We start from the raw sequence: 72,089 nt of genomic DNA, 5'->3' as shown, positions 1-72,089 counted from the left end.
ACCTCATTTCTTACCCCAATTACCGACTCCGTTACTTGTGGGAACGTTTTGTTTAATAGTTGTAGCCCGATGTTCTTGTTCTCACTTTGGTGAGAAGCGAACATTACTAACCTGTAAGCATAGCATGTTTCTTTATGTTGCATGTTAGCCGCTTTTTCTAAATCATGAAGTCCTATATTCGGATACATTAAGTCAAAATAATTTCTTAACCCGTTGCGTAAAATAGCATTTGGGTTCCCCGCAATATATGCATCAAAGTAAACACATCGTAACTTATGGATTTCCCAATGTGATATCCCCCATCTTTCGAACGAAAGCCTTTTATAAACCAAGGCATTCTTGGAACGTTCTTCGAATGTCTTACAAACTGATTTCGCCTTAAATAGTTGTGCCGAGGAATTCTAACCGACTCTAGACAAGATTTCATCAATCATGTCTCCGGGTAGGTCTCTTAAAATATTGGGTTGTCTATCCATTTTGTGTTTTTATACTGTAAAATAGACAAGGGTTAGATTCATAAAAAAAAATACTTATTAATACAAGCAATTTTTACATATATCATAAAGCATAAGCACACTATATTACATATATTACACCACACGAATACAACTATCTTATTCCGACTCGCTCGTTTCTTCTTCTTCAGTTTTGGTTCGTTTTGACAAGTTTCTAGGGATATATGATGTTCCCCTAATACGAGCCGTCGTTTTCCACATTGGTTTAGAAAAACCTGGTGGTTTAGAGGTTCCCGGGTTATTGTCACAACTTAAGAAATACGGGTGTTGACGATACATATAAAGTTTATCGGGGTTGGAATTAGATTTCTTTATTTTTATGCCCTTTCCCTTATTATTTTCTTTTGCCTTTTTAAATTCAGTTGGGGTAATTTCTATAACATCATCGGAATTCTCGTCGGAATTCGATTCATCGGAGAATTGGTAATCCTCCTAATATTTTGCTTCCTTGGCGGAAACACCATTGACCATAATTAACCTTGGTCGGTTGGTTGAGGATTTTCTTTTACTTAACCGTTTTATTATTTCCCCCACCGGTTCTATTTCCTCCTCCGGTTCCTCCTCTTCCGGTTCTGATTCTTCTTCCGGTTCCGACTCTTCTTCCGGTTCCTCTTCGGGAACTTGTGAATCAGTCCACGAATCATTCCAATTTACATTTGACTCTTCATTATTATTAGGTGAGTCAATGGGACTTGTTCTAGAGGTAGACATCTATCACATAATATCAAACGCGTTAAGAGATTAATATATCACATAATATTCACATGTTAAAAATATATAGTTTCCAACAAAATTTGTTAAGCAATCAGTTTTCAAGTAAACACGGTCGAAGTCCAGACTCACTAATGCATCCTAACAAACTTGATAAGACACACTAATGCAAAATTCTGGTTCTCTAAGACCAACGCTCGGATACCAACTGAAATGTCCCGTTCTTATTGATTAAAAACGTTCCATATTAATTGATTTCGTTGCGAGGTTTTGACCTCTATATGAGACGTTTTTCAAAGACTGCATTCATTTTTAAAACAAACCATAACCTTTATTTCATAAATAAAGGTTTAAAAAAGCTTTATGTAGATTATCAAATAATGATAATCTAAAATATCCTGTTTACACACGACCATTACATAATGGTTTACAATACAAATATGTTACATCGTAATCAGTTTCTTGAATGCAGTTTTTACACAATATCATACAAACATGGACTCCAAATCTTGTCCTTATTTTATTATGCCACAGCGGAAGCTCTTAGTATTCACCTGAGAATAAACATGATTTAAACGTCAACAAAAATGTTGGTGAGTTATAGGTTTAACCTATATATATCAAATCGTAACAATAGACCACAAGATTTCATATTTCAATACACATCCCATACATAGAGATAAAAATCATTCATATGGTGAACACCTGGTAACCGACATTAACAAGATGCATATATATAAGAATATCCCCATCATTCCGGGACACCCTTCGGATATGATATAAATTTCGAAGTACTAAAGCATCCGGTACTTTGGATGGGGTTTGTTAGGCCCAATAGATCTATCTTTAGGATTCGCGTCAATTAGGGTGTCTGTTCCCTAATTCTTAGATTACCAGACTTAATAAAAAGGGGCATATTCGATTTCGATAATTCAACCATAGAATGTAGTTTCACGTACTTGTGTCTATTTTGTAAATCATTTATAAAAAATGCATGTATTCTCATCCCAAAAATATTAGATTTTAAAAGTGGGACTATAACTCACTTTCACAGATTTTTACTTCGTCGGGAAGTAAGACTTGGCCACTGGTTGATTCACGAACCTATTACAATATATACATATATATCAAAGTATGTTCAAAATATATTTACAACACTTTTAATATATTTTGATGTTTTAAGTTTATTAAGTCAGCTGTCCTCGTTAGTAACCTACAACTAGTTGTCCACAGTTAGATGTACAGAAATAAATCTATAAATATTATCTTGAATCAATCCACGACCCAGTGTATACGTATCTCAGTATTGATCACAACTCAAACTATATATATTTTGGAATCAACCTCAACCCTGTATAGCTAACTCCAACATTCACATATAGAGTGTCTATGGTTGTTCCGAAATATATATAGATGTGTCGACATGATAGGTCGAAACATTGTATACGTGTCTATGGTATCTCAAGATTACATAATATACAATACAAGTTGATTAAGTTATGGTTGGAATAGATTTGTTACCAATTTTCACGTAGCTAAAATGAGAAAAATTATCCAATCTTGTTTTACCCATAACTTCTTCATTTTAAATCCGTTTTGAGTGAATCAAATTGCTATGGTTTCATATTGAACTCTATTTTATGAATCTAAACAGAAAAAGCATAGGTTTATAGTCGGAAAAATGAGTTACAAGTCATTTTTGTAAAGGTAGTCATTTCAGTCGAAAGAACGACGTCTAGATGACCATTTTAGAAAACATACTTCCACTTTGAGTTTAACCATAATTTTTGGATATAGTTTCATGTTCATAATAAAAATCATTTTCCCAGAATAACAACTTTTAAATCAAAGTTTATCATAGTTTTTAATTAACTAACCCAAAACAGCCCGCGGTGTTGCTACGACGGCGTAAATCCGGTTTTACGGTGTTTTTCGTGTTTCCAAGTTTTAAATCATTAAGTTAGCATATCATATAGATATAGAACATGTGTTTAGTTGATTTTAAAATTCAAGTTATAAGGATTAACTTTTATTTGCGAACAAGTTTAGAATTAACTAAACTATGTTCTAGTGATTACAAGTTTAAACCTTCGAATAAGATAGCTTTATATGTATGAATCGAATGATGTTATGAACATCATTACTACCTCAAGTTCCTTGGATAAACCTACTGGAAATGAGAAAAATAGATCTACCTTCAAAGGATCCTTGGATGGCTTGAAAGTTCTTGAAGCAGAATCATGACACGAAAACAATTTCAAGTAAGATTTCCACTCGAAATAAGATTGTTATAGTTATAGAAATTGAATTAAAGTTTGAATATGATTATTACCTTGTATTAGAAAGATAACCTACTGTAAGTAACAAAGGTTTCTTGATCTTGGATGATTACTTAGAATGGATTTAGAAAACTTGGAAGTAAACTTGCAATCTTGGAAGTATTCTTGATTTTATGAAACTAGAACTTTTGGAATTTATGAAGAACACTTAGAACTTGAAGATAGAACTTGAGAGAGATCAATTAGATGAAGAAAATTGAAGAATTAAAGTGTTTGTAGGTGTTTTTGTTCATTGGTGTATGGATTAGATATAAAGGATATATAATTTTGTTTTCATGTAAATAAGTCATGAATGATTACTCATATTTTTGTAATTTTATGAGATATTTCATGCTAGTTGCCAAATGATGGTTCCCACATGTGTTAGGTGACTCACATGGACTGCTAAGAGCTGATCATTGGAGTGTATATACCAATAGTACATACATCTAAAAGCTGTGTATTGTACGAGTACGAATACGGGTGCATACGAGTAGAATTGTTGATGAAACTGAACGAGGATGTAATTGTAAGCATTTTTGTTAAGTAGAAGTATTTTGATAAGTGTCTTGAAGTCTTTAAAAAGTGTATGAATACATATTAAAACACTACATGTATATACATTTTAACTGAGTCGTTAAGTCATCGTTAGTCGTTACATGTAAATGTTGTTTTGAAACCTTTAGGTTAACGATCTTGTTGAATGTTGTTAACCCATTGTTTATTATAACAAATGAGATGTTAAATTGTTATATTATCATGATATTATGATATATAATATATCTTAGTATGATATATATACAGTTAAATGTCGTTACAACGATAATCGTTACATATATGTCTCATTTCGAAATCATTAAGTTAGTAGTCTTATTTTTACATATGTATTTCATTGTTAATACACTTAATAATATATTTAATTATCATTTAACATAATTAAGCAAGTGTATCAATATCTTAATATGATTCATATGTACCTAGTAAGACGTTGTTATAACGATAATCGTTATATATATCGTTTTCGAGTTTCTTAAATTAATAGTCTCATTTTTATGTATATAACTCATTGTTAAAATACCTAATGAGATACATACTTATAATAAAATCATGTTAACTATATATATAACCACATATATGTCATCGTATAGTTTTTACAAGTTTTAACGTTCGTGAATCACCGGTCAACTTGGGTGGTCAATTGTCTATATGAAACCTATTTCAATTAATCAAGTCTTAACAAGTTTGATTGCTTAACATGTTGGAAACACTTAATCATGTAAATAACAATTTCATTTAATATATATATAAACATGGAAAAGTTCGGGTCACTACATTATTATTATTATTAGTTTTATTATTATTATTATTATTATTATTATTATTATTATTATTATTATTATTATTATTATTATTATAATTATTATTATTATCAGTAATACTATTATTAAAATTATCATTTTAATCAAATACAACTTTCATTACTATTATTGATGTAAAAATATACTTATAGTAATATTACATATAAGAACGTATTAATCATATTAATATTTGTTTTTATATAAATATTCATATAAATAACAAATTAATTATTGTCCTAACATAATACTAATCATATATGTATTGATATAATTATATAAAGTAATCGTTTTAAAATACACACAAATTAAATAAACATATATAGATATTATACAAAATCTAAATTATAATATGTATTTGTTCAAACTACAATCATATGTTTTAATATGTATAATTGATATAGGTTCGTGAATCCGAGGCCAACCCTACACTTGTTAAATGTCATCATATGTATTTTTACTACAAAATACAGTATGGTGAGTTTCATTTGCTCCATTTTTAAATGCTTTTGCAATATATATTTTTGGGACTGAGAATACATGCGCTGCTTTTATAAATGTTTTACGAAATAGACACAAGTAATCAAAATTACATTCTATGGTTGGATTATCGAATCGAATATGCCCCTTTTTAGCTTGGTAGCCTAAGAATTAGGGAAATGGCCCCTAATTGACGCGAACCCTAAAGATAGATCTATGGACCTTGACACGTCCCATTCAGGTTACGAATGCTTTAGTACTTCAATTATCATGTCCGATGAGAGTCCCGGAATGATGGGGATATTCTATATGCATCCTGTTAGTTCGGTTATCAAGCGTTCACCATATGAATGTTTTTTATCTCTATGCCGTGCGAAATGCCTGATATGAGATTATGTTTATGAGAAATGGAAATGAAAATCTTGTGGTCTATTATACTATTGAAAAATGATTATTTATGATAAACTAATGAACTCACCAACCTTTTGGTTGACACTTGAAAGCATGTTTATTCTCGGGTATGAAAGAAATCTTCCGCTGTGCATTTGCACATTTTAGAGATATTACTTGGAGTCATTCATGACATATTTCAAAAGATATTGCATTCGAGTTGTTGAGTTCATCAAGATTATTGTTAAGTCATTTATAGTTGGATATATTATGAAATGGTATGCATGCCTGTCAACTTTCAATGAAATGAAAGTTTGTCTTTTAAAAACAAATGCAATGTTTGTAAAATGTATCATATAGAGGTCAAGTACCTCGCAATGTAACCAATTGTAATGTATTCGTCCAGATGGATTAGGACGGGTCTTTACATTGATGTTATTAGTCTGCTGGTTGTTGGTGTCTTGAGTAGTGGGAGTAGTCTCCTAGTTAGTCTGATTCTGCTGATTGGCAGTGTTAGTAGTGTTATTGCTGTTGGTTCCGTTACGGAGTTCCGCCATAGCTTCGGTTAAACCTTCGGTAATCCACTGACGAACATCAGCTTGGGTAACTTGCTTCGGCAGCATTATCTTTCTGGTCAAGATAGCACACTCGGTTAGCGTCAATGAAATTGGTACATAAAAAAAATATACTAGCAACGGGTAGTGATGCATAGTAAGTAATATTAAATCATAAAGATTCTAGTATTGCTAGTAGTAAGTAGTAGTGGTACATAGTGCTTAGTAGTAACAGTAGCATGAACAGTGTACAGTAGTGGTATCAATCACTAAGTAGCAACAGTAGTAGTAACGATAACAATTCACAATAGTAACTAAACACTTTAAGTAGTAAAATTCTCATTCAAAATTCATGCATAACCCAAAGAAAGTAACATATCCATCATGTCATAAGTAAACCGTGAAATCAAAACCACATCTAGCAATGTATTTGCAAGTATTAAGTAATAAGCAATTATAATAAGATAGTTTCTAGTAGCGTGGGATAAGTCCAAACGAGCAATCTCTATTTCCGTTTTTGCAGCTCCTTCAACAAATACTCGACCATTCTATCTAGGTTCTCAATTCTTGACATAAGGTCATTGGGGTCGTTGTCATTAGCAGCAGCAGCAGTAGATGTACTAGGTTTAGAAGTGGAATTAGAAGTGTCATAGGGATGATAACGATGACACATCTCGAGTGATTGGTTGTCATAATGAAAACTCTTACAGAATGGGTTATTGGCTCGAGTAGGTCCTTTAGGTATCCTACGGTGGCCTCCCGGTCCGTAGGGGTTAACAAAGTCGGGATCAACAAAAGGTGACTGGGAACGAGTAGGTGAATCGGGTAAATTAGGTTCAGATTCGGATTCGGTTTCCGGGTCCTCCTATGGGATCCTCTTCCGGTTCTTCCTCTTCCGGCTCTTCCTCGTGCTCGGATTCCATCTCGGGTTCAGACTCAGTATCATCCACAAACTCGAGTATAGTGTTCCCTTGTGCTTGCACCTTTTCCTCAGATTCCGTGTCAGAGTCGGTAAGAATGATGGGGTTGGAAGAAGTCATCTAGCATTCAAGAAAAACACAAGTTAGTACACTTCGTAATCATATTATTCAAGTAAAGTAATAAGTAGCGTAACTATGGTTCATGTAACTTAGCAAGTCTAGGGTTACAGTCCAGACTCAAAAGACGTCCTAAAATTCGACACTCTAATGCAGCCTAGTCCTAGGTAACCGATCTGCTCTAATACCAAATGTAATTGTAGAGACCCGTCCTAATCCATCTGGACGAAATCTTCAACATTTGGTTCCATTGCGAGGTACTGTCCTAAATATGCCATGAATGACTTCAAATAATATCTTTAAAATGAGCAAATGCACAGCGGAAGATTTCTTTCATACCTGAGAATAAACATGCTTTAAAGTGTCAACCAAAAGGTTGGTGAGTTCATAGGTTTATCATAATAATCATTTCCATAATTTTAATAGACAACAAGATTTCCTTTATTCAATAATCATACACTCGTAAGTGTTTAAAAATCATTCATATGGATTGAACACCTGGTAACCGACATTAACAAAATGCATATAGAATATCCCCAAAAGAGAAATCCATCTGTATTAATAACTCGAAGTACTAAAGCATACCATTTTTCAGTATGGGGGGAGTTAGTGCCCGTAGATCTACCTTTAGGATTCGCGTCAATTAGGGTGTCTGTTCCCTAATTCTTAGGCTACCAAGCTAAAAGGGGTGATATTCGATTCGATAATCCAACCATAGAATGTAGTTTTGATTACTTGTGTCTATTTCGTAAAACATTTATAAAAGCAGCGCATGTATTCTCAGTCCCAAAAATATATATTGCAATAGCATTTAAAAAGGGAGCAAATGAAACTCACAATCCAATATTTTGTAGTAAAAATATTCATTCGACGAAACTGAACAATGCAGGGTTGGCCTCGGATTCACGAACCTATATCATTTGTATATTTATTAATATACACAATGGAAATCGAACAAATATATGTATAAATTTATTAGCTATATCCCTTTTTATATTAACAGTATATATATGTTTCATATATTCATTTTGTATATAAAAATATTAATTTTTGTTATGTTATTTGTATATTAATAATAGTAGTTATAATAATACCAAAATAATAGTAATAGTGGTAAAAATGTTTATAATACATAATATTATTAATGAGATAATAATGTTAATAATTCTATATTAATAATAATAATGACATTAATGATAGTAAATATAAAAATATTAATTTTATTGTTAATGCTAATTATGATAATGATTTTAGTAACTACATAATAATACTCATGATAACATAAATAATAATACTTATAGTACTATTAGTGGTAATAATAACAACCTTAATAGTAATATTTATGGTGATAATAATAATTATAGTTATGATAATTATAGTTATGATAATAACACCTATTTAAATGATAATAATATGTAATTGCTTTATTATAGTAATACTAATAATTAACTTAACCATAATAATATTAATAACCATAATGATAATCATTTTAATAATAATAATTGTAATATTAGTAATAACACTTATAATAATTATAATGATAGTAATGTTAATAACAATTGTAAATACGATGATAATATTAATATTTAATGATAATAATAATAAATCATAGTATGATAGTTATTATAATACTTAACTTAACAATAATAATAATAATAATATTCATTTTTGTAATTGTAATCATAATAATAATAACAATGATATTTACTACTTGTGTTGGTAATGATAATAACAATTACAATCATTTTAATACTAACAATATTAACAACAACAACAACAATAATAATAATATAATAATAATAATAATAATAATAATAATAATAATAATAATAATAATAATAATAATAATAATAATAATGGTAATGGTAATGGTAATGGTAATGGTAATACTACCTCAAAGAAGTAGCCCTTAAAAAAAGCTCAAGTCTGGGTTTGAACCCGCGACATCCCGCTAACTCGATAACATCCTGAACCATTAATGAAATCGTTTTCCTTTACTAAACCATCATCTCTTTATGTATTAACTTTATCAACTTTTAGTAACCTTAACATACCCTCAGTGATCAATCATTATTATCATCATTCTTGTTGTTTGCGATTATAAGCAGCACGTGGAAGATAATTCGTCTCAAGAGTATATTACTAAGACCCTTTCCATAATCGTAGACCCTGCCAGGTGGCAGGCTAACTCCATAACCCGAATTGTTTGCTGTAATATGAGTATACAAAAGATCATTCAAGTTTTCGACGTGGGATCGCCATAGAGCATGTTAAAAACGATGTGACAGCCCATTTACCCTTGACAATGTGTTAGGAATAATTTTAGGTCTCACTTTTGAAAAGCAAAAGTGATTATCCATCATGGCCACACGAATTTGTTAAACAATTAACTTGTCTGCCATTTCGTTACATATTGCATTAAGACATATAGCCTTCTTATTATATTTATTTACAACTTTTACATCTTTAAAAGTGGTGGTTAATTGGTGGAAATTACTTGGTCGTTAACAACAGTGGAAGAAGCAGAAAAAATAGGATTCAATGGTAATGGTTTGTGGTGGTGGCTCACGACTGCATTAAGCAGTCTGACTTGATCAACCATAGCAGCAGTTTTATATGATTTGCAGCGATAGAAACACAGAAAAACTTAAGCAGCAGTTTTCGGTGGACTGTGGTGTGTCATGGTGGTTCTAATAGTTGTTTTGGTGGTGGTAATCGACAGAAATATAACAGCAACAATTGTTTCGAATTAAACAGAAATAAAGAAGCAGTTACCGTAGCATTTCAACGAGGTGTTTGGATTTTTGTTCGAAGGCTGTAGTAGCAGTAAAAAGCGATAGGGTGTTGTTGTGGTTTGAGCTTGAACCGAAACAGAAAAGAAATAAATCAACGTATAAATGGTGGAGTTGTGGCGGTTTCATCAAGACCGAAATAGAAGAAAGAGAGGGATATAGATAGAGAGAAGATGTTGGTGCATGGTGGTGGTTGTTTCTTGTTCAGTTTTCATTTGTTAATAGAATCATAAGCATGTTGATGGTGGTGGTAAGGTGGTCACGAAGAAGACAAGATGGTGGTTTCCAAGTGGGTTTGCACAAAGGAAGGTGAGGGTTAGAGTGGTAGCGGTATGGAAGGTGATAATCAAATCTTGGTAATCGTTTGATTTAGAAAAGGCCGAAGGTTGAAGAAGTGAGAGAGCGTACGGTTCATGTGGATCAAGGTGATGGAATTGGTGTCTTTGAACAACATAACACAAAACAATCAGAAGTAGACACAAGAGGTGATTGTTTAGTTAGGTTTGATTATTATGAGTGTATTCCTATATGTAATTGTATGTATCTATAGAATATAGAAAGAAATATAGAGAGATAGATAGAATAGGTAGTGGATTCGACGTGTAACAGAAAGTAGACACAGTAACAATTCACATTATTAGTTATAATAGAGTCAAAAGACACAGTAACCTTTTTAATCATATTCGACTAATCCGTTCACGGATACCAATTGAAAACAGTAATATATATAATAATAATATTAATAATTTATAATAATAATATAATAATAATTATAATATATTTATAAATATAAACGTGTGAATTAGATAATGAGAGACAAGAAATTATATTTTTCCTTTAGTGGTTTTAATCACGGATCATTTAGTTTGTGAAATGACAAAATGGAAAAGCAAAACACAAAGTAACTATAAATAATATTTAGATTTGTATAATATTTTACATAGAGTGCAAAGTAATCCATTAGTCAGATAATGATAAACCTTACATGTACACTTAATAAGAAAATAAACATAGTTGATATAGTATGAATTTATTAATAATATAATTTGATAATAAAGTTGTTTTGGTATTACATTACCGACATCCTATCCTATATAATAATTTGTATAGATTACATATTATAAATATGGATAGAAAACATTATATATATATATATATATATATACACACACACACACACATATCTATTTACAATTAGTGATTCGTGAATCGTCGAGACTGAACGAATGTCAATTGAATATATAAAACAGTTCAAAAATTTTGAGACTCATCCTAACAGACTTTGCTTAAAATATTAAATCGTATCGAGAGTTTGGTTTAAAATTAGTCGAAATTTTTCGGGTCACTACAGTAATACCCCGTCAGAATTCACTAACGGTGTATCAACTCCGTTCCCACAGTTTTGCGGTCACGCCCTCTATATGAGACGTTTCCGAAAAGTATTCGCATTAAATATAAAAAGAAAGTCATTTATTAAAGAAATGCAACTGAAAAGTAATTGACATAAACGACCAACGTAAGTAAACCCAAAGTATGTGTTCTCGAAATAAAAGGGATAAAATATGCTGGACATCATCCAGTTCTAGCAGCAAACAAGCATGACAACTTCTGTAAAGCAGAAGCACTACCTCTATGGATCTGAGATAAAAACATGAAAAACGTCAACAAAAAACGTTAAGTGAATCTACAGGTTTAGTAAATCATTTCGTAAGTTAGGCCACAAGATTTCTGGAAAACATCGTAAAGATTATACATTATCATGAGCACTTGATTATAAAACTTTAACCCGAGGATAGCTAAAGCGCTACACGTCTTCCCTTTACCCTTTCTAAGCATACACCTATCAAGTGTATAAGTAACAACAAAATAAGCACCTGTTATGTTTAGGCGAGGTTTGTCAAACCTAACGGTACCGTCCCTATAAGTCGAGCTTACGTAAAGTAATTAATATAATCAAGCTAAGGGATTTTTGATCTGAACTCATATGTATAGCGTTTAAGTTACTTGTGCCTAATATGTAAAACATTTGTAAAAAACATGTTATCTCATCCCTGAAAAATGTAGTAGGGATTGTAGACTCACCTTAGCAAATGTACTGAAATATCTTAGCAAAGTCATACTGTAGTCGAACAATCTCGACCGAACAATGCAACTTAGTCAAATAGGTCACCTTAAGTATACATATAGGTCACACTATGTCAACCCATAGTGTACGCAAAGTCCTAGTGCTCAGACTGACTCAACATGCAATTAAAAGTCAACTAGTTCAAGCAAGTCAACAAAAGTCAACCAAAGTCAACTCAAAAGTCAACTCGGTCAAAGTGGTCAACTAAATTCAAACATCTCAGTAGGTCATGAAATCATGGTCAACATATCAAACCTAGGTCATACAACATGTTATAGCTCGTAGTTTAGCAAATTGCACATTCGCAGTTTATCGCATGTCTTTAAAATACGTACATCATAGAAAGAATCAAGTATAACGTTTAGCACATAATTCCTAAAATCCTGGAAAAATCCAGATCACAACTAAACTCAAAATCAATTCTAAAAAGTCCGGACAAGGCCTCATACGATGTCTACAAGTTAGATATCAGAGAAGGTCTAGTTACAGTTTACCAAATCAGTTTCTGCTCGCGCGTCAGTTTCAAAATATTTCTCATAAAATATTAAAAATTGATTTTGACGAACGACCATTTGGGGATATCTCAAAACATCCCAAAGTTTTAGTGATAAAATAATCAAAAACTTTCCTTTAGCATGTTAGTACAGATTATCCGATCTTTACAGACTCTTCAGTTTTAATCAATATACAGACATGTCATTGACCAAGCCTATATCTCATGGAAAAACACGTTTTCAGAAGTTAGAATACAAATGAAATACATCAAGGAACATATATAATAACATATTCCAGAAGATAAAATCCTCAATCAATTTCTAGTTCACTCTAGCAATTTTTATTTAACTCTGAAAACAGATTCAGCACACTTTAAAACACGAATCTTCGTTTTGACATAACAGGAGCATTACAAAAGCTTTTAACGCGAATCTTAAGTCTAACATGCATGATTTTTCACAAGGATTACAATAGTATACAATTCTTTAGCCAAATCACATAGCACACAACTCAGAAAATTCAGATTACGAACATAACCTAGTCAAAACTTCTATTAAACATATCTTGAGCATACGATAACGAAATCAAGCGAAATCAAAGTCCAAAATTAATAACTTTTCGAGATCTAATCATCTAAACATATTATAAGATCAGATCACAAGTCAATTTTATCAGATCATTAAGATACAAATTCGTTTTTCATGCAAACAACATCAATTGATCAATCAAACGATAAACGACAACAAAAAACATCATTAATTGAGCATTAGACTTGATTACACCATGAAATTGACAAAAAAACTGAATTATAACAATTATGGTTTTGATTTATACCTTAAAATATCGAATTGCAAGTACTATCGCATAGAGAACGATGCAAGGAACAACGTTCGTGCACGGGGTTTATTCTAATTTCGACTTTTGAAGGTGGTGGTGGTGTTGTGGTGGCCGACGGCTAAAGAGAGGGAGAGGGTATCGGCCAAGAAAAACAAAAAAGTGAGGGTTTGTCAAGTGATCTAGCCTTTTATATATCGGGTTAGGGCCTTAAATTAATTAAACTAATGACCCATTAGCTAAAACAAGTCCACTAAGGGGGTTTGGGGAAGGGTTCGGCCGAATGGCCCTTTAAGGGGTATCCTGGTCTCGTTTTTGGATAAATACTCATAAGCGATTGGTCCGTTTTGTTGCCATTAACCGTACCGGGTCTCCGGAACGTTAACTAGTTGTTGAAATGCAACCACCGGGTTTAATTCATTAAATAAATAATAAATTAAATAAGTTCTTCGTAAAGTCAATAATTATTAAAAATAATTATTTTGTTGTTTTTTCTGAGTTCCGTAAACTGAAAAGCTTTCTAGGCGATTTACTTAATTGTAACGTTTTCTAGTTATTTCGCTACCCGAAATAAGTTCATAAATTAATATAACATATTAATTCGAGTAATCCACTAGGATCAAGTATGCATTTAATTCTGTTAAATACACATAGTCTAAGTAATCACCGTTAAATATTTAACGGATAAGTAACGATAGTAAACTGAAAAAGTCGGGTTGTTACACGCCACAACACCGCGAATTCACTTTAGGCTCTCAGAGCCGACATACACAATCACTTAAGATGTCGTACATGCGATGACATCGCACCTTCATACCACAAATCACAACTAAAGTCATTTATCGTTCGTAAAGCGAACTCCACGAAAGTCCTACATACGCCTATAAGCCCAGGCATATGCTACTCTGCTTAATCAGTCGTGCTTCTTCGTCAAGATCACCCGACCTTCCACTCAACCAACCTTCATCAACAATTGCTCACTCTCATGGAGAAGAGTGACCAATTCAACACAATAATTGCGTTGAACGCATTATACTCACTTCATCTTAACCTTAGGCCTAACCGGCCATTAAGTCTATCACCGACTCACCGGTCATCTTACCTGTCAATCACTTAAGAGCAACAAGATTCGCTCATTCTGTAAGCTTCTTAAACAGGAGAAATTCATCACAGCTCTGAATTGCACGTAACAAGGACAATGAAAGTTCATTCCCCATCCTTTACTTCATAAGAAGTATTTACCGCAATGCTCTCAGACTTCGAATTTCACAACCGCCGATTTAAAATCACCCATCGATTACCATTGTAATCAACACTACTTCTAAGGGTATCTTACGGGAACCCTAAGCACAAACTGATCACACCATCACCGGAGTTGAATATTACACTAGCAGGTATAAAAAGGCACCTGACACAGTCTCATGCAGACTCCCTCCACTATTTATCGAAATTTAGGAACTCGACCTTTGGGTTCCATACACCCGATGTCACCCATCTCTCCACAATAATGACTCGAAGTCATACCTACCCGAAAACCTTACTGTTTATTATCTTATCAAAAGTTCCTAGCGATCATACGCTACCTGCAATTTTCACAAGGCCAAACGATATAGCCTAACGAAACCTTTCATCTAACACTAATGAGATGCTTGGGAACACCAAGTCTTACACCCTTCCACACATTGATACAACCACTACTACAAGGGATATACCATTAGGAATGTTACCCTATAATCTACAACACACTAACACACTAACGCAATCATCGTCATACGGGTCCCACTCCTATGAGTTTAACGACCCGAAGACTCCTCGATTCGCCAATTCTAAGGCGACTCACAACTAGAATCCTTACACGATTTTCTGACCGCACACTCTACAGAGTGTAACCCAATACTACAATCATTTTGTAGTGACCCGAAAAATTTTGACTAATTTTAAACCAAACTCTTGATACGATATTATATTTTTGACACGTTAAGAAAAGCCTGTTAGGTTGAGTCTCAAAAATTTTGGACTGTTTCATATATTCAATTGACATTCGACCAATTTCGACGATTCACGAACAGTTAATTGTAAATAGATTTGTGTGTATTTAAATATATATGTATATATAAATATAATAATTTGGAAATTAACTTTAAATATTATATATTGTTGTATTAAAATTAATTATGTAAAATAAAATAAAAATATGACATTATGATAATTATTATTTAAAACATATCTATATATATAAATAAAGTATATTAAATATATATTTTGTGATTTCGAATCTATATAGTAAACGACGGTAACACTCAATTGCCATTCGATGGATATTAAACAAGTTAATTCAAACTTACATGATTTTTAAATAAACGGTGATTCGAAAATGAGTCATATAAATTTTAGGCTTATTAAAAATACATTTAGAAGCTAATTAATAAATTTCAACACTTTTTATATTTTACCCAGGATCGGGAGTGGGCAGTGAGTTAATTTTTGTTTAATAAGTTATGATCGAATTTTAAACCATAATGACCAAAATAAATAAATATAGTTAATTTAAAAATTTGGGATTTTTCTGAACACTTTTATTCGACACTGATTAACAACGGTGTACGATATAATATTCGAAATAAAACTGTCGATAGAAGAATCCAATTCATCGTTGCTTTACTGTTATCAATCATTCAATTCACATATCTTTCGATTCACATGTGATTATTAATTAATATTATTATATTATATTATATTATTATTATTATTAATTATTATTAATATTATAATTAATTATTGTATTAAAAGAAGACATTGAGAGATAGATAGATGGAGACTGCAAACAAACTTTGGCTGCTCACTGTTATCAATTGATTGGCACGTTTCTTTCTTTTTTCTCAAATGTATGATTGATTAAAAATATACTGTATGTGTTTGTTCTCCACTAACTCCCAATTTATATACATGCATATGCACTATAAAGAAAACCACAAACACCTTAAGACTTATTTTTTCTTTCTTTTCCCTGCTTCTTTACTACCACTCGACTAATACTTAATCAACCTAACCATTCATCACCAACAACTTTCTTTCTTCTCATGTTGTTTTCTGTTTAGTTCAAAGGAAAACCCGTCACTCTACAAACCTTCTATCACCACCAATAACACTTACATCACCACAACCTTCACCTTTTATCACCACCTTCGTCATCCTTATTTCGCTACAACTATATCGAAGACCACCATGTAAGTACCAGCAACTATGAACCGCTAGAACTACTATATTTGTTGTCACTCCTACTACTCGACACACAAACGAGTTTCTTTTCTCTTCGATCAATTCATCACCTTGAGCACCATCTAATGTTCATCACCACTCAATCCACCACCGGAGTACCAACACCTATCACCACCATCACCTTGCTTCCTTTTGCTATTGTTAAGATACAATCACACACACCCACCACCTCCGGCACTATCTATTTGATTGGTTCCTGTCATGAACAACCGAGGCAAACCATCATCATGGCCACCCTCACCGAACACCACAGTCCATCACCATGAACCAAACCCTCATCGGGTAACCCCAAAAAATACAAACCCATTTAAACACCACCACCTACATGAAATTTCCCGTTCTTATTGATTAAAAACGTTCAATATTAATTGATTTCGTTGCGAGGTTTTAACCTCTATATGAGACGTTTTTCAAAGACTGCATTCATTTTTAAAACAAACCATAACCTTTATTTCATAAATAAAGGTTTAAAAAGCTTTACGTAGATTATCAAATAATGATAATCTAAAATATCCTGTTTACACACGACCATTACATAATGGTTTACAATACAAATATGTTACATCGAAATCAGTTTCTTGAATGCAGTTTTTACACAATATCATACAAACATGGACTCCAAATCTTGTCCTTATTTTAGTATGCAATAGCGGAAGCTCTTAATATTCACCTGAGAATAAACATGCTTTAAACGTCAACAAAAATGTTGGTGAGTTATAGGTTTAACCTATATATATCAAATCGTAACAATAGACCACAAGATTTCATATTTCAATACACATCCCATACATAGAGATAAAAATCATTCATATGGTGAACACCTGGTAACCGACATTAACAAGATGCATATATAAGAATATCCCCATCATTCCGGGACACCCTTCGGATATGATATAAATTTCGAAGTACTAAAGCATCCGGTACTTTGGATGGGGTTTGTTAGGCCCAATAGATCTATCTTTAGGATTCACGTCAATTAGGGTGTCTGTTCCCTAATTCTTAGATTACCAGACTTAATAAAAAGGGGCATATTCGATTTCGATAATTCAACCATAGAATGTAGTTTCACGTACTTGTGTCTATTTTGTAAATCATTTATAAAACCTGCATGTATTCTCATCCCAAAAATATTAGATTTTAAAAGTGGGACTATAACTCACTTTCACAGATTTTTACTTCGTCGGGAAGTAAGTCTTGGCCACTGGTTGATTCACGAACCTATAACAATATATACATATATATCAAAGTATGTTCAAAATATATTTACAACACTTTTAATATATTTTGATGTTTTAAGTTTATTAAGTCAGCTGTCCTCGTTAGTAACCTACAACTAGTTGTCCACAGTTAGATGTACAGAAATAAATCGATAAATATTATCTTGAATCAATCCACGACCCAGTGTATACGTATCTCAGTATTGATCACAACTCAAACTATATATATTTTGGAATCAACCTCAACCCTGTATAGCTAACTCCAACATTCACATATAGAGTGTCTATGGTTGTTCCGAAATATATATAGATGTGTCAACATGATAGGTCGAAACATTGTATACATGTCTATGGTATCTCAAGATTACATAATATACAATACAAGTTGATTAAGTTATGGTTGGAATAGATTTGTTACCAATTTTCACGTAGCTAAAATGAGAAAAATTATCCAATCTTGTTTTACCCATAACTTCTTCATTTTAAATCCGTTTTGAGTGAATCAAATTGCTATGGTTTCATATTGAACTCTATTTTATGAATCTAAACAGAAAAAGTATAGGTTTATAGTCAGAAGAATAAGTTACAAGTCGTTTTTGTAAAGGTAGTCATTTCAGTCGAAAGAACGACGTCTAGATGACCATTTTAGAAAACATACTTCCACTTTGAGTTTAACCATAATTTTTGGATATAGTTTCATGTTCATAATAAAAATCATTTTCTCAGAATAACAACTTTTAAATCAAAGTTTATCATAATTTTTAATTAACTAACCCAAAACAGCCCGCGGTGTTACTACGACGGCGTAAATCCGGTTTTACGGTGTTTTTCGTGTTTCTAGGTTTTAAATCATTAAGTTAGCATATCATATAGATATAGAACATGTGTGTAGTTAATTTTAAAAGTCAAGTTAGAAGGATTAACTTTTGTTTGCGAACAAGTTTAGAATTAACTAAACTATGTTCTAGTGATTACGAGTTTAAACCTTCGAATAAGATAGTTTTATATATATGAATCGAATGATGTTATGAACATCATTACTACCTCAAGTTTAGTAGGTAAACCTACTGGAAGTGACAAGAAATGATCTAGCTTCAAAGGATCTTGGATGGCTTGAAAGTTCTTGAAGTAGGATCTTGACACAAAAACAAGTTCAAGTGAGATTTTTACTCGAATTAAGATAGTTTATAGTTATAGAAATTGAATCAAAGTTTGAATATGAATATTACCTTGAATAAGAAAGATAACCTACTGTATATAACAAAGGTTTCTTGATCTTAGATGATTACTTGGAATGGATTAGAAAGCTTGAAAGTAAATTAGTAAACTTGAAGGGATTTTTGAAGTGTTCTTGAAGTGTTCTTCCTATGATGATTATAGCTTGATTCTTGAAGTGATTTTTGATGAAGATGATGATTAACTACTGGAAAAATACGTTCATAATAGTGTGTGTGTGTGTGTGTGTGTGTTGAGAGAGAATTAGAAAGAGAATTGGAAGTGAAATGGAGTGAATGATGAGTGGTAATTGGTGAGTGGTGAGTGGGGTTAAAAGGAGTTCTAGTTAGTTGACTAGCTCATGGTAGAAGTTAAAATTGATTAGTCATACATGACATAATCAAGAGTGGAATCCCATGCTAGTTCCTATTGGTATATACTCATAGTAAGTACGTTTTGAAGCTGTGTATAATACGGATAAGAATACGACTAGAATTCTTGATGAAAGAAAAGAATGGAAAAGTAACTGTAACCATTTTCGTTAAGTATGAGTGTTTTGATATATGTCTTGAAGTCTTCCAAAAGTATTTTAATACATCTAAATACACTATATGTATATACATTTTAACTGAGTCGTTAAGTCATCGTTAGTCGTTACATGTAAGGGTTATTTTGAAACCTTTAAGTTAACGATCTCAATTAAAGTTGTTAACCCATTGTTTATTATATCTAATGAGATGTTAAATTATTATATTATCATGATATTATGATATATTAATATATCTTAATATGATATATATATACATTTAAATGTCGTTACAACGATAATCGTTACATATATGTCTCGTTTCGAAATCCTTAAGTTAGTAGTCTTGTTTATATGTATATAACTCATTGTTAATATACTTATGGAGATACTTACTTATCATAATCTCATGTTAACCATATGTATATCCATATATATATCGTCATGTCATTTTTACAAGTTTTAACGTTCGTGAATCGCCGGTCAACTTAGGTGGTCAATTGTCTATATGAAACATATTTCAATTAATCAAGTCTTAACAAGTTTGATTGCTTAACATGTTGGAAACATTTAATCATGTAAATATCAATCTCAATTAATATATATAAACATGTAAAAGTTCGGGTCACTACACTACACGCTACCTAACTATTGTTTTTATGTAACTGTTTCACTATGGAAACCAGTCGACAGCCATCACTTTCGATTTCTTGAGTTCACCTCCATTAAATCACCACCACTTTCGTAGTGACCCGAACTTTTCCATGTTTATATATATATTAAATGAAATTGTTATTTACATGATTAAGTGTTTCCAACATGTTAAGCAATCAAACTTGTTAAGACTTGATTAATTGAAATAGGTTTCATATAGATAATTGACCACCCAAGTTGACCGGTGATTCACGAACGTTAAAACTTGTAAAAACTATACGATGACATATATATGGTTATATATATAGTTAACATGATTTTATTATAAGTATGTATCTCATTAGGTATTTTAACAATGAGTTATATACATAAAAATGAGACTATTAATTTAAGAAACTCGAAAACGATATATATAACGATTATCGTTATAACAACGTCTTACTAGGTACATATGAATCATATTAAGATATTGATACACTTGGTTAATTATGTTAAATGATAATTAAATATATTATTAAGTGTATTAACAATGAAATACATATGTAAAAATAAGACTACTAACTTAATGATTTCGAAACGAGACATATATGTAACGATTATCGTTGTAACGACATTTAACTGTATATATATCATACTAAGATATATTATATATCATAATATCATGATAATATAACAATTTAACATCTCATTTGTTATAATAAACAATGGGTTAACAACATTCAACACGATCGTTAACCTAAAGGTTTCAAAACAACATTTACATGTAACGACTAACAATGACTTAACGACTCAGTTAAAATGTATATACATGTAGTGTTTTAATATGTATTCATACACTTTTGAAAGACTTCAAGACACTTATCAAAATACTTCTACTTAACAAAAATACTTACAATTACATCCTCGTTCAGTTTCATCAACAATTCTACTCGTATGCACCCGTATTCGTACTCGTACAATACACAGCTTTTAGATGTATGTACTATTGGTATATACACTCCAATGATCAGCTCTTAGCAGCTCATGTGAGTCACCTAACACATGTGGGAACCATCATTTGGCAACTAGCATGAAATATCTCATAAAATTACAAAAATATGAGTAATCATTCATGACTTATTTACATGAAAACAAAATTACATATCCTTTATATCTAATCCATACACCAACGACCAAAAACACCTACAAACACTTTCAGTCTTCAATTTTCTTCATCTAATTGATCTCTCTCAAGTTCTATCTTCAAGTTCTAAGTGTTCTTCATAAATTCCAAAAGTTCTAGTTTCATAAAATCAAGAATACTTCCAAGATTGCAAGTTTACTTCCAAGTTTTCTAAATCCATTCCAAGTAATCATCCAAGATCAAGAAACCTTTGTTACTTACAGTAGGTTATCTTTCTAATACAAGGTAATAATCATATTCAAACTTTAATTCAATTTTTATAACTATAACAATCTTATTTCGAGTGGAAATCTTACTTGAAATTGTTTTCGTGTCATGATTCTGCTTCAAGAACTTTCAAGCCATCCAAGGATCCTTTGAAGCTAGATCTATTTTTCTCATTTCTGGTAGGTTTATCCAAGGAACTTGAGGTAGTAATGATGTTCATAACATCATTCGATTCATACATATAAAGCTATCTTATTCGAAGGTTTAAACTTGTGATCACTAGAACATAGTTTAGTTAATTCTATACTTGTTCGCAAATAAAAGTTAATCCTTCTAACTTGACTTTTAAAATCAACTAAACACATGTTATATATCTATATGATATGCTAACTTAATGATTTAAAACCTGGAAACACGAAAAACACCGTAAAACCGGATTTACGCCGTCGTAGTAACACCGCGGGCTGTTTTGGGTTAGTTAACTAAAAACTAAGATAAACTTTGATTTAAAAGTTGTTATTCTGAGAAAATGATTTTTATTATGAACATGAAACTATATCCAAAAATTATGGTTAAACTCAAAGTGGAAGTATGTTTTCTAAAATGGTCATCTAGACGTCGTTCTTTCGACTGAAATGACTACCTTTACAAAAATGACTTGTAACTTATTTTTCCGACTATAAACCTATACTTTTTCTGTTTAGATTCATAAAATAGAGTTCAATATGAAACCATAGCAATTTGATTCACTCAAAACGGATTTAAAATGAAGAAGTTATGGGTAAAACAAGATTGGATAATTTTTCTCATTTTAGCTACGTGAAAATTGGTAACAAATCTATTCCAACCATAACTTAATCAACTTGTATTGTATATTATGTAATCTTGAGATACCATAGACACGTATACAATGTTTCGACCTATCATGTCGACACATCTATATATATTTCGGAACAACCATAGACACTCTATATGTGAATGTTGGAGTTAGCTATACAGGGTTGAGGTTGATTCCAAAATATATATAGTTTGAGTTGTGATCAATACTGAGATACGTATACACTGGGTAATGGATTGATTCAAGATAATATTTATCGATTTATTTCTGTACATCTAACTGTGGACAACTAGTTGTAGGTTACTAACGAGGACAGCTGACTTAATAAACTTAAAACATCAAAATATATTAAAAGTGTTGTAAATATATTTTGAACATACTTTGATATATATGTATATATTGTTATAGGTTCGTGAATCAACCAGTGGCCAAGTCTTACTTCCCGACGAAGTAAAAATATGTGAAAGTGAGTTATAGTCCCACTTTTAAAATCTAATATCTTTGGGATGAGAATACATGCAGGTTTTATAAAGGAGTTACAAAATAGACACAAGTACGTGAAACTACATTCTATGGTTGAATTATCGAAATCGAATATGCCCTTTTTTATTAAGTCTGGTAATCTAAGAATTAAGGAACAGACACCCTAATTGACGCGAATCCTAAAGATAGATCTATTGGGCCTAACAAACCCCATCCAAAGTACCGGATACTTTAGTACTTCGAAATTTATATCATATCCGAAGGGTGTCCCGGAATGATGGGGGATATTCTTATATATGCATCTTGTTAATGTCGGTTACCAGGTGTTCACCATATGAATGATTTTTTATCTCTATGTATGGGATGTGTATTGAAATATGAAATCTTGTGGTCTATTGTTACGATTTGATATATATAGGTTAAACCTATAACTCACCAACATTTTTGTTGACGTTTAAAGCATGTTTATTCTCAGGTGAATACTAAGAGCTTCCGCTGTTGCATACTAAAATAAGGACAAGATTTGGAGTCCATGTCTGTATGATATTGTGTAAAAACTGTATTCAAGAAACTGATTTCGATGTAACATATTTGTATTGTAAACCATTATGTAATGGTCGTGTGTAAACAGAATATTTTAGATTATCATTATTTGATAATCTACGTAAAGCTTTTTAAACCTTTATTTATGAAATAAAGGTTATGGTTTGTTTTAAAAATGAATGCAGTCTTTGAAAAACGTCTCATATAGAGGTCAAAACCTCGCAACGAAATCAATTAATATGGAACGTTTTTAATCAATAAGAACGGAACATTTCAGTTGGTATCCGAGCGTTGGTCTTAGAGAACCAGAAAATTTGCATTAGTGTGTCTTATCGAGTTTGTTAGGATGCATTAGTGAGTCTGGACTTCGACCGTGTTTTCTTTAAAAATGATTGCTTAACATTTTTGTTGGAAACTATATATTATTAACATGTATATATTATGTGATATATTAATCTCTTAACATGTTTGATATTGTGTGATAGATGTCTACATCTAGCACAAATCTCATTGACTCACCTAATAATAATGAAGAGTCGAATATATATTGGACTGATTCATAAGTTCCCGAAGAAGAACCGGAAGAAGAATCAGAACCGGAAGAGGAGGAACCGGAGGAGGAAATAGAACCGGTGGGGGAAATAATAAAACGGTTAAGTAAAAGAAAATCCTCAACCAACCGACCAAGGTTAATTATGGTCAATGGTGTTTCCGCCAAGGAAGCAAAATATTGGGAGGATTACCAATTCTCCGATGAATCGGATTCCGACGAGAATTCCGATGATGTTATAGAAATTACCCCAACCGAATTTAAAAAGGCAAAAAATAATAATAAGGGAAAGGGCATAAAAATAGAGAAATTTAATTCCAACCCCGATGAACTTTATATGTATCGTCAACCCCCGAAGCCCTTAAGTTGTAACAATGACCCGGGAACCTCTAAACCACCAGGTTTTTCTAAATCGTTGTGGAAAACGACAGCTCGTATTAGGGGAACATCATATATCCCTAGAAACTTGGCAAAACGAACCAAAATCGAAGAAGAAGAAACGAGCGAGTCGGAATAAGATAGTTGTATTCGTGTGGTGTAATATATGTAATATAGTGTGCTTATGCTTTATGATATATGTAAAAATTGCTTGTATTAATAAGTATTTTTTTTATGAATCTAACTCTTGCCTATTTTACAGTATAAAAACACAAAATGGATAGACAACCCAATATTTTAAGAGACCTACCCGGAGACATGATTGATGAAATCTTGTCTAGAGTCGGTCAGAATTCTTCGGCACAACTATTTACGGCGAAATCAATTTGTAAGACATTCGAAGAATGTTCCAAGAATGTCTTGGTTTATAAGAGACTTTCGTTTGAAAGATGGGGGATATCACATTGGGAAACCCATAAGTTACGATGTGTTTACTTTGACGCATATATTGCGGGGAACCCAAATGCTATTTTACGCAACGGGTTAAGAAATTATTTTGACTCAATGTATCCGAATATAGGACTTCATGATTTAGAAAAAGCGGCTAACATGCAACATAAAGAAGCATGCTATGCTTACGGGTTAGTAATGTTCGCTTCTCACCAAAGTGAGAAAAAGAACATCGGGCTACAACTATTAAACAAAACGTTCCCACAAGTAACGGAGTCAGTAATTGGGGTAAGAAATGAGGTTTTAGGTTATTACGAGACTATTGGTCATTACGTAACCCTCGTCCCTTTGACGACGTTACAACATGCTGTCTTATCAACGGCCATAACGGTTATGTTCCACAAGACCAAGGATGGGAAGTAGTCCTAGTAAAACCAGAATGTATGACTTGTTTCTGGACGTATGAATTACGTGTCTTTATTGCCTTTGCTGAACGACTTGTTTACTAGCTAGAATTATCTTCACAACTATCTTGTATCAAAGTTATTGTGTGTTATATTTCATGCTTTATGTAAAATAAGCGGTATTGTAAGTTTGTAAAATATTGTATAAAAGTTTGAACGCGAAATATTATTATAATCAGTTTTTCATATAGAATTGTAGTAGTTGAATTGTATATTAGCTACTAAGTATGAACTTAACGGGTAGGTACTACCAGAATTTAAACATATAAAACGCTAATATGAAGAAAAAGCTTTTATAAATGAGTTCATATTATGCTACGAAATACTATTAACTACTCTTAATATTCTGTATGATTAACTTGTTCCATTTGACTATTTTGAAGGAAATGGCACCGACTACTCGACACACCGTGAATATGAATGAAGAGGAATTCCGTACTTTTCTAGCTTCAAACATAGCCGCAGTACAGGCTGCACTACATACAAACAATAACCTTGGATCTAGCAGTACAGGAAATCGTGTAGGATGCACCTACAAAGAATTCACTGCCTGCAAACCTTTGGAATTTGATGGAACCGAAGGACCGATCGGATTGAAACGGTGGACCGAGAAGGTCGAATCGGTGTTTGCCATAAGTAAGTGTACTGAAGAGGACAAAGTGAAGTACGCTACGCATACCTTCACAGGTTCTGCGTTAACATGGTGGAATACCTATCTAGAGCAAGTGGGATAAGATGATGCGTACGCACTACCGTGGTCAGCATTCAAGCACTTGATGAACGAGAAGTACCGTCCCAGAACCGAGGTCAATAAGCTCAAGACAGAACTTAGAGGGTTACGAACCCAAGGATTTGATATTACCACATACGAAAGACGATTTACTGAATTGTGCCTATTGTGTCCAGGAGCATTCGAAGATGAGGAAGAGAAGATCGACGCGTTTGTGAAAGGATTACCGGAAAGAATCCAAGAAGATATAAGTTCACACGAGCCCGCCTCCATACAACAGGCATGTAGAATGGCTCACAAACTAGTGAACCAGATTGAGGAAAGAATTAAAGAACAGACGGCTGAAGAGGCCAATGTGAAGCAAGTCAAAAGAAAGTGGGAGGAAAACGGTGATAAGAATCACCAATACAACAACAACAGCAATTACAATAATAATCGCAACAATTATCCCAACAATCGCAACATCAATCGCAACTACAACAAACGGCCCAACAACAACAACAACAACAACAACAACAACAACAACAACTACAACAATCATCCCAATAACAATAACAACCGCAACAACAACAACAATCAGAAGCAGCTATGCCAAAGGTGTGAAAAGTATCACTCGGGGTTTTGCACCAAATTTTGCAACAAGTGTAAAATAAATGGTCATAGCGCGGCAAAGTGTGAGGTCTACGGACCAGGGGTTAACAGAACAAAAGGAACAAATGGTGTCGGAACGAGTAATGGCAGAGCAAGTAGTGTCGGAGCAAGTTATGCCAATGTAGTTTGTTATAAATGTGGAAAACCGGGCCACATTATTAGAAATTGCCCGAACCAGGAGAACACGAATGGACAAGGCCGCAAAAGAGTTTTCAATATTAATGCAGCAAAGGCACAGGAAGACCCGGAGCTTGTTACGGGTATGTTTCTTATTGACAATAAATCTGCTTACGTTTTATTTGATTCAGGTGCGGATAGAAGCTATATGAGTAGAGATTTTTGTGCTAAATTAAGTTGTCCATTGACGCCGTTGGATAGTAAATTTTTACTCGAATTAGCAAACGGTAAATTAATTTCAGCAGATAATATATGCCGGAATCGAGAAATTAAACTGGGTAGCGAAATATTTAAGATTGATTTGATACCAGTAGAATTAGGGAGCTTTGATGTAATAGTTGGCATGGACTGGCTGAAGAAGGTGAAAGCAGAGATCGTATGTTATAAAAATGCAATTCGCATTGTACGAGAAGAAGGAGAACCCTTAATGGTGTACGGAGAAAAGGGCAACATGAAGCTACATCTTATTTGTAATTTGAAGGCACAAAAACTAATAAGAAAAGGTTGCTATGCTGTTCTAGCACACGTCGAGAAAGTACAAACCGAAGAAAAGAGCATCAATGATGTTCCCGTCGCAAAAGAATTTCCCGATGTATTTCCGAAAGAATTACTGGGACTACCTCCACATCGATCTGTTGAATTTCAAATAGATCTTGTACCAGGAGCTGCACCAATAGCTCGTGCTCCTTATAGACTCGCACCCAGTGAGATGAAAGAACTGCAAAGCCAACTGCAAGAACTATTAGAGCGTGGTTTCATTCGACCAAGCACATCACCATGGGGAGCTCCTGTTTTGTTTTCAAGAAGAAGGATGGTACATTTAGATTGTGTATTGACTACAGAGAGTTGAATAAACTTACCATCAAAAACTGTTATCCACTACCGAGAATTGACAACTTATTTGATCAACTACAAGGCTCGTCGGTTTATTCGAAGATCGATTTACGTTCTGGATATCATCAAATGCGAGTAAAGGAGGATGATATTCCAAAAACTGCTTTTAGGACGCGTTATGGTCATTACGAGTTTATGGTTATGCCGTTTGGATTGACTAACGCACCAGCTGTGTTCATGGACCTTATGAACCGAGTGTGTGGGCCATATCTTGACAAGTTTGTCATTGTTTTCATCGATGACATACTTATTTACTCAAAGAATGATCAAGAGCACGAAGAACATTTGAGAAAAGTGCTAGAAGTATTGAGGAAAGAAAAACTATACGCTAAGTTTTCAAAGTGTGCATTTTGGTTGGAAGAAGTTCAATTCCTCGGTCACATAGTGAACAAAGAAGGTATCCAGGTGGACTCGGCAAAGATCGAAACCGTTGAAAAGTGGGAAACCCCAAAAACTCCGAAGCATATACATCAATTTTTAGGATTGGCTGGTTACTACAGAAGATTCATCCAAGATTTCTCCAAAATAGCAAAACCCTTGACTGCATTAACGCATAAAGGGAAGAAATTTGAATGGAAGGATGAACAAGAGAAGGCGTTTCAATTATTGAAGAAAAAGCTAACTACGGAACCTATATTGTCATTGCCTGAAGGGAATGATGATTTTGTGATTTATTGTGACGCATCAAAGCAAGGTCTCGGTTGTGTATTAATGCAACGGACGAAGGTGATTGCTTATGCGTCTAGACAATTGAAGATTCACGAGCAAAATTATACGACGCATGATTTGGAATTAGGCGCGGTTGTTTTTGCATTAAAGACTTGGAGGCACTACTTATATGGGGTCAAAAGTATTATATATACCGACCACAAAAGTCTTCAACACATATTTAATCAGAAACAATTGAATATGAGGCAGCGTAGGTGGATTGAATTGTTGAATGATTACGACTTTGAGATTCGTTACCACCCGGGGAAGGCAAATGTGGTAGCCGACGCCTTGAGCAGAAAGGACAGAGAACCCATTCGAGTAAAATCTATGAATATAATGATTCACACTAACCTTACTACTCAAATAAAGGAGGCGCAACAAGGAGTTTTAAAAGAGGGAAATTTAAAGGATGAAATACCCAAATGATCGGAGAAGCATCTTAATATTCGGGAAGATGGAACCCGGTATAGGGCTGAAAGAATTTGGGTACCAAAATTTGGAGATATGAGAGAAATGGTACTTAGAGAAGCTCATAAAACCAGATACTCAATACATCCTGAAACGAGGAAGATGTACAAGGATCTTAAGAAATATTTTTGGTGGTCAGGTATGAAAGCCGATATTGCTAAATATGTAGGAGAATGTTTGACGTGTTCTAAGGTCAAAGCTGAACATCAGAAACCATCAGGTCTACTACAACAACCTGAAATTCCGGAAAGGAAATGGGAAAACATTACCATGGATTTCATTACTAAATTGCCAAGGACTGCAAGTGGTTATGATACTATTTGGGTAATAGTTGATCGTCTCACCAAGTCAGCACACTTCCTGCCAATAAGAGAAGATGACAAAATGGAGAAGTTAGCACGACTGTATTTGAAGGAAGTCATCTCCAGACATGGAATACCAATCTCTATTATCTCTGATAGGGATGGCAGATTTATTTCAAGATTCTGGCAGACATTACAGCAAGCATTGGGAACTCATCTAGATATGAGTACTGCCTATCATCCACAAAATGATGGACAGAGCGAAAGGACGATGCAAACGCTTGAAGACATGCTACGAGCTTGTGTTATTGATTTCGGAAACAGTTGGGATCGACATCTACCGTTAGCAGAATTTTCCTACAACAACAGCTACCATTCAAGCATTGAGATGGCGCCGTTTGAAGCACTTTATGGTAGAAAGTGCAGGTCTTCGATTTGTTGGAGTGAAGTGGGGGATAGACAGATTACGGGTCCGGAGATAATACAAAAAACTACCGAGAAAATCATCCAAATTCAACAAAGATTGAAAACCACCCAGAGTCGACAAAAGAGCTACGCGGATAGTAAAAGAAAAGATATAGAGTTTGAAATTGGAGAACTGGTCATGCTTAAGGTTTCACCTTGGAAAGGCGTTGTTCGATTTGGTAAACGGGGGAAACTAAATCCAAGGTACATTGGACCATTAAAGATTATAGATCGTGTCGGACCAGTAGCTTACCAACTAGAGCTACCTCAACAACTCGCGGCTGTACATAACACTTTCAATGTGTCAAATTTGAAGAAATATTTTGCTAAAGAAGATCTCACTATTCCGTTGGACGAAATCAAAATCAATGAAAAACTTCAATTCATTGAAGAACCCGTCAAAATAATGGACCGTGAGGTTAAGAGACTTAAACAAAACAAGATACCGATTGTTAAGATTCGATGGAATGCTGGTAGAGGACCCGAGTTCACCTGGGAGCGTGAAGATCAGATGAAGAAGAAATACCCGCATTTATTTCCAGAAGATACGTCAACACCTCCAACTGCTTAAAATTTCGGGACGAAATTTATTTAACGGGTAGGTACTGTAGTGACCCGAACTTTTCCATGTTTATATATATATTAAATGAAATTGTTATTTACATGATTAAGTGTTTCCAACATATTAAGCAATCAAACTTGTTAAGACTTGATTAATTGAAATAGGTTTCATATAGACAATTGACCACCCAAGTTGACCGGTGATTCACGAACGTTAAAACTTGTAAAAACTATACGATGACATATATATGGTTATATATATAGTTAACATGATTTTATTATAAGTATGTATCTCATTAGGTATTTTAACAATGAGTTATATACATAAAAATGAGACTATTAATTTAAGAAACTCGAAAACGATATATATAACGATTATCGTTATAACAACGTCTTACTAGGTACATATGAATCATATTAAGATATTGATACACTTGGTTAATTATGTTAAATGATAAGTAAATATATTATTAAGTGTATTAACAATGAAATACATATGTAAAAATAAGACTACTAACTTAATGATTTCGAAACGAGACATATATGTAACGATTATCGTTGTAACGACATTTAACTGTATATATATATCATACTAAGATATATTATATATCATAATATCATGATAATATAAAAATTTAACATCTCATTTGTTATAATAAACAATGGGTTAACAACATTCAACAAGATCGTTAACCTAAAGGTTTCAAAACAACATTTACATGTAACGACTAACAATGACTTAACGACTCAGTTAAAATGTATATACATGTAGTGTTTTAATATGTATTCATACACTTTTGAAAGACTTCAAGACACTTATCAAAATACTTCTACTTAACAAAAATGCTTACAATTACATCCTCGTTCAGTTTCATCAACAATTCTACTCGTATGCACCCGTATTCGTACTCGTACAATACACAGCTTTTAGATGTATGTACTATTAGTATATATACTCCAATGATCAGCTCTTAGCAGCCCATGTGAGTCACCTAATACATGTAGGAACCATCATTTGGCAACTAGCATGAAATATCTCATAAAATTACAAAAATATGAGTAATCATTCATGACTTATTTACATGAAAACAAAATTACATATCCTTTATATCTAATCCATACACCAACGACCAAAAACACCTACAAACACTTTCATTCTTCAATTTTCTTCATCTAATTGATCTCTCTCAAGTTTTATCTTCAAGTTCTAAGTGTTCTTCATAAATTCCAAAAGTTCAAGTTTCATAAAATCAAGAATACTTCCAAGATTGCAAGTTTACTTCCAAGTTTTCTAAATCCATTCCAAGTAATCATCCAAGATCAAGAAACCTTTGTTACTTACAGTAGGTTATCTTTCTAATACAAGGTAATAATCATATTCAAACTTTAATTCAATTTCTATAACTATAACAATCTTATTTCGAGTGGAAATCTTACTTGAAATTGTCTTCGTGTCATGATTCTGCTTCAAAAACTTTCAAGCCATCCAAGGAACTTTAGGTAGTAATGATGTTCATAACATCATTCGATTCATACATATAAAGCTATCTTATTCGAAGGTTTAAACTTGTAATCACTAGAACATAGTTTAGTTAATTCTAAACTTGTTCGCAAATAAAAGTTAATCCTTCTAACTTGACTTTTAAAATCAACTAAGCACATGTTCTATATCTATATGATATGCTAACTTAATGATTTAAAACCTGGAAATACGAAAAACACCGTAAAACCGGATTTACGCCGTCGTAGTAACACCACGGGCTGTTTTGGGTTAGTTAATTAAGACTATGATAAACTTTGATTTAAAAGTTGTTATTCTGGGAAAATGATTTTTATTATGAACATGAAACTATATCCAAAAATTATGGTTAAACTCAAAGTGGAAGTATGTTTTCTAAAATGGTCATCTAGACGTCGTTCTTTCGACTGAAATGACTACCTTTACAAAAATGACTTGTAACTTATTTTTCTGACTATAAACCTATACTTTTTCTGTTTAGATTCATAAAATAGAGTTCAATATGAAACCATAGCAATTTGATTCACTCAAAACGGATTTAAAATGAAGAAGTTATGGGTAAAACAAGATTGGATAATTTTTCTCATTTTAGCTACGTGAAAATTGGTAACAAATCTATTCCAACCATAACTTAATCAACTTGTATTGTATATTATGTAATCTTGATATACCATAGACACGTATACAATATTTCGACCTATCATGTCGACACATCTATATATATTTCGGAACAACCATAGACACTCTATATGTGAATGTTGGAGCTAGCTATACAGGGTTGAGGTTGATTCCAAAATATATATAGTTTGAGTTGTGATCAATACTGAGATACGTATACACTGGGTCGTGGATTGATTCAAGATAATATTTATCGATTTATTTCTGTACATCTAACTGTAGACAACTAGTTGTAGGTTACTAACGAGGACAGCTGACTTAATAAACTTAAAACATCAAAATATTTTAAAAGTGTTGTAAATATATTTTGAACATACTTTGATATATATGTATATATTGTTATAGGTTGGTGAATCAACCAGTGGCCAAGTCTTACTTCCCGACGAAGTAAAAATCTGTGAAAGTGAGTTATAGTCCCACTTTTAAAATCTAATATTTTTGGGATGAGAATACATGCAGGTTTTATAAAGGATTTACAAAATAGACAAAGGTACGTGAAACTACATTCTATGGTTGAATTATCGAAATCGAATATGCCTCTTTTTATTAAGTCTGGTAATCTAAGAATTAGGGAACAGACACCCTAATTGACGCGAATCCTAAAGATAGATCTATTGGGCCTAACAAACCCCATCCAAAGTACCGGATGCTTTAGTACTTCGAAATTTATATCATATCCGAAGGGTGTCCCGGAATGATGGGGGATATTCTTATATATGCATCTTGTTAATGTCGGTTACCAGGTGTTCACCATATGAATGATTTTTTATCTCTATGTATGGGATGTGTATTGAAATATGAAATCTTGTGGTCTATTGTTACGATTTGATATATATAGGTTAAACCTATAACTCACCAACATTTTTGTTGACGTTTAAAGCATGTTTATTCTCAGGTGAATACTAAGAGCTTCCGCTATTGCATACTAAAATAAGAACAAGATTTGGAGTCCATGTTTGTATGATATTGTGTAAAAACTGCATTCAAGAAACTGATTTCGATGTAACATATTTGTATTGTAAACCATTATGTAATGGTCGTGTGTAAACAGGATATTTTAGATTATCATTATTTGATAATCTACGTAAAGCTTTTTAAACCTTTATTTATGAAATAAAGGTTATGGTTTATTTTAAAAATGAATGCAGTCTTTGAAAAACGTCTCATATAGAGGTCAAAACCTCGCAACGAAATCAATTAATATGGAACGTTTTTAATCAATAAGAACGGGACATTTCAACTTTCATCTAAACCGAAACCCACAACCACCATGGACCACCATTAAAACCTCAAACCATGGCTCTAACCCCACCTTAATTTTCTTTCTTCTCACTTTTCTTCGTTTGCTTTACCCATAACCGAACACCCCAAAGATTTCTACTGTTTCGCTAAGCTTGCTTGGAGATATACAAACAATGATTTTTATTATTATTATTTAACAAGCTTAAAACCCGCGAATTCGCGGGGTTCTTTTATGGGTCAACATTGGGTATACCATAATATCACAAAAAAAGCGAGACTTTCTAGTTAACTGTTAGGGTGAGTTTCTGACAGCCTACACCATAATTTTAATTTAATCTTTAACATGTTGATGAATTATATACATCTTCAGTATATTATTAATACAACAAATATAATAATTATGATTCTGTTGCTTCTAGAACTCGACCATGTATCCTGTAGTGATTCTACCTGGTCCAGTTCCAGTTCAAATCTTTAGTAGTAAGTTACACACCATTCTAATAGAGTATTACCTGATAGGCTACCAAAATCATCTCTATTGATAAGTTAGGTACACTCAGTGGCGAAGCCAGCTTTCTGAATCACTGGTGGCACAATTTAATACTTAAATATATCAAGTTTTAAACAAAATGACACTTTGTTATATAAAGATTATATTGAAAATAGTATAAATAAAATGACCAAAATACCCCTGCTATGATCAGTGCTATTTTCTTAAGATACAAAAGTTGTGCGTATACTTCTAGAGCTTGAAATTTATCTTTTTGTAACATACAAGTATTATATAGTGTAGGGGCTTTTAGGTAAATAGAATAAAAATATATCTATTTGGAAATTAGAACCCTAAAATCTTAAGTTATACGTAATACTCTAGAACTAAAATTTATCTTTTGGTAACATATACCGAGTATTATAAAGTTCAGGCGCCTTTAGATAAAAATGAAAATACAATAAGGTTAATTTTAAGTAATAAACAAATTCTAAAGGTTTGTGTTGAAAAAGAAACAAATTTTAAGTGGTGTGTTTAGAAAGAGACAAAAAGTTAAAATCGCCAGCTACCTAATTTCTTTTCAATTCATCTTTTTCACTTAATTGACGCCATGAAACCTTGAGTTATGGTGGCACTACTCAAAATTTTATGGAGGCACTACTTAACACTCTAAAAATTTTACACTACTCGGGCTAGATGACTGGTAGCCCGTGCCACTAGTATTATGTGTGTGACTCCGCCACTGGGTACACTCCGGCTATTGTTTAAATAACATGCATGTTGTTTATTTTTCTACTGTATGCGAATGTATCAAAGTAAGGAATGTGAGAGCTATTTTTGTTATACATTTTCTTCGAACTTCATTCACTTACGGTTTTTTTTTTTTTTTTTTTTTTTTTTTTGAGCACCTGCATTTATTAGAACACAAAAAATATAAGATTTGATGCTAGAAAAATGAATGTAAGAAAACAGTCATTGTAAAACACAACCTAATTTTAAATAGTGAATTAATCACTCACCTATGAAGGACATCTTCCATAACTGAACTAATAAATTCGGTCTAGTAGATAATTTTAAGTACATAAATAAAAAGCTTCATAAATTATATATTATGTAGAGAAAATGTCACCATATGTTGTTCTTTACTGGCTCATGAAGATTAAATACCACCTATAAAAATCTCACCAGTGTTGTAGTGATCTTTTTTTGTTTCACCATTAAAGAGGGTTAATGCGGACGAAGATAAAGGTGACGCATACGTTTACCTAATCACATCATGCATACTATACACAAAACCTGAATTTGTTGACGTAGAAGTGCATGAAACACAAACACAACATCATGAAAGACAATAAAGAAAAACAACACGAGAACCAAAACCTATTGTTAAAAAGCATTAGTATCGAGTAGAGATCAACATATTTGAGTAATGTTAACAGCCAATTGCAACAAAGAACCAGAACCTATTATTGACATTCAAAAAGACATAACATAAAAGAGAACACCGTCTGCAAGCTAAAAATAAACAAAAGCATCTAAACAGTAGCAAAAATGACATATGCTACAAAGTACCATCAGCGGCAGTTACATTACAATCCTCGGATGAACTATTAGCAATTAGAGACCCAGCAGCCAGCAGCCAGCAACCATCACTGCCATTTGAAATAATGTAACACAAAATAGTATACATTATGAATAGTAGTAAGTAGATACAAACTTCACGCACCTTCTAAACGACCACCAATAGCACCTTCATTAGCAACACCAGATGAAGTATCAAGAGAGAGGCGTGTAAAATGCCGATCAGTTTCAGATTCTCCAAACAATCCAACATCAGAAGATGAATGATCCGAAGTCGAGCATTCCATGCGATTACAATATTTTAACATATTTCTAACGTCAATATGTCTAGACGATAAAGAAGAATATGATTATACAAACATAAGATTATACATTTGAGCGGTAAGTAGGCTAGTAGCATACCTTCACGTTTACTTTTAAAGCGGCATTTTCACATCTTTTGGTTGCCAGCAACGTGGAATGACTCCAATTGGTAGAACCTTTGATTGACGACCCGTTTGGTGATACTTGAGCTGAAAACCCATGAAAGTTTTTTCAAGGTTACAAACATATATAAAAAAGAAACGATTGTAACAATACAAATAAAAAAAACTAATCACAGATGGAGTTGGAAGGACTCGCGTTTCGATTGAAGTAAGCTGCTCCCTAACTCGCTATCCGATATCTTCCTTCACACGCTTATCTTGATTATACATACATATTCCCTTTTAGGGCCTGTAAGCACCAAGATTTATAATAATCTTGAAATAATGATACTAAATATTTATAGAAACCAAAAAAAAAAAAAAAAAATAAAAAAATACAGACCAAAAAGGTGTTAAATTCCATACCCTGTCTATAACTATCTCGTGACCATTAAAATGTGTTTTTATTCCTTATACAAAGTAGCCTAGACACTGAACAAATACTGAATATTATGATAATGGTATATAATGAGATAGCAAATAGCAATTTGATGACAAAAAGTAATATCTATATAACAAACTTAATAAGCTACATACATATAAAAGCTTAGATGTAAGATGGTGTTTGTTTCACTGATGTTGGTTTTTCGGATTGATCGCTCTGTGGGGGGTGTTGTTAAAAGACTTGTACATGCCTATTTCTACTCCCATTCTAGGATCAAATGAGATATCTCAAATGTGGGTAGTTGAATGAGGGAGCTACGTCTTATTCGGAGAGCAGATTTTGTTTGTTCTTTTAATTCAATGGTGAATGGGTAATTTTAGATCTATGCAGATTAAAATGTATACCTGACATACCAGTGAAGTACATAGCTTCTCGATGACAAAAAATATGATCATCAAATCTCCCAAATCAGAATAGATTAAAAGACATATCAAACCCAAATTACAATATTAAAACAAAATCTATATAAGTACTATTTTTACCCAAATGAGGCTACATAATAATATCTTACCTAATTTCAGTGTTACCCAACCCGCCCATGACGTCACCTGTCAATCTTTAAATTGTTCATCAACATAAATCATATACCAAACAATAACATAAAATAATAAAAGATCAGAAATGAATACCTGTTAGTGACTACAGATTTTCAAGAGTCTCAATATCAAAGGACACTTTCGACGCTAGGGTTGAATATCCTGATAAATACTTGCCTGCATCGCATCTTATAACATAATCGGTTTCTAAAAAAGTTTCCAGTTATTATTAGGAATACAGTAGGTTCTTTTGGCAGCATGGATGTCAGTAGCAAATAATGTGTTATCAATCGATATCAATACATATTTTATAAGTAGGAAATTTATTACCTTCATGGAAGTTTCAGCAGGTGTTGTTTGTTGTGGAGAGTAAATCTACCAGTCTTCGTGTGTGACTTGTTTCAATGACCCTCTCTACCATGAATTCCGGATAGCCTCTTCTCGAGTTTATTGCAGTGGGACTGAAATGTGTGTGTGTGTCCTTCGAATGACCTTATGGGTAAAGGTAGCTGGAATGGATAATCGTGTCTCATGAATATTTGACATTCAGCATATTTACTTCATTATGAAAGAGAAACTTGAACACGTGCCTAAAAACACAAGAGCATAACTAAACAAATAAACCCTTGATAACCAATTAAAACCTTGACGGCTGTTAACACATATTTCCTTATGAAGTAAGGCTTAGTGTGTCAACAAGATACTAGAAGTAATCTAGCTTTAGGAGGGCGGAGTGTTGCCGATTGATTTTTACCCTCGGGAAATAATCACTGCAGACCCGGTTCACAAGTGTAGAAACTTGTGGGGTGGCTTAATCAATCTGTCGTCCGTAGAGCGTAAGAGTGCTAGCCGGATGACTTCTAGTGAGAGAAAGTAGAGAGAGAAAGAGAAGTGAAGTCTTAGCTCTCAAAGTTGTCAGAATATCTGAACTCTGTAAAATGACGACCCAAGGGGTCTATTTATAGTGTCAGATCCACCAGATTGCTTGGGGACACATGTCAGATGATGATACGTTCTGTTACTTGTGATCCAAAATTTACGCTGAAGGTGGCGTTCTCCGACCAGGGCTTACGCGCTAGGCGGCCTTCAGGGCTTACGCATGACGGAGCAGCCTATACAGCGGAGAACGCTGGACGGATAACTCCACAAAACTGTTGTTTCCAGCCTTCCTGATGCTACTTTTATGCAACCATTATGCCTTTTATGTGTGTATACGATAGGATACACCATTAAGTCCCCCCAGTTTAATGACTTAAGCATTTGAAGAATGATTAAGTCGTTAAACTTTTGAAAATGCATGCCAAACCAGCTTGTTCATTGCCCACTTGCATCGGGGAAAACATTTTAGGCATTAAATGCAGACGAATTTTACTGACGCTGTTATGATTAATTTTTTACAGCTGAGATCATCCACGCGCCTCCAGCTGTAAAAAGTGTTATTTCATACCCTTCGTTTAAAGTTACCCATACACGTGTCTCAATCATGGCCATAAAAATTGCACCGATGAACCCCTATAAAAACCGTCATAACCCTGTTACCATCACTTTTTTACTTTTGCCAAGATCTAAAAAGCATATTTCTTCCCCAAATCTTCATCGCCTTCTTCAATCTTCACCTTTTTAAGGTTTACCGTCTTCCAAGGTCAGTACACTTCATCTTACTGCTATTTTCTTCTTGTTGATATCTTTTACTGTATTATCATGGCTTCTACACGGAGTACTGGCCAAGAGCACGCTAAGCCTTCTTCGTCAAATACCGCTGATATTCCAGAAGTTAGCACGATGGCTTCATCATTGACAAGTGAATATTTAGATGGCTTAAAGATTGCCTTCCGCCATCTCAATCAATACAACCCTTTTCTTCCCACCAATAGACAAACTGCTGACAAACCTCCTGAGGGGAAAATTACTTTATACGCCTTACAAATTACCTACGGCAACCTCCGTGTTTCCCTTACTAACTTTCTTCTTCGTCTTCTTAGATATTATAAGGCCTGTCTTAGTCAAATGCATCCCCACAACCTTCAAAAAATCATCCTTTTTGAAATGTACTGCAATGCTATTAATATAAAGCCTCGCATTAAAGTTTTTATCTCTTTGTTTAGAATTCGCACAATTAGTGATTGTTGGCTTACTATTGATAGTAAGAAAAATAACCATTTTGTTGGTCCGAATAGAGTTTCAAATTTGAAGGACTGGAAAAGTCCATTTTTCTTTGTTGATGAGACCGTTATTCCGGAAGAGTACTCAGTTGTCCGGGAATGGGGTGCTATTGATGCTGGTATAGGAAAGGGCGTTAAGATTTCTCCCTCAGAGCAGCGGATAGTAAATAGCTTGAAAGAGCTCCGTCTTCCGCCCAGATCATACGAAAGGTATGAGGGAATTCTTGTGCTGTGCAAAGTGAGTCAAGAATGGCCAAGCAATTCTGTGCCAGTACTTCGTGAGAAAAACCAGGGTAGGATGTGATATGATCATCCTATTATATATATAGATTTGTGTCTATTGTTTGTCATGTTTACTTATATTGCTGTTTATGTGTAATTTTTGCAGCCAACTCCATGATGCAGGTTCGCTCTGCTCTTTTATCCGCTGATCTTGATGATGATGTAGAGGTCACTGCTCGTGACAAAACTGCTGAAGAGCTAGAGGCAGAGAGAGTTGCAGCTGAAACTAAAGCTACTGTTGATGCTGCTGCTGCTGCTGAAAAGGGGAAAGAAATTGCTGTGAGCAGCTCAATCAGTGAATCCGAGTCTGAACATACAGACACTGAGCGGACAGCGGATGATACCACTACCGCCGATCAACAAACATCGGGGTCAGTTGACATCACGGGTGAAACTAACCCCACTCCTCCTCCAACCTAAAAGACAAGAAAGAAGAGCATAGGCTCTAAAAGGGCAAAGAGTACAGAGGAGGGCAAAAAGCAGAAACGAAGGAGAAGCATGTCCATTCTGTGCTTTCTTGAAAATTCACATGTTTTTGCTTACAACCGTTATGTTTGTTCATAATGCTAATTTGTTCTTGTTAGTGATTTTAGCAGAGTCGGATGATAGCCAAGGGAAGGCCGCAGAGGGCGGTGAACGGAGGTCGGAGGAGATTCTTGAAAGTGAAGGAGAGAAGGGCCTGAAAACGCCTGACCCAAACTTTACTACATTCGATGAATCTGAATTTCATGAAGATAGGCTGGAAGGCAACTCTGCTTATCATTCTCCTCCTCCTAATATCACTAACCCAGCTATCACATCCTCCAATGTGCAAGAGCCAACTCTTCCTGCTCATGTGAAGGCATTGCAGGCCATCATTGCAAACCCTGCCACTAAGGATAAAGAATTTGCAACTCTTCTTCAGGTATGAATGATAAGACCTTCTGCATGTATACGTTTGTAACTTATTGATGTGAGTTGCCTGAAATTACTCATAAAATTTTTTCTTGTACAGGGTTGTGTTATCCCTGAGCTGAAACCCCAATTCACCGCTCTCCGTTCTGATCATCTCAGGGAATCAACTATGGCAGCTCATGTACTGCTAACCAATCATCTGGACTCTATGCTGCAACTGCAGAAGCATCAAGAGTCTATTCTTGCTATAGCCCGTAAAGACATAGCTGAAGGTGCAAATGCTCGTAAAAGAGCTGCTGATGCTGAGCGTGCCTTAAGTAATGCGCAGAAAATAATAAAGGCTAAAGAAGTTGAGCTAAAAAGTTCTCAAGGTGTTGTTGTTGTTCTGCAAGGGGAAAGGGATGCTGAGAAGAAAAAACTTGAAGAGGAGCAGGTGAAAGTGGGTGAGCTGGAGAAGCAGCTGAATGCAGAGAGGGAAAAGTCTGCTGAGCTTCTCCGGAGGGCGGAGAAAGGTGAAGGTAATTTTGTTGAGCTTAAGAAGGGTATACCAGGTCTGATAGCTAAGGTGCTTGGATCCAGTCTTGTAGGGAATCCCTACAATGATTATGTTGATGCTGCCTGCACCCATGCTATTGCTGATGTGACCGGCAAGCTGTTTAAACGCCTTGCTCCCAACCAGACCCCTTCTGCTGCTATTACCAAACTTATGCCTCCTGGTACTCAGGAAAAGGTTGATGAGACTAAAGACAAATTGATAAATTTGAAGATAAACGTTTATGATGAAGTATGCAGCAAAGAAGATTCATCTGCTTAAGATGTGCTTAGCGTGCAGTTTGATTGATTTTTGTAAAAATGTCAAAAAATGTTTTGTAATAAATTTTCTTCTGACCTTGACATTATATTCATACTGACTTTATTGTGATGACTACGTGTGTTTATATGCTTGTTGCAAATATTTTGATGCTTAATGCTTTAAAACCAATCGATTATGCACCTGAGCATAAAATTTCTATACACAATTGTGCAGTGTATAATTGAGCAAATCATTTTGAAAAGTGTATAAGGTAATTCATATGTAGACGCCTTGTAGTATTAAGTTTTGCTAAATGAATATGATGTCTGAATTCTATTACACGCTTTCCGTCATAAAATTAATGAGGAAGAATTATGAAGTGTTTTAGAAGAATGATTACAAATCAATAGACTCTCCGTCTTACGCCTTCCGTCATAAAGTATATGAGGAAGAATTGCTAATTATTTTGCCTTCATACATAAAATATAGAACTTCGTTCTGTGAAGTAAGTTTTTTATAATGTTTGTCATGACAAGTATCTGAGTTTTGTATCATGCCTCGGTGCGTTTTAGTAAAACTTAAACGTTTTCTAGCCGATCCCTTGTGCCTTTACTGGCCGGCACAAAAGCTTCCGCCATCGGAGGTATTTTAAAAATACACTTCTTCCGTGGGCAGGTTATAAATGTAATGTTTTACATTTGTCACGGGCAGCACTTTGTTTAAGAAAAATATAAAATTTATTGTTCGGTACTGTGCAGTACATAAACGATTGATGACGAATTTAGGTGGATCAAGCCTAATTAGTACGCCATGAATGTTTAATGTATGCAATTGCTAACATATGCACTGTAAAATAACCACAATGGTTCACAGTAAATTGATAAACGTTGCTCTTCATATAATGCGAAAATATGTTCTTCAAATGCCAAACATGCGTATTTTGGCATGAATACAATGATTGTAAAAGACAATGTCTTCATAAAAATGCTAAAAAACTGCTCTGATAATAAACTTTTGTTCTTGATAACATGCTGAGATTTGCTTCTTCACACGCCGAGCGCCCAGCGCTATCCGGCCTACACACTTGATTATGGAATGAAAAACTCCTGAACTTCATTATCACTAAACAACCGATCATGCTTTCTCAAGTTTACGTTGCCTTTTGGTAAGTTCACAAATGTGGATCTCTCCCTAACCGGTGCCACATACTGTGAATGTATGGTGGCTACTCCGTTAGGAGTTGGGAACCTGATCTCTGCATGAGCTGTCGATGTTATCGCTCCGAATTTAGCCAACGCTGCCCTTCCAAAAAGGACATTAAATCGAGAATTTCCACCTATGATTATGAAATCGATTGTTTCTGTTCTCAACAATGGGAATGTGCCCATAACAACTTCCAAACGAATCTTCCCCATGGCATTTACCGGTGCTCCCGTTAATCCAGAAACTTTCAACCTCGTTTGCCTAGCTCTGCTCTGCACATGCCTTGGAAAAGTTTTCAAGCAATGCCAGTAAATGATGTCAGCTTCACTTCCCGTATCTGTGTAGATACAGTTAACAAACTTATTTGCTATCTCTGCTGAAATGATCACTGGTTGGACGGACAACGTCCAATTCTGAATTGGCTGAAAGATAATTGGAGCATATCTCCAGCTGTCCAAATTGCTGTTTGATGATTCACCTTCTTCATAATGACTGTCGTTGATCCAAACCATCCTGATTACAACTTCTGGAGTTGTCTCGCCCTCTGTGTTCTGGTCTCCGTACTGCGGTTGGTTCCGATTATCTCTTCCACCATGCTGCTCTCTTCTATTCTCTCCACGGCGTCCTCTGTTACCATCATTCCTTTGCCACGCAAATTTCCTGCGAGGATCATTCCTCCTGTACTGTTTGCCAGGCAACAAATGATTCAGTTCTCCTGCCTTGATTTTCGCTATGATTTCTCTCATCAAAGATTTACAATTGTCCGTATCATGGCCCCAAGCCTCATGGAAATCGCACCACAACTCACTCTTTGGACCCTCCCTTTCTTCCATAGGTGCTGGAGCATTGAAAGTGGTCCGAATTGGTTCAGTGAAGAGAATCTCTTTCGGAGTTTTGGTAAGCGCCATTATTAACGGGTACCTTTCTATTGGCCTTCTGTTGTGGTGGAAATCATTAGGGTGATTGTTTCCTCTCCATCCTCCATTTGAATTGTCATTCCTTCTCTGATTTCTGTCAAAATACCGTCCTCCGTTGTGCGGCTTGCTACTACTGCCAGTATCAAACTTGTTCAACCCACGCTCACCAACTCGAACATGCCTTTGTGCAACCTCCAACGCCTGATGTAATGTTTTTGGAAAGTCATACCGTAATGCATGAACAAGTGCACTAAACCGTCGCTGGTCCAAACAGAAGATGAAACCAGATACAAGCTGTGATTCTGGACAATCAGGGATCTTCTGTGCTTCAAGTGTATAACGCTTCATAAAATTGCTCAAAGATTCGTTATGATGCATTGTGATCTCGTGTGCGTCAAGATGTGTCAGAGTACAGCTCCGGAGATTTTGGTATTGCATCACAAATTTTGCTCTCAAGTCAAGAAAACTAGTAATACTCCTTGGCGGCAAACTAGCAAACCATTCGCGTGCCATTTTCTGCAGTACCATAGGAAACATATGGCACGCAGTTTCATCCTCCCAATGCTGCAACCTCATAACACCTTCAAACATAGTCAGAAAATCTTCCGGATCCGTTGTGCCATCATAAACTCCAATTGTTGGTATAGCAAGATTTCTGGGCAATGGATAATTAGCAATTCGATCAATGAAACACTGTGTAGATTCTGCCATGGCTGGTGGCTTGGTGGCTTGCTCTCCAGTAATGAGGGCAAAGAAATTGTCCACGGCCACAACACGGACGGCGGGCTGCGCTAAGCGTTGCTTATACTTTGCCGGAGCTGTCTGCTTAAGAATGTCATTTAATAGCAACACTGCCTGCTTCTCTGACATGAACTCATCTTTGTCAATTTCATCATCAGAGTCATTATTATCATAGCTCAGGTCGCTATCATCCCCAGAATCATCAATAAGACTGCCCAGCTTGTCGAGTAGCCTGGATAACTTGTATTTTGATATAGATTGCCTTTTCATTATTTGCTTGTCTTTGCCATCCGCCATCTGCCGAAGAGGTATAAATGATGGACATCGCCGTGGTTGCATCAATGGTCGTCGCTCTAGATTAGTAACAAAATTTGAAAGTCTTTCTGCACTTCTGGCTGTTGTTTCTTTGATTACTGGCCTTTTCTCCGAATTAGTTGCCAAATGTTTAAGCCTTTCTGCAGTTTCAGCAACTGTTTCTTCAATCGTACCATCTAGTGGCTGAACGGGTACATCTTCAACAGTTATCATGTCGTCAGTTGATGGATTGTTGACTGTTTCAAGTACAAATGGAGCTTCAGTTGTTTTTGTTCCTTTTCCGTTTCGTGTGTTCTTTGCATTAGTGGATGGCGCCATTGTTAACACCTATTTCCTTATGAAGTAAGGCTTAGTGTGTCAACAAGATACTAGAAGTAATCTAGCTTTAGGAGGGCGGAGTGTTGCCGATTGATTTTTACCCTCGGAAAATAATCCCTGCAGACCCGGTTCACAAGTGTAGAAACTTGTGGGGTGGCTTAATCAATCTGTCATCCGTAGAGCGTAAGAGTGCTAGCCGGATGACTTCTAGTGAGAGAAAGTAGAGAGAGAAAGAGAAGTGAAGTCTCAGCTCTCAAAGTTGTCAGAATATCTGAACTCTGTAAAATGACGACCCAATGGGTCTATTTATAGTGTCAGATCCACCAGATTGCTTGGGGACACGTGTCAGATGATGATACGTTCTGTTACTTGTGATCCGAAATTTACGCTGAAGGTGGCGTTCTCCGGCCAGGGCTTACGCGCTAGGCGGCCTTCAAGGCTTACGCATGACGGAGCAGCCACGGATAACTCCACAAAACTGTTGTTTCCAGCCTTCCTGATGCTACTTTTATGCAACCATTATGCCTTTTATGTGTATATACGATAGGATACACCATTAACGGCATAAAACACAAAGTAAATGCAATAATAAAGAAAGGAACTTAATCGCAATTAACAAAGATTATATATATACTTTCTGCAAAATGAACTAACTGCATACTATACAAGCAAGCTATAAATCTGTTTAGAAATATCACCTCTGAAAATTTACATCCCACTTCCCTCTCGTATCCTTTCATATCTCTATACTGTTGTGAAGAATACATCAGTTTTGCTCTTCCTTTCTTGCCAGCATGACCAGTACGACCAGATCGATGAACAAATATTTCTGAAGAGTTAGGTAGTTCATAATGAATCACCTGACCATTAAAAGAAAAAGTTCAAATTAGAAAAAATTAACCCATGTTAAAAGGAATGTTATCTGATGTGATTATTTTTAGCCAAGCAAAACTGAAAATAAAATTGAATACTAACCAGTTATTTGACCCATGTTAATATAAGTAGAAAAAAGTTCATCAGATTAACATTGGGAACATCAAGACCACGAGCAGCAACATCAGTGGCTACTAAAACTTTAAACCGGCCATCTCTAAAACTCGAAAGAGTTCCTTCCCTTTGAAACTTTAAACCGCCCCGATGGCCTCGTAGGCTTGGTTTAGAGCATTTTACTCAATTGCCTTATGTATTTACTTTAGTTCAATGAATTAAGCACTAAGCATAAGAATTAGTCTCTCTGATCAAAGCATGATGTGTATTGGCTACTGTTGAGGAATATTATCGTCTAGAATCCATATTTTAATGTTATGATACTTCGCATTAATGGTTAAATGTAGTTTGGCTGAAAAACTTCGAATTTTTTTATCTTTCTTTCCTAGATTTACGCAGCTCTGACTATATAGATTATACATGGGGATGCAAAAGACAACCCAACATAAAATAAGGAAGCATTTGTCGAATCTGTGTGTACGTTGGTCAATATTCGTATTGATATAGAGATGTTTTCGTCATCCATATCTATGATGGACGATAATTACAATGCTAAATTTAAATACTTTGACTTTTTAGCAGTGAAAAAGTGATAACGAAATCATGTTTTGAAATTCTTTGTCATACTACAGATAATGCACTATAAGTACTTGTAACATCAAATATACCCTTAATTTCTTAGAGAGAGTAACTTATAAAGTTATAGTGAATAATTACCTGCTACCAACACCTCAACATCTCATAGGCAAACATTCTTTTCACTGCCAGTGTGACTTTGGTACTATCATTTGCAAGCCTAAGTTGTATATCCACACCAAGAATAATCATATACTATATATTGTGCTTCTAATAACCTCATTGACCACTGATCTTACTTAGTGGATTGTCAAAAGATATAAATCTTTTATCTTTTATGTAACACCAACCTAACCCACCCAACTCACCTCCTTCAGTTGAAACATCAATGATACGTTTGCAAGCCACCCAACTGTCTATTTTATCAGCCTTTTTCTGTAACACACGTAGTAAAGTGCAAAATGTGTGAGAGAGAAAACCTAGAGAGAGAAAATCAAAAGAAAGAGAGTGAGAGGGTAAGGAATGGCACATCAAAGGTAGGCACGGAAAGGGTTCGAGGGCGGTTCAACGGCAACTATGAGAGCTACAGCAGCAGGTGGTTAAACCGAAACCGATTAACATCGTTTATGTTTCACAACTTTCCCGATGATTCAAAAGTAGTCGATTTCTGGAAGATGTTCAAGCAACATGGGTCAGTGCGGGATGTTTTTGTTCCTAAAAAGAGACTTGCAAATGGACAGAAATTTGCCTTTGTCCATTTCGCTGATGTGAGTGACAGCTCCAAACTGCTTTCTTCGCTAGAATCCGTCACTTTTGGAGCCGGAGAAGATGCAAGAATCAAGATTTTCAAGGCTACGGAGTGGGCTCCTAGACAAAATCAGTCTATTCCTCAGGCTAATCGCTCTACTTCAGGGGTTAACAAAGGTTTTAACAACAATGGGTTTCAAGATGGGCGTCAATTCAATGAAGTTTTGGGTAATAAGTATTTTGATCTTCGGGACTCACTAAATGAGAAACGCAGGATGAACTCAGGTCAGGAGGGTAATGATTCCAGTCCAGACAGATTGAAGAAAACTAAAATTATTCAGGTGAGGGACGAAGCCTGTGAAAATAACAATGACCTTCTTACTAAGGCAATAGTTGCGGAGGCCAAGAGTATCTCTATCCTGGAAAACCTAGAGTCCATTCTTGGTGCAGAAGGGTTCTCTGAGGTGGAAATTAAAAAGCTTGGAGGGTTGAGTGTTTTGTTAGTTTTCTCGACTATGGAAGCTGCTAACAATTCACTACAAAAAAATAATCCATTGAACAAGCGGATTCATAAGACCAACAAGTGGGAGTTTTCAGCTTGGCCAGAGAGTCGAATGGTGTGGCTATCTATCAGTGGTATCCCTCCTCCATGTTGGTCTGAAGAAACCTTTTCTTCCATAGCTGAATGGTACGGTGTTATCTACATGCTAGAAAATTGTTCGATTAAGGGGAACCAGAGCTTACTGAAGGGGAGAGTGTTCTGTTAGAAATAGGTTATGTATATTATTTGTGGAAGAGAGGATTGATGATTTAGAAGTTTGATTGATCTTGAAGGCTTTGTTTATTACTTGATTTGCTTATTGAATTGCTTTGTTGCTTGATTACAAATGAGGGGTGAAGCCCTCTATTTATACTACTCAATGGAGTAGTCTAGATCACTCCATCATCTACTACTATCTAGATATTTCCTAGTATTTCTAGACCTAGATATTTTACAAGATTATTCTACACACATTCTACACACTTTCACTACTACATATTACAAGAAGTTTCTACATAATGGGCTACAATCTTGATTCAAAATATTTGTATACTTGCAAGCCCAAATCCAAAACAAATAGCCCACAATCAAGTTTAGTTTCCAACAGCCCCCCTTAAACTTGATTTCGTTACTCCGAGCATATTCCGTAATCTCTGAAACGTCTCGTGTTTTAGAGGCTTTGTGAAAATATCAGCAACTTGGTCAAGTGACTTCGCGTACTTTATCTGCACCTCTTTATTTGTAACACACTCCCTGATGTAATGGTATTTCGTATCGATGTGCTTGCTTCGATCATGGAAGACTGGATTCTTTGCTAGAGCAATCGCAGACTTGTTATCCACATATATCTCTGTAGCTTCCTTTTGAAAAAACTTAAGCTCATTTAGTAACTTCCTGAGCCATATTGCATGACAGGTGCACGATATTGCTGCTACAAACTCGGCTTCACACGTTGACAGAGTCACAATGGGTTGCTTCTTCGAGCTCCATGTGAACGCCGTATCTCCCATATAGAACACGAAACCACTCATACTCTTACGATCATCTATGTCTCCAGCCCAATCACTATCACTGTATCCAACTAGCTTGAAGTGCTCAGAAGGCGAATAAAACAGGCCATAGTCAATCGCACCTTTGATGTAGCGAAGTATCCTCTTGGCCGCCTTCAAGTGATTTATTGTAGGTGCTTCCATGTATCGACTTACTAGTCCAACTCCGTAGAGAATATCTGGCCTCGTGCAGGTTAGGTACCTCAGACTTCCAACCAAACTCTTGTATTGTGTTGGGTCCACCAAGTATCCTTCATCATCTTTTGACAATTTGAGATTGCAATCCACCGGTGTGTTCATTGTCTTGCATTCATTCATCTTAAACTTCTTGAGCACCTCACTCGCATAACCTTCTTGGGATATGAATATTCCTTCTTTCTTTTGTTTTACCTCGATCCCAAGATAGTAAGCCATAAGTCCAATGTCGGTCATCTCGAACTCCCGAACCATTGCTTTCTTGAACTCCTCAAACATTTTGGGATTACTGCCAGTGAATATCAAGTCATCCACATATAGGCACACGATCATAACATCTCCTTCCTTGCTTACTTTGGTATAGAGAGCATGCTCATGTGGGCATTTTGTAAAGCCATTCTGTTGGAAATACTTGTCTATCCTGCTATTCCATGCTCGAGGCGCTTGCTTCAACCCATATAAGGCCCTTTTCAATTTCAGCACCTTATTCTCTTGGCCTTTCACGATGTATCCCAAAGGTTGTTCTATATAGACTTCTTCTTCAAAGTGGCCATTAAGGAACGCGGATTTAACATCCATTTGATAAATCTTCCAATTATGTTGAGCCGCAAGTGAGATTATCAATCTTATAGTTTCTAGACGAGCGACGGGAGCAAATACCTCGTCATAGTCTATGCCGGCTCGTTGACTATATCCCTTTGCCACCAACCTTGCCTTATATCTTTCAACTTCACCTTTGGAATTCTTCTTGGCCTTGTACACCCGCTTTACACCAATAGCCTTATGCCCTTTTGGAAGTGTAGCAAGATCCCACGTATCATTCTTCTCGATTGCTTGAATCTCCTCGTCCATGGAACGTTTCCACTTTTGGCTTTTTGCTGCATCTTCGTAACTTATTGGCTCACAATCGGCAAGAAGGCTGAACAATGTTAGATCCTCCATAGGTTGAGTTACCTCGTACAACTCCTCAATGCTCCTTGTGTGATGTTGTAGCCTACTTGATTCTCCTCCTGATGTTGGTGTCACTTCATTAGGTGTAGTGGTTGGAGTACGTGGAGAGTGCGGAGATGGTGTACTAGAAGGTTCTTGAACTTCTAGATATTCTTCGTTCCTTGCAGTACTCTCGAATGGATAAGGGAGAAAGTCGTAGTTCTCCTCTTCGGGAACATTCCAATCCCATGTTGCTTCTTCATCGAACACCACATCTCGACTTGAGATTACTTTACCGGTCTTGGGATTGTATAACTTGTAACCCTTCAAACTTGAGTCATAGCCCACGAATATGAGTTTCTCTCTTTTATCATCGAGCTTCGTCCTCTTCTGATCTGGCACATGAGCATATGCCACACTTTCGAACACTCGAAGGTGTGAGATGCCGGGCTTCCTTCCACTCCAAGCTTCAATGGGCGTTTTGTTCTTGACACTTCTAGTGGGCGAGCTATTTGATAGATAGATCGCACAGTCCACTGCCTCAGCCCAAAACTCCTTAGGCATCCTTTTGCTCTTTAACATACTCCGGGCCATATCAAGAATGGTCCTATTTTTTTTTTCCGCAACACCATTTTGTTGAGGTGAATACGGAAGAGTTAGAGGACGTCGTAACCCGTTGTTGTCGCAAAATTTCTTGAATTCCTTGGATGTGAACTCTCCTCCACGATCGGATCTCAACGCCTTTATGGTGAGACCACTTTGATTCTCCACAAATGCTTTAAACTTCTTGAACATTCCAAAAGCTTCCGACTTCTCTTTTAGAAAATAGACCCATGTCTTTCGACTAAAATCATCAATAAATAGAATAAAATATCTATTTTTACCAAAAGATGGTGGGCTGATGGGTCCACACACATCCGTGTGAATAAGTTCTAGAGGTTTCTTCGCTCTACTAGAAGCTTCTGTTGGAAAACTGTTTCGGAAGTGCTTTCCTAGAAGGCATCCCTCACATATTTGATCCGGATAATTAATTGGAGGCAAACCCTTCACCATTCCTTTACTTGATAATAATTTTAACCCTCCAAAATTTAAGTGCCCGTATCTCATGTGCCAAAGCCAAGAATTATCTTTGAAACATGCTTTTAAACATCTTGGAATGTCATGTTGAATATTTAGCATGAACATCCTATTCGTTGACATTGGCACCTTAGCAATCAAACCTCCTTTTTGGTCTCTTAAAGAAAGAGTACGATTTGTCATGTGAATATCATAGCCTTTCTCTAAGAGTTGTCCAATACTCAGTATATTCGTCTTCATATTAGGCACATAATACACGTTAGAGATAAATTGATGCCTTCCATTTTTTAAGCGGATGAGAATCTTACCTTTGCCTTTAACCGGGACTTTAGAGGAATCTCCGAAGGTGATATTTCCACTAATTACCTCGTCTAACTCCACAAACATGTTTTTGTCACCGCACATATGGTTGCTTGCACCCGTGTCGAGATACCACAAATTTGATTCTCCGTTATCTTCACCTTTGCATGCTAGTAACAAAGTGTTTTTCACGGCTTCGGTATCTTCTTGCACTAAATTTGCTCTTTCTTGCACGTAATTGTTTGACTTCTCGCATTCCGAAGCATAGTGGCCAAATTTATGACAATTATAGCATTTGGTTTGAGAATTGTCATACCTTGGCCTTCTACTTGTGTAGCCTCTCCCGCGACCTCTTGTCGGGTGAAAATTTTGACTTCTTTCTTCATTTCTGTAAGAACTATAGCCTCCACGTTTGATATATCCTTGTCCTCGTCCTCTGCCACGTACTTGACCACGACCTCGTTGACTCGTTTGATGAGTCTTTTCACTGCTCTCTTCCTTAAAAGACAGTTTTGCTTGTAAAGCTTGCTCCAATGGCTCCTTATTATTCTTATTGAACCTCTCTTCATGGGCTTGTAGTGAACCCATGAGTTCATCGATAGTCATTGATTCTAGATCTTTAGATTCTTCGATGGCTACGACTATATAGTCGAATTTTGAATCTAATGATCTAAGAATCTTCTCAATGACTCTTACATCACTTAGAGTTTCACCATTCCTCTTTAATTGATTGACAATCGCCAAGACTCTTGTAAAGTAATCGGAAATTGATTCTGAGTCTTTCTTATTTAAGGATTCGAACTCACCTCGTAGTGTTTGTAGTCGAACCTTTTTCACCTTTTCAATTCCCTTGTGAGAATTCTCCAAGATCTCCCATGCTTTCTTGGCGGTGGTTGCACTTGCAATTTTCTCAAAAGCTCCATCATCTACACTTTTTTGGATGATGGAAAGAGCCTTTTGATCGTTCGTCTTCATTAATTTTTTCTCCTTGCTGAGAGGACCTTTTTCTGCAGGTTCCTCATAGCCTTCCTCCATAATCTCCCATAAGTCTTGTCCACCTAGGAAGGTCTTCATTTGGATGCTCCATCGATCATAATTATCCTTTGTGAGGCGAGGAAATGTGATGACATTGTTGGCCATCATCTTGTCGAACCAAGCTCTTGATACCAATTTGTTAGAAATAGGTTATGTATATTATTTGTGGAAGAGAGGATTGATGATTTAGAAGTTTGATTGATCTTGAAGGCTTTGTTTATTACTTGATTTGCTTATTGAATTGCTTTGTTGCTTGATTACAAATGAGGGGTGAAGCCCTCTATTTATACTACTCAATGGAGTAGTCTAGATCACTCCATCATCTACTACTATCTAGATATTTCCTAGTATTTCTAGACCTAGATATTTTACAAGATTATTCTACACACATTCTACACACTTTCACTACTACATATTACAAGAAGTTTCTACATAATGGGCTACAATCTTGATTCAAAATATTTGTATACTTGCAAGCCCAAATCCAAAACAAATAGCCCACAATCAAGTTTAGTTTCCAACATGTTCGTGAAACTATATGATCCTGAGGTAGTCAAGGACTCGCTAAAACTAATATATCAATCCAAAAGCTATTTCATCACGGTTAATGAGGAAGCGAAAGAAGTCACGAAAGATCCTCAAGACTGTTGTCATTATTCCTGTTAGAGATGTGCTGGTGATAGGAATATGTACTATAATGATTCAGATTCCATAGATTCTGATGAGTACTCTAGCGGGGAGGAAGAGGAAGGATTATTAAAGGATGATGATGAGTTAAGTTCGTTTAATGAGATATTAAGCAGTGGAGATGATGACGAGGATAAGGACTCCATCGATTCCGGTGAGTCTAAGTTTTCTGATCAAGATGTCCAGGTGGAGGCAAACTTTCCGGTTAGTGCTCAGGCATACAGCATTGAAGATGATCAGTTTGGTAACATTGGAATATGTGCAGACAACAATGATGTGGAGGTGGTCAATGAAACGGCGTGCGAAACTTTAGGTGAAGAAACTATTTCCAAGGAAGTAATTAATGATTTGGGGAGCCCTAGAAGGGTGGCGTGCGAATTAAATAACCAATCCGATGAGATTCACTTCCAGCAATTCGAGGAGACTTCTTGTGTTCCAGTAAGTCATGTTAAACCCGTTATTAATTCAGAAGGTGGGCCATTTAATGAAAATAGGGTTGGGAATGGGCCAAGTGTGGTCGGGCCGACACCTGATTTAAATATTGGGCCTAGTCAAAAAAATGGGGAAGGTTTGGATAATAATAAGGATACAATTGGGCCTAGAAGATCTTCGCAAGATAATGGTTCTGAGGATTCTGTTGAAAATTCGAATAGTCCTATCAAAGGTAAAAAGGATCGTAAAAAGAAAAGTGAATTGAAGGTTAAACCACCTAAAGGAAAAGACAATACGAACGCATCCTATTCTGATCACGGTGGAAACCCCAAATCTGTTACCGATGCTAATAATTCACGCAAAACTTCGAGTCGGGGTACAAAAGAGGTCTCTTATTGCAGTGATTGTTACTTGATTGCGATGACTAATTGCCGGGCATCTTCACGGATAATGCGATTTAAAAATAGGTTCAAATGTGATTCAAATTGTGATCGAAGCAAAAAGTTCAATTGTAGAACGTGTGGTATGAGGGGGAATAGAAAAGGTAAATTAGAAAAAAGCAAGGTACCTCCTACGAAGAAGCCCGGAGAAGGGAAAGAGAGATCACTCAATAGTGAGGATGTGAGGAAATATGGCGAACAAATTGGGTTGAGGTGGTCTACCTCAACCTCTTTGTAAGTTTCATTACTCATTTCGTTTGTCTTGGTTCTTATGAAGGTTCTTTCTTTAAATGTTCGGGGTTTTGCTATTGACGGGAAATTCGGGTGGGTTCGTAGTATTTGCATAAAAGAATGTCCTTGTATAGCGGTTTTCCAAGAAACTAAATGCAAAGAGGTTTCGGATTCGTGGGTGTACTCTCTATGGGGGGATTCGAATTGTGGGTTTTGTCAAAAAAGTGCGGTAGGAAAGTCGGGTGGGTTATTATCTGTTTGGGATAAAGGTTCTTTCGAGGTTGATAGTCATACTTCTTGTGAATTCTTTTTGGCCATCAGAGAGAGATGGAGGACCACGGGTAAAGAGTCTATCATTGTTAACATCTATGGTCCCCATAATGACCGTAGTAAAATACTTATGTGGGAGTATTTAGATAAGCTTTTGGAGAGTGTTAATTCTAGGTGGCTATTATGCGGTGACTTCAATGAGGTTAGGTCTTCTTCAGATCGTATGAATTCACAGTTCTACCAATGTCGGGCCGATAGATTCAACAATTTCATTGATAGAAATAGTTTGATAGAAATCCCCCTTAATGGTAGAAGGCTCACGAGAATAAGCGATGACGGGATCAAATTTAGCAAACTTGATAGGTTCTTGATTTCGGAGGAATTCCTTGATCTTTGGAAGGATCTCTCGATCGATTCTTTAGATAGGGACCGCTCGGTGTTAGGATATTAGGACCCAAACAACGCTAGTAATTCTACAAGACTACTAGCCGAGTAGTGATTCTATCAAGATCAATCAAACCCACTTAATGAACGAAAGATAATAAATGCGTAAATGTAAGAACGACACAAGATATAACGTGGTTATATGCAATCGGTGTGATTGCTTTAGTCCACGGACCAACTAGAGAGTGTTTATTACTGAGAATCTGTATGTGGTATGTTACAATTGCATACAATGAGTTCTATATATAGGAGAAAACAAGAACACCATGACAACTAGCTAGGAATCTTCATCATGACAAGTAATCATCTTGTTTACCAACTAGCCATGCTTTCCACCTTGTAATGGCATGATCACAGCCCTAATTTTAGGTGTAAAGTGATTAACTTTGCACCTAAAGTGAAAGGAGGCCAAAGCATGCTCGGATGTAAAGGTTGCAACTTGCCAAATTGCTGCCAGACACCAGATGCGCCGCATCTGATGTGTGATGCGCCGCATCACTTGCTTTTCACGTTCCAGATTCATGTACCAGCACTCAATGCGCCGCATCGAGATGGTGATGCGCCGCATCTGACCCCTGATGCGCCATATCAGCTCAATGCTCCGCATCAATAACTCTCGGACTATTTTGCTCTATGAATGCGCCGCATCCATGTCAAGATGCGCCGCATTTGACTGCTTCACGCTTCCCGAAATCTGAAAATCCGTGCAAGTGTTGGAACAGTTTTTTTTTTCTCTCGTTTTGTATAAATGTCTCCATAATCTAACAAATCTCCCACTTGGAGACTTTGAACAAAAGTCCAATCATATCAATGAATTAACCAAGAACATTAAACCACCTTCGATTACCACCAAATACCATTTGGGACACGCACGCTCAACACATTCTTCGGATGAGTAGACTTTCGATAAAAGGTCTTCAATATTACTTGTTAAACTTGTAACACCATTCACATCTCTAGCTGGGGTCTTCTCTCATCAATTCATGAGAAGACCAATTGAGGTAATGCAAAACCTCAATTTCTCCATCGTAACCACCTTAGTAAACATATCGGCAGGATTCTTCTTACCAAGGATTTTCTCCAAGAATAAAGTGCGATCATTTATATGTTGTCGAATAAAATGATACCTTATCTTGATGTGTTTCGTTCGACTATGAAACACTGGATTCTTCCCAAGATGAACCACACTTTGATTATCACAATACAAGACGCAATACTCTTGTCTTTTACCCAACTCACCTAAGAAGTTCTTCAACCACACTAGCTCTTTAGAAGCTTCCGCAATAGCCATGTATTCGGCTTCGGTGGTTGACAAAGCAACACTCTTTTGCAATCGAGATAACCAACTAATCGCCGTCTTCCCCATTGTGAAAACATAACCCGTAGTGCTTTTCCCCGAATCATCACATCCACCCAAATTAGCATCCGCATAACCTCTAAGTATGAGATTGTTTTTGGAGAAACACAATCCCATATTAGAAGTACCTTTCAAATAACGAAGCAACCATTTGACCGCTTCCCAATGCTCTTTTCCTGGATTAGACATATAACGACTTACAACTCCCACTGCTTGAGCAATATCGGGTCTTGTACAAACCATGGCATACATAATACTACCCACGGTCGATGCATATGGAACCTTTTCCATATCCTTCTTGTCTCTTTCCGTCTTTGGTGATTGACTTTTCGATAACTTTAAGGTGCTTCCCAAAGGCATAGAACGGGCCTTTGAATCTTCCATGTTGAACCTCTCTACTACTTTCTCAATATATTTGGATTGAGACAAGTATAGAGTACCCTTCAAACGATCACGCACAATACTCATGCCAAGTATTTGCCTAGCACCGCCAAGATCTTTCATCTCGAATTCTCGGGAAAGTAATCCCTTCAACTTGTTAATTTCGGACATGTTTGAACCTGCAAGTAACATGTCATCAACATACAACAATAAGATTATGTAAGAAGACTTGAATTTCTTCAAGTAGCAACAGTGATCCGCTTCACATCTTAAGAAACCAATCTTCTTCATAAACTCGTCAAACTTCAAGTACCATTGCCGAGGTGCTTGCTTCAACCCATACAAACTTTTCTTTAGCTTACAAACCCACTTTTCTTTACCCTTTACCTCAAAGCCCTCGGATTGCCTCATGTAGATCTCTTCAACAAGATCACCATGTAAGAATGCAGTTTTTACATCTAGTTGCTCAAGATGTAAGTCTTCGGATGCAACCATAGAAAGTACTAAACGGATAGTAGTCATTTTAACTACCGGTGAAAATATCTCTTTGTAGTCAACCCCTTCCTTTTGTTGAAAGCCTTTGACTACCAAACGAGCCTTGTACCTTTTCTTGCCATCCATCTCATTCTTGATTCTATATACCCATTTGCTTTGCAATGCCCTTTTATCATGAGGTAACTTCACTAGTGACCAAGTCTTGTTCTTCTCAAGTGATCCCATCTCTTCTTTCATGGCAAGTTCCCATTGTATGGATTCTTTTGTTTTTCTTGCCTCAAAGTAACTTTTGGGTTCACCATTCTCGGTATAGAGCAAGTAGTTTGCTGATGGAGAATACCTAGGATTAGGTTTGGGCACTCTAGTCGAGCGTCTTGGTGTAGGAGTAACCGGAATGGTTAGACCGGTTTCATTTGTGTCCTCCTCATCACTAGAACTCGCACTATGTTCGAAATCATCACCGCTTTCCGAATCATCCCCATCATTAGCATTTTCCGACGCCTCACCGTTATTTGGCAATTCATTGTTCCCCGTACTCCCACTAGAACCTGCAAGATCATCAATAGAAACATCGTCAAAAGTAACTTGACTCGGTTTAGGACTCCCCGTTTCCGGTTTGCCATAGACCGAATCTTCATCAAAAGTAACATCTCGTGAACGAATTACTTTTCTAGCTTCGTTGTCCCAACAACGATAGCCCATTTCATCCAATCCGTAGCCTATGAAAATACACTTCTTTGACTTAGCTTCAAGCTTGTCTTTATCCGCATCTTTGGTCTTCACATATGCATTACACCCAAAGATCCTAAGGTGACCATAACTCACCTTCTTACTTTTCCATTCTTCCTCGGGAATTCGGAAACCCAACGGTGTTGAGGGTCCCCTATTTATCAAATAAGCCGCCGTGTTAACCGCATCCGCCCAAAACATTTTAGGCAAACCGGCATGTAGTCTCATACTCTTAGCCCTTTCATTTAACGTACGATTCATACGTTCGGCGACCCCATTGTGTTGCGGTGTCTCTGGTACTGTTTTCAACATTCTAATACCGAGCTTTGCACAATGGTCTTTAAACTCAAGACTACTATATACCCTCCATTATCCGACTTCAAGCTCTTGACTTTCAAGTTAGTTTCATTTTCTACCATAGCTTTCCACTTCACAAAAGTATTAAATACATCGGATTTAGCTTTAAGAAAATAAACCCATACCTTTCGAGTGGAGTCGTCAATGAAGGTGACATAATAGTGAGAACCTCCATGTGATTCTACATTGGTTGGACCAAACACATCCGTATGAACGAGCTCCAATTTCTCCAACTTAGGTGCATTCCCTGATTTCCCAAAGGTCACCTTCTTTTGCTTCCCATATACACATGGTTCGCAAAACCCAAGTTCTACCTTTTTCAAATCCGGAATTCTCCCACTCGAAACAAGCATCTTCATACCCTTCTCACTCATATGCCCGAGTCTTCGGTGCCATAGAGTTGATTCGGACTCAACATTAACCGTAGCAACCACCGTGTCTTCATCAAACACTTCAACCATATAAAGTGTTTCCCTTTTATGTCCACGAGCCACAATACTATTACCCTTAACCACCTTCCATTGGCGGTTTTCAAAAGTAACCGCGTTACCTTCATCATCTAATTGACCAACCGAAATAAGTTTCCTTTTCAATTTAGGAATGTACCTTACGTTCTTCAAAGTCTAATTAGAACCAAGAGTAGTCTTCAAAACAACATCTCCAATGCCCTCTATGTTGAGTTGCTTGTTGTCCGCCAATCTCACTTTGCCTTGGTATGAACGAAAATTCTTCATCATGCTTTTGACATGAGTAGCCTGAAACGAAGCTCCCGAATCCAAAATCCAAGACTCCATAGAATTTTCAACACTACACAAAAGTGCATCATCACTTTCCCCTTCGGCTAAGTTTACACCTTTCGCGGAACCATTTTTGCAATTCCTTTGAAAGTGCCCCTTTTGATTGCAACCCCAACAAGTAACTTCACTTCTATCCTTCGATGAATTCCTCTTCTTAGACTTCTTCCTACCCTTCTTCACACCGCGTTCAAATTTTCTACCACGGTTGTCGGTACTTAACAAAGAAAAGGATGTCGATTCTCCCGAGTTTCTTCTACGAGTATCTTCACCAAGAATCAAATCCCTTATAGCTTCAAACGCTAGCTTAGTAGTTCCCGTAGAGCTACTAACCGCGGTAACCGTACCCGACCAACTTTCCGGTAATGATGAAAGCAAGATAAGTGCTTTTAGTTCATCATCAAACTTAATCTCTACCGATTCAAGTCTTGAAACGATATTATTAAATTCATTGATATGATCCGTTGCACTCGTACCTTCCTTCATCTTAGTATTAAACAATTGACGCATGAGAAATACCTTATTTGCAGCTGTAGGTTTCTCATACATGTTAGAGAGTGCTTTCAATCAAGCAAACGTCGTCTTCTCATTCACAACATTGTATGCAACGTTCTTAGCAAGTGAAAGACGAATAGCACCCAAAGCTTGACGATCTAAAAGCGTCCAATCGGCATCGTCCATGCTTTCGGGCTTGGTCTCTAACAAGGGTTGGTGTAGCTTCTTTTGATACAAGTAATCTTCAATTTGCATCTTCCAAAAGCCAAAGTCTCTCCCATCGAATCGGTCGATTCTAAACTTCCCATCTTCCGCCATCGTTCCCTTAACGAAACCTTGTGCTCTAGATACCAGTTGTTAGGATATTAGGACCCAAACAACGCTAGTAATTCTACAAGACTACTAGCCGAGTAGTGATTCTATCAAGATCACTCAAACCTACTTAATGAACGAAAGATAATAAATGCGTAAATGTAAGAACGACACAAGATATAACGTGGTTATATGCAATCGGTGTGATTGCTTTAGTCCACGGACCAACTAGAGAGTGTTTATTACTGAGAATCTGTATGTGGTATGTTACAATTGCATACAATGAGTTCTATATATAGGAGAAAACAAGAACACCATGACAACTAGCTAGGAATCTTCATCATGACAAGTAATCATCTTGTTTACCAACTAGCCATGCTTTCCACCTTGTAATGGCATGATCACAGCCCTAATTTTAGGTGTAAAGTGATTAACTTTGCACCTAAAGTGAAAGGAGGCCAAAGCATGCTCGGATGTAAAGGTTGCAACTTGCCAAATTGCTGCCAGACACCAGATGCGCCGCATCTGATGTGTGATGCACCGCATCACTTGCTTTTCACGTTCCAGATTCATGTACCAGCACTCGATGCGCCGCATCGAGATGGTGATGCGCCGCATCTGACCCCTGATGCGCCATATCAGCTCAATGCTCCGCATCAATAACTCTCGGACTATTTTGCTCTATGAATGCGCCGCATCCATGTCAAGATGCGCCGCATTTGACTGCTTCACGCTTCCCGAAATCTGCAAAATCCGTGCAAGTGTTGGAACAGTTTTTTTTTCTCTCGTTTTGTATAAATGTCTCCATAATCTAACACTCGGATCATTGTCCTTTGATTCTTAGGGATAAGGTGCATGACTACGGGCCAAAACCATTCAAGGTCTTTGACGAATGGTTCAATTGTGAATAGGTGGATATGATTATTAGAGAGGCTTGGGTTCAACCTATTAAAGGATATAGGAAGGATTGCGTGTTTAGGGATAGGTTAAAGAATGTTAAGATGGCCCTCAAATCTTGGAGTCAAAATAAATTCGGTTCTCTTGATTCGGAATTAAATGAACTCAAGAAAGAAGCCATGGAGTGGGAATTGAAAGCGGAATCTAATACTCTTAGTGATTCGGATCGGGCAACATGGCTTGATTGTAGAAGACGTTGGGGGGAAAAAGAAAAAGTGAAAGCTAGTATGTTGAAACAAAAGTCAAAAGTCAAATGGATTCTTGATGGGGACGAAAACACTAAGTTCTTCCATGCTTCATTAAGAAGGAAATATAACAAGTGTAACTTCCGGGGTATAATGGTGGACGGGTTTTGGCATGAAGATCCAATTTTTGTTAAGGATACTATATTTTCTCACTTCAAAATGTTGTTTGAAAAAAAGTCAGTGGATAGGCCACGCATTTGGGGAGGATTTAATTCATTCAAATCAACAGTGGGAATTTCCTTTAATTACGGGCCAAGGGATCCACTTCACTCTAACGATGGGCCTGCCACTTCTCATGTTGGGCCGGATGTTGTTGATCCATCTATTACCCAGAATAGTATCCCTCAACAGAATATCCATTTCGAATCTATGTATAAGAGGATTTCAGAATGCGAAGCCAGGGAATTAGAAGATTCTTTTTCGGAGGAGGAAATATGGGTGGCGGTTAACGAGTGTGATAGCAACAAAGTCCCGGGGCCGGATGGTTTTAATATGAGATTTTTTTAAAAAATTTGGGCAATTATTCGTGAGGATCTAGTCGTGGCGGTTAAATGGTTTTGAGAAAAAGGTGAGATCTCATACGGATGCAACTCTTCCTTCATAACCCTCATTCCCAAAAAGGTGGATCCGGTAAGCTTAAATGACTATAGACCCATTAGTTTGATTGGTAGTTTATATAAAATCATTGCGAAATTATTATCGTTGAGGATTAGAAAGGTTATTCCGTATCTTGTGGGACATGAGCAAAGTGCGTTTATCAAAGGGAGAAATATAATAGACGGTGTTCTCATTGCTAACGAATCATATGAGTTTTTGAAAAGGAACCGCAAGAAAAGCATGTTGTTCAAAGTTGACTTCGAAAAGGCTTTTGATAGTCTAAGTTGGGAATTCCTTGACGATATGATGGGGTTTATGGGTTTTGGTGATAAATAGCGCGGGTGGATATCCTCTTGTTTGAAATCCGCATCTATCTCGGTTCTCGTTAATGGCTCGCCAACGAAAGAGTTTCGGCTTGGGAGAGGTGTAAGACAAGGTGACCCGCTCTCACCTTTCTTATTCATTATCACGGCGGAAGGTCTTAATTGGTTAACAAAATCGGCGGTTTCGAACGGTCTATATTGTGGGGTTAAAATCGGTATCAATTATGTTCCAATCTCGCATCTCCAATATGCGGATGACACATTTTTTTTTGGTGAGTGGAGTTTGAATAATGTTGAGAGTTTGATGAAGCTCTTGAAGTGTTTCGAGTTGTGCTCCGGGTTGAAGGTTAACTATAATAAAAGCAACATTTTTGGTGTCGGAGTTGATAAAAGTGAAGTCGAATCCATGGCTAATTTATTTGGGTGTAAAGTTGGTAGCTTCCCTTTCAGTTATTTTGGGTTGCCTATTGGTGCGAAAATGAACAAAGTAGAAAGTTGGAAACCGGTAATTGATAAGTTTGGGAAAAGACTTGCGGATTGGAAAGCGAGATCGATGTCGTTCGGTGGACGTGCTACCCTCGTTACTTCGGTTCTTAATAGTTTGCCTTTGTACTACTTTTCGCTCTTCCGTGCCCCGCCTTGTGTGCTTAGTAAACTTGAGAGTGTGAGAAGGAACTTTTTTTGGGGAGGGGCGGGTAACGAGTCAAAAATCTCGTGGGTAAATGTGATGATGTCATTCGCCCTTCCGCGGATGGCGGACTTAATTTTGGTTCTTTAAAATGTAAAAATTTAGCACTAATTGGCAAGTGGTGGTGGAGGTTCCATACCGAACCCACTTCCTTGTGGGTTAGTGTTATTAAAAGCATTTTTGGGGATTCAGGGTTATTGTTTTCGGGTGGGTCTTTTACACATTCTTACTCTAACTCTACTTGGAGTAAAATTGTCAAAACAAGTTTCGAGATTGATGGCTTCGGAGTTAATTTTTCCAAGTCGTTTTCTAAAGTTATCGGGAATGGGAGTTCAACAAGATTTTGGGAAGATGTTTGGCTTACCGAGAAACCCCTAAAAGATACTTTCAAGAGATTGGTGCGCTTAGAGTCAAACATTAATGCATTGGTTTCGGATCGAGTTATTTGGGATGGCAAAACGATTATTACAAACTGGGCATGGGTGCGTGATATAAGTGGGAGGACCTCGGGTGAATTGGACGATTTAAATAGGTTGATATCGGGTGCTAAATTGGTGCTCGATAAAGATGACTCTTGGTCGTGGAAGCTAAATGATTCGGGTACTTTTTCAACAAAGTCTTTAACAAAGCATATCATGAAGTCGTTCCCTTCAATAGCGGGTTCGGGCATTTCCACTATAAAGAACCTACTTGTCCCAAAGAAAGTGGGTGTCTTTGTATGGAGAGCGAGGCGGGGAAGATTGCCCATCTTGTCCGAACTAGACAAGCGGGGAATTGATCTTCACTCCGTTCTTTGCCCTTTATGCAATGACGAGGTGGAAACGGTGGATCACGCTTTGTTTTCATGCGTAAAGGCTCGAGAAATTTGGGAAAAAGTCTTCAAGTGGTGGGGTTTCGTCTATAATCAACAAGGTTTGGATGATCTCCCAAGTGGTTCTTCTAGGGTACAATGTTCGGAAGACGGCGTGAAGATATGGCAAGCAATGATTTGGGTTAGCGTGTATCAAATATGGAACAATCGTAATAATAAGGTCTTCAAAAATAAGAGTTGGTCTCCTCCGGTTGCACTATGCGATATTCAAGTGAAAAGTTTCGAATGGATTGGGAAGAGATGCAAGAAGCTCAAAGTCGAGTGGTTAGATTGGTTACATAACCCCAATGTCCTAGTTTCGTAATTCATTTTGCCTTTCGAGTACTTGATTCGGGATTTAATCTATTCTCCATTGTTGTACATATAGGATTCTATCTCGGTATCATTATGTGTAACATTGTATAGGTGACGTTGTACTTTGGGTTTATATTAATAAATTAAATTGCCGTTCAAAAAAAAAAAAAAAAACACAAGTAGTAAAGTACTATGCAACAAAGTTCACAAACCAAGACTGATCCATAAAAACCATCACAGTAACCCTTTGTTTTGTTGTGTTTCAGCCTTCATCGAATACAAATTATTTAGTGTGTGATGCCTTTGATTTTTACTACGGCAACAATAAAACTAAAAATCAACTAAATTAGTGTAGCGATAATTTTCACTTACTGTTTGGCAATAAAAACTCTATGGATCACAGAAATAGGTGAAGGATTGAGGAATGCTAACGACGTAAGATTAAAGTCTAAATTTGAACACCTTACCCAAAGGGCTTATACATAAGATGAAGAATTAACGATAAATAAAACCCTAACCTGGACAAGATTCCTGACAATCGTTGAAATAGATGTCAATTGATAGGGGACAAACATACACGTGAATGATGAGGATAATGGAATGTGGGTCTAGGAGGAACACAACATCACGTACACTTTTCTTATTCATACAACCACTTTTGCATTTAACAAACACATATTATAGAAATCGGTTATTTGTTGGGCCGATACCTATTTTTGGGTCGTGAACTTGTAATGAACTTTCAAATTGTTAAAAGGCTAACCTTGTAGCTGGGCCGTGATTCTATAATATTATTAGGCCATGATCCATATTGAGTCGTGAGCTACTATCTTTCCTTTTTTGGTTAGACTAAATACGATAATGGTAATTAAGAATAAATAAGGATGACAGTTTAAGTTTTAGGTGATGATAGTGATGATAATACGCAACAATATTATAATAGATAATGATAATGATGTTGATAAATTGAAACGAATTATGATGATGGTGTTACGTATGTTAATGATAACGGTGATATTATAACCGTAAGATGATATGAAATCATGACTATGAAGGTAAGAATATGAGGTTATGATGACGATAAAGATGATGAATACGATATTGATAAGGATATCGAGGGATATAGGTGATGATTAGATGATAAACAAAAAAGAAGAAAAATGGATACATGATCAAAGGAATTAAAATCCTTATTATAACGGATATATTCGGACAGAGGAATGGTTAGGGTTATTGTTGGTGTAACCGAGAGGTCTCGGGTTCAAGCCTGAGTTATGGCATTTTTTTTCTTTATATAAGAAGAAGAAGACATACATTTGTATTAGGATAAATAGCTTTGGTGTATCAATTAAATCAGAAATGAGGTGACAAAGGAATGGTTAAAGACGTTATCGGGTTAGCGGGACGTCGCGGGTTCAAACCCGGACTTGGGCATTTTTTTAAGGGCTACTTCGTTGATTTAGTTATTTACTTATTTATTTATGATTATGATTATCTTATTATTATTATCATTATCATTATCATTATCATTATTATTATTATCATTATCATTATCATTATAATTATAATTATTATTATTATTATTATTATTATTATTATTATTATTATTATTATTATTATTATTATTATTATTATTATTATTATTATTATATTATTCATATTATTATTATTATTATTATTATTGTTATTATTGATATTATCATTATAATCAAATACAACTTTTTAATTACCATTATTAATATTATTTTACCTAATAAATACTATGTATATAAAATTATATTTATAAGTAATATTACATAAGTATGTATTAATCATATTAACAATTTTTATATGAATATTCATATATAACAAATTAGGTATTTTTAATATAGTACTAACCAAATATATATTAATATAACTATATAAATATTAACCATTTTAAATATATACACAAACTAAATATATAAAATATATTAACTTAAGATATAATATATGAATTTGTTTGATTACGACTATATGTGTTAATGTATATATAAATGATATAGGTTCGTGAATTCGAGGTCAACCCTGCATTGTTCAGTTCCGTCGTATGCATTTTTTCACTACAAAATATCGTATCGTGAGTTTCATTTGCTCCCTTTTTAAATGCTTTTGCAATATATATTTTTGAGACTGAGAATACATGCGCTGCTTTTATAACTGTTTTACGAAATAGACACAAGTAATTGAAATTACATTCTATGGTTGAATTGTTATACCGGATATCGCCCTTGTTGAACTTGGTAACCTAAGAATTGGTGTTTATTATAATTGCCACCAATTGACGCGAATCCTAAAGATAGATCTATGGGCCTTGACAAGCCCCAGTCACAAAATTTGAACTGCTTTAGTACTTCGATGTTTATATGTTTGGGGATATTCTAGATGCATTTTGTTAATGTCGGTTACCAGGTGTTCAATCCATATGAATAAATTTTAAACACTTACGAGTGTATGATTATTGAATAAATGAAATCTTGTGGTCTATTAAAATTATGGAAATGATGGATTACGATAAACTAATGAACGCACCAACCTTTTGGTTGACACTTGAAAGCATGTTTATTCTCAGGTTTGAAAGAAATCTTCCGCTGTGCATTTGCTCATTTTAGAGATATTACTTGGAGTCATTTATGGTATATTTCAAAAGACGTTGCATTCAAGTCGTTGAGTTCAATAGAGATTATTATTAATTAAATGACGGATTAGGTCATTTATAGGTTGGATATTATGAAATGGAATGCATGCCTATCAACTTTCGATGTAATGAAAGGTTGTCTTTTAAAAACGAATGCAATGTTTGTAAAATATATCATATAAAGGTCAAATACCTCGCGATGTAATCATATGTTATTGTATTTGTCCTTATAGATTGGGACTAGTCGCTTCACATTTGACTTGTTGCATCCCAATACGGAATTCAAGTCCTCGTCGCACATACACACACATTAATCAGTCATCCTAGTTACGATGTGTAGCTGCAACCAATGACAATCTCAATAGTGCACCCACTACTTAGGGTGACTATGCATGCTCCGAACTCGTGTGTTCGCTCACTCACCTTAGATAATCAAATCCATCGAAACACTTCCCGACTCACAAAGGACTCGATGTGACAACAAGCACATCACCTGATACAACTATATCCTAGGAACCAATTAAAGATTCCTAATTCGTCCCGAATCTACCCCAACCATGCCACGTTTCCTTCGTTCAGTACTCATCATGTCATTCTTGGTATCAAGATACACGGTTGTAACAATTGTGATCAGTCACTATTACAATTGTGTATTGTGATGATTCTTCCAAATCCCTTTGGACGAATACATCATTCATCGATTTCACAGTGAGGTACTGACCTCTACATGATACGTTTTGTAAACATTGCATTCTTTTGAAAAGGCACACCATAATTGAATATCAAATTCCATGGTTTTTGATGTTTGATGATTTCTACATATAGACAATCACCGTAATTAAAAGTTTACAATACTACATCCGTTGATAATGCAGTCAAAATAAGATACATGGTGATGATTTGTGAATGCAACGTTTTCTCGAATAAAGCATGCATGTCTCCATGCACATAGGTTGTATCACATATAAGCAAACAGCGGAAGACTTCTAGGAACCTGAGAATAAACATGCTTTCAAGTGTCAACACAAAGGTTGGTGAGTTCATAGTTTTAATGTTGCGCACAATCCGTATATAAAGGTGGATCACAAGATTTCAGTTGTTTCATCCAGAAAAGTTTATCGAAATATTCTACAAAATTGAGCACCCTGGTAACTAAACTTTAACGTCTATATAATAAGTACCCCTGTTTTAACATACATGCAACCAACATGTACAATACACGCAAACCAATGTGTACTAAACTCAAATAGCATAGGTCTATTTTATAGTTCAGGCTAGGGTTTCTATACCTGAGACGGGGATGTCAAGCCCTATGGATCCATATACAACTATTCGTGCCCACCAGTTCTTATAACTAGAGGCTACTAGTTACCAAAGCTAAGGGATTTTCGGTTTAAACTCGGTGTAGAATTAAGTATGTACTTGTGTCCATTGCATTTAAAATAAAGTGCATGTATTCTCAGCCCAAAAATATAGATTGCAAAAGCAATTAAAAAGGGAGCATATGAAACCCACCTTAGCAGCACATAAGATCATTCACCGAAATGTGACCGAAACTCGGAATGCAAAATAACTGTAGATCTCAACCTAGAGAACATATGTTGGTCAATACATGTCTAACAAGCTAGGTCAGGTCATAGTGTATCACAATCCTAATGCTCGAGACCGACATGCAAAAGTTAACGAAAGTCATCTCAAAAGTCAACCTAACCCAATATGATCTTTAAATGTATACATGTTTATTATATTAGCATAGTACAAGTCTTGATAATTTGTACGAATTTATAGTTTATCAAACTCAAAATATTATTTATTTCAGGAGCTATATTGTATTTGAATTATCATGGCAATTGAACATATTTTATTATTTCACATAGTTTTCCAATGCTTGTAAAATCAGATTATAGTTTTTATAAAGCTTTGAAACATGATAAGACAGTCAACTTTGACAATTGATCAACAAAACAAAACGTTCCCTATATAGAAATTCATTTACCGATTAGTAATATCTAAAAATCCAATTTATCAATCTCATAGACAAGTTGTTTAAATATTAATTGCAGATTCAAAAGCAATTCCAATTAATGTTAATCATAATTCAGTTGACCATAACTTTTAATCCGTTCCTCGAAAACACACGATTTCTAAATGAAAAGTTAAAAAAGTTTCGACAGCTTTCCAACAACATGCATATCATATACCATATATCAATAACATATGTATCATATTCGTGATTCATCATAAACTATCTAACGATAAAATTAAAGCATACAAGCATGCATGAACATATATACTCGAGCACAAGACATGGATACACTATCAATATATAAAAGATAAGATATGAATGCTCACGTATCAATATTGTGATTCAATATTGCAGGAAAGTACGTAGATGCAACGGAGATGATAAACACTAGTTTGACCTCACGAGCTATACCCTCGAACCATACCCATAACCTCCATAGCTACAACCCATAATTTCCTTAGTTCTATCCCTCTCGAGAAACTCGTTTGAAATAATTCGGACAGCACTCTGTCGTAATATTTTATGTATAATACTACTAATAATAATACTCCTCACCATAAGATTAATAATATTATTAATCTTAATAATAATAATAATAATAATAATAATAATAATAATAATAATAATAATAATAATAATAATAATAATAATAATAATAATAATAATAATAATAATTTAAATAATAGAGAGCAGAGAGATATATTAGATGTGTGTGCAAGAGTGATTCGAATTCGTCGAGTTTTATAGATGTGTTCTGGACTGGCACCTCATGCGATCGCATGAGTTTTGTGGGGGATTCTCATGCGATCGCATGACCCCCTTGGGACAGCTCACAATCGTTTGTACACTAGCTTGTCGACATATTATTATAATATATATAATTTATATTAATTAATGATATATTATATTATATTCTCGTGCCTAGTTAACTTGTAATTTTGGTTTCGATGTCTTGTACGTTTACGTTCGACTTATGTCCCGGTTCCGGTTTCTCGAACGCATTTTCGTACGCTTAGAAAACTAGCATGTTACGTTATGCGACGTGTACCTTTATTAATAATTCGACCCAATCATCGATAGACTATATTACTCAAAGTATAATCTTTACATTTGAGTGTTGTGGTCATTTGCTTATATAAATCAAGATCTCGATATTCATTAACGTGATAATATTAATTAAAATCCAAAACGTTTTTGTATCCAATTAAAATAATATATATATATATATATATATATATATATATATATATTTTAAAAATAAAAATTGTACATTTATATATAGTTGAAATATTTATATAATATTTAGTTTTTCAAAAACAATTATATTTCGAAGTATAAATTAGATCGTTTACGTAATAGAAAATATTATATCATATAACGTTTTCAATTTAAAACTTAAATAGATATAGTTCATTTATATACTAGCATTTTAAATATCAATCGCATCACTGAGCGAGTGTTATTATCGTGTACTTAACTAATTTTAAATCATATATATTTAATGAACATGTTTTAAATACACGTTGCAAGTTATTTATATATTTTGCTCTTTCAATTAACATTTCGACTTATTGTATATATTCAAATTCATTCTTTAAAAGATTTCATCTATGTCATAAAACGTTTTCAATATTATGAAAACTAATAATTATCTTATCAAAAGACACGAGACAGTCATTGTGTTGAAAGTTAATCTCTACAAACCTTTGTCCAGTTATCGTTAATTGACCCATTTGTTCTTACTTGTAAATCACTTTACCATTTTTCGAATATTGTTAAAATGGAAAGATTTCTCAAATCAAAGTGGACCTCTCAACAGAGACTCGTACTCATATCACAATGTATCTTGATAATTCAATCATTTGATATTATCTTATAATTTCATCGTCAAATACGATCATGTAAAGTATTATACCTAATACTTTGTTAACGTTTTCAAGTTATAATATATATATATATATATATATATATATATATATATATACACACACACACACGTATATATTCCAATCCAATTATAATGGTTCGTGAATCGTCAGGGTTTGGTCAAGGTTAAACGAATGTATGAACATAGTTTAAAATTTTTGAGATTCAACATTACAGACTTTGCTTATCATGTCGGAAACATATAAAGATTAAAGTTTAAATTTGGTCGGAAATTTCCGAGTTGTCACAGTACCTACCAGTTAAAGAAATTTCGTCCCCGAAATTTGACCGAGGTCGTCATGGATAACAATAAGAATGTTTTCTTAACGAATATGAGTTGATAAATAGAATTTTATTATCATTGAGTAATATAGATAAAAAAATCCGTTTATGTGAAGAGTATGAGTGAAGTTATCACAAAAGAGTGAAATGAGTAAATGTTTGTTAGTTTTAATCGGTGACGTAGTCATGGTTTATTTTCGGAATTCACGGGATTTAGAGAAAATCTTTATAATAAGATTTGGTTTTTCGGCAATTAAGGGAATTAAGATCTTCTTTGATTAAATGCAATAACCTGTCACGATTGCTCTGTCAGATTTTCGCTATAAATCCACTCCCTTCGTTTCTTTATTTCCACAGCTCACATTCTATTCTTCCTCCCTCAACTCATACTTTAAAGTATTCGTCAATATGCTTCATCCAGTTCTGATTCTTGATATACTCCTAACTTTCATATCTATCATTCTTCTTTTTCATCTGTCGCCGGAGGAATCTATTCACTTTTACTATACTCTCGGCTTTATAGTGTTTTTAGTTCTCCCGTGTCTTTATATTGCTATATGCATCGATATATATGGTTTGTAATTTCTGGTTTGTTGTTAGGTTTTGTATCTTCTCTTATATTTCGATGTCTCTGCTTCTATTTTTCTATAATCATTGACATCTACAGTTAATACTCTCTCCAATTTGCTGTGATTTATACTCCTCTTTATACTTCGAAGCTTCATGTTTTTGTCTTCTCTTCTTGATCTTAAGTATAGTAAGTAATTGTCCAGAATTCGTGGGTATGGATTTCGAAATGAACATAGTTAATGTTCTCAGAAGAAAATTGTAATGGCACGATCTTGATTTGTCAAATTACCAGAATATCCGAAAAAGACCGAATCATCAAGAAAATATCTTCTTGATATTTTTAGAGGTTAAAAAGAATACAAGACTCGTGTAACATGGCACATGATGATGGTATGGTCTGTGAATCATCATGTTCCATTAGAAACTCCACATGACTTACTGTAATATAATTACGTTGATCAAGTGTTATTATATTATATTAACTCATGCTTCAGTTCCCAACACTACTTCAAAAACATTCATAATTTAAACTCGAAAGTTTACAGAATATAAAAACTAAACAGTTTCCTTTATGATGTAATACAGATAGCGCGAGGAAATAAATAATTTCAGATAAGAATAGTTATGATAATATCTCCAGAAATATTGAAGATATTTATAA

At 35.4% G+C, this 72,089-nt stretch overlaps 1 protein-coding gene across 1 annotated transcript; it reads right to left on the bottom strand.

Annotated features, from left to right (window-relative positions):
• Positions 1 to 37,974: 37,974 nt before the first annotated feature.
• On the bottom strand, positions 37,975 to 64,543 carry LOC139870553 (DEAD-box ATP-dependent RNA helicase 9-like). The gene is made up of 3 exons (XM_071858337.1): positions 64,487 to 64,543; positions 45,831 to 45,992; positions 37,975 to 38,097 (listed from the first exon to the last, which is right to left on the bottom strand). Exons 1-3 carry the CDS (start codon positions 64,541 to 64,543, stop codon positions 38,071 to 38,073), a joined length of 246 nt encoding a protein of 81 aa, XP_071714438.1. The 3' UTR covers positions 37,975 to 38,070.
• Between the last annotated feature and the right edge of the window lie 7,546 nt (positions 64,544 to 72,089).

This window comes from Rutidosis leptorrhynchoides, chromosome 10, assembly GCF_046630445.1.
Source record: "Rutidosis leptorrhynchoides isolate AG116_Rl617_1_P2 chromosome 10, CSIRO_AGI_Rlap_v1, whole genome shotgun sequence".
In the NCBI taxonomy this organism is placed as follows: Eukaryota; Viridiplantae; Streptophyta; class Magnoliopsida; order Asterales; family Asteraceae; genus Rutidosis; species Rutidosis leptorrhynchoides.
The sequence above is the reverse complement of the archived record's forward strand: the minus strand, read 5'-3'. Positions and strand labels throughout refer to the sequence as shown.

What these genes read in the sequence shown, in the direction of transcription:
- LOC139870553 (XM_071858337.1), bottom strand. Translation starts at nt 64,543, where the DNA reads ATGTTTGTCCCCTATCAATTGACATCTATTTCAACGATTGTCAGGAAT. An exon ending in TTGTCAGGAATCTTGTCCAG is followed by an intron (nt 45,993 to 64,486) that starts GTTAGGGTTTTA and finishes TTTAATGGTCAG; the next exon opens with GTGATTCATTATGAACTACC. An exon ending in TGGGATGTAAATTTTCAGAG is followed by an intron (nt 38,098 to 45,830) that starts GTGATATTTCTA and finishes TTGTGTTTTTAG; the next exon opens with GCACGTGTTCAAGTTTCTCT.